The sequence below is a fragment of the Ambystoma mexicanum genome, chromosome 6q (assembly GCF_040938575.1).
Source record: "Ambystoma mexicanum isolate Mex_15411 chromosome 6q, UKY_AmexF1_1, whole genome shotgun sequence".
NCBI lineage: Eukaryota > Metazoa > Chordata > Amphibia > Caudata > Ambystomatidae > Ambystoma > Ambystoma mexicanum.
Genome location: NC_090937.1, coordinates 656,662,460 through 656,734,548, shown reverse-complemented (window position 1 = coordinate 656,734,548; position 72,089 = coordinate 656,662,460).

The window sequence follows — 72,089 nt, the reverse complement described above, 5'->3', positions numbered from 1 at the left end:
TGGTGCTGGTCAACCATGCCAATCAAAGGCCATCTGATTGAAGAATGTAACTGCAAATTCAGTTGCAAAAGCTTAGCATGGCATGTTTACTAGGGTTGGCTTCCCTAAAGACATTGGGCCTCATTACACGGTAGGCGGTAAGGGTTTACCGGTACCGGTATTTTACTGGTACCGTTAAACCCTTACGGCCTTACTAGAAGGTCCCTTTGCGGGTTGGGGAATTTAACGACTGCTTTTTGCAGGCGTTAAAAAACGAACCCGCAAAGGGACCGGGGTGCTAATTACAGTACCGCAATTTGCGGTACCGTAATTAGCGCTTTCCCCATTCCCATTATGCCCTATGGGGCAAAAATGGGAATGGGGAAGGGCAATGGAGGAAGGAGGAATTACCGCCTTCCCAACCTTGGAATAGGGTGGTAATTCCCCTTTCCTCCGAGGCGGTACTGGTAAATTACCGGCATGAACCATGGCTGTGATGTCAAGAAACCCCTCTCAGCCCAGAGTCGGCCAAAGTTATGAACAACCCCAAAGGCATATTGGCTTCCCTATGCCCTATGGGGCAAAAATGGGAATGGGGAAGGGCAATGGAGGAAGGAGGAATTACCGCCTTCCCAACCTTGGAATAGGGTGGTAATTCCCCTTTCCTCCGAGGCGGTACCGGTAAATTACCGGCATGAACCATGGCTGTGATGTCAAGAAACCACTCTCAGCCCAGAGTCGGCCAAAGTTATGAACAACCCCAAAGGCATATTGGCTGTCAGTATATATGTTTACACTCACATTTTCAGATATCTCACAGGCTCTGGCTAAAGCTATTATCTCTGGGGCTTGTGCAGAGTTGTAGGGGATTCTTTTACTCTCCACAATACTCTTCAACGTAGTGATAGCATAGGCAGCAGTTGATGTGCCATCAGGTAATTTAAAACGGGAGCCGTCACAAAACAGTTCTCCATCTGGCTCTTTTTGTGGGGTATCTGTTAAATCAATTCTTCCTTTCGTTTCTTCCTCAGTAACCATTAAACAATCATGGGGAGGTGATTCACTCTCACCTAATTCTTCCGCGGGCAGTGGCATTAATTCTGCGGGAATCAAAGCGCTACACCTCATAATTTGGATGTGGGGCGCAAAGAGGACAATTTTGTATCTAGTCAATCTAGCAGAGGTGAGGTGTTGCGTCTGCGTTCTATTTAATAGAACGTCCATGGCATGTGGCACCATCAAAATTAAGGTGTGCCCCAGCACCATTCCTTCGGTTTCTTTCACTGACGCAGCAGCCGCTGCAACAGCTCGCAAACAACGTGGTAGTGCGCACGCTACAGGGTCCAGCGCGGAAGAAAAATAGCCGCATGGCCTATTTCTTCCACCTTGTTCCTGTGTCAAAACAGCCAACGCGCAGCCCTCACTGTCATGTACAAACAACCTGAAAATGTTTTCATAATTTGGTGTGCCCAAAACTGGAGCAGAACACAATGTAGTTTTGAGCAGATCAAATGCTCTCTGACATTCCTCATTCCACTGCAAATGCATCACAGCATCCTTTTTTGTCAATGCCACCATTGGCTTCACAATCAATGCAAAATTCACAATCCACTGCCGGCAATAGGAAACCATGCCTATTATAGCTCTGACTCCTTTTTGTGTTTTTGGAATAGGCATACCAGAAATACTTTCTATTCGTTCTGGCGTCAGTCTTCTCCCCTCTCTCGAAAGTAGGTAGCACAAATAAGCCACCTCCTTTCGACCATATTGGAATTTCTTTAGGCTTGCTTTATGCCCATGTGCTGCAAAATGTGTCAATAGTAAAACAGTACTTTTTTTTTACAAATCTCCTCTGTATCAGCAGCTATTAATAGGTCATCTATATATTGTAACAATACACATCCTGTCGGTAATTCTAGCATATCTAGCTGTTCTTTCAATGCTCTGCTGTAAATACTCAGACTTACTGTGTAGCCTTGTGGAATGCGTGTGAATGTGAATGATCGCCCTCCTAATGTGAAGGCAAACAGATATCTGCTTTCCTTATGTACTGGAATGCTAAAGAAGGCATTTTTCAAGTCAATAACACTATAGTATTCTGCCGAGGCGGGTATCATTGTCAAAATTGTGGTAACGTCTGGAACCAATGGGAATTGAGGATCTACTACTTTGTTTAATGCACGCATATCAATTATGAAACGATACGGTACCTGATTACCTCCTTTCTTATACACCGGAAGAATGGGGCTGTTACATGTACTGCCTGTAATCTCTTCAATCGCCCCCAATTTTACCAAATCTGAAACAATACTTTTCAATCCTTTCTCTCCTTCTGCTGAAATTTTGTACTGTGGGATACGCGGTAATCTTACTCCTTCTTTTAGAGCAATTTTAACTTGCTCTATCTTCAAGCATCCCACATCATTGTCATTCATCGCCCATATGCAAGTTGGCACTTCACTCAATTCTCCTGGCAAAGGTTTGGACAGAAATTCAGATACTGGTACATTCTGTGGCGAGATAGTCAAAAACACTCCATCAGGAGTGGAATGGATAACTGCACTCAGTTACTTCAATAGATTTAACCCCAAAAGGTTTTCCCCACAATTTGCTGTTAAAAGAAATGGACAATATTCCGTGAATGGAGCTAATGTCACTGCTTCTGGTTGGGACAGTGGATTGATCACTGGGATACCTGCAAACCCTACTGAAATATTCCTTTGCGCTGACAGTGGTATTTCCGGAACCAAGTGATGGTCTATCGAGCACTTTTGCGCTCCTGTATCTACAAGAAAGCTATGCTCTCTATTCCTGACTTTAATTTCTACGTAGGGTCCTTTTTGATTCACGGGAATAGACACTGGTTCCGACCCCTGTCCTGGGCTGTCCTATTGAGGAAATAACACATCATCTGATGTGTAATCACTACTATTACTATAGTACGTGTGTGATTGGGTATCAAAAATGTTCCTGCCCCTTCCTCTATTTCCATTTTGCGTGTTCCGCTGGCCCTGATTTTGGCTAAAAGCAATCTGATTTTGAGCTTGGTTCTGATTCTGGGTAACATTTCCTTGACTATTTTGGTGCTGCTGCATGTGGCTTCTATTCTGCCCATTTGTCCCTGGGTGCCCCCTATGCGGTCTTCTCTGGCCATATCTATTTCTATTTTGTAAATGTGGACATTGTGTTTGCCAGTGACCTCCCTTTCTGCAGTACGCACACTGATTTAGTCCCAGTGGCCCTGCATGCATGTTCGAATTACTTCTGCCTTGTGCGTTTCCTCTCCCTCTATTGTGTCCCGCCACTTGCTGAAGTAGCACCTTTTGTTTTCAAATTTGCCCTATCCTTCACCTCTTTCTCTTTCTCTGTATTCACTCTGTTCTCATAATATTGGGCCATGTGCAATACTTCACTGAACTCTTTTGGTTGCCATGCACTTTCTGATGTCATTATTAGATTTTGGATTGGAGGTATTAACCCTCTTACATACTTATCGACAAATAGTCTTTTACCTGCTTCTGTGCCTATGTCCTGTCCACTATAATCTGTGAATACTTCCTCAAATATATTAAAATAATCTGTGGCTAACTGCATGCGTTCAGGGCAAGGAAGAGTTAATTTGTCCCATTCATTTCTTTTTTCAGGAACAATTTCTTTCCATTTTTGTATTATCCGTGCTGGTAACGCCACCATATTTGTCAATAGTTTTCCTCCCGCTTCTCTGTTCTTATCCTACGCTACTAAATTCGCCCAGGTGGCGCCATAGGCCGTCTCATCATCCACTTTTCTTATTTGCTTCCATATGTCTGCTGGCACAACTACTGGGAATATTAGATCTATATCATCCATAGTAAACATGGACGATTTCAAATAGGACTCTATTTCCTTATATAATCCCGCCAGATTATTTCTTATATCGGGAACCGTCTGTTTTATATTATTCACATCCTGTCTGGAGAAGGGGACATGCACATGTTGTGCTGTATAATGTGCTTCCGTTACTCGCGCTGGTTGGTTGCCTGCTGCAGGAATCTCTACTTTAGGCACAAATGTAGGTGGGACTTCTCTCATGGGAAATGCTGCACTCACTGTTCCTCCCACCTCTCTCATATGCAATACTATTCCTAAATCAAGTGATAAGGCGGTTTCTCCCGTACCACGTTCTAGTGCTCTCTTGTATACTGCCATCATTTCAGGGGGGCTGGCTTTCTTATCGTCTATATATCTGTTTATCAAATATTCAACCAATGTCTGCAGTGCGTTTCTTTTCATTGGCAAGGGGTATTCATCAAATATCTCATGTATTTCCATTGTAGGAATACTAGGATCTGAAATCCATCTTAACACCTCTAGTATACATACTTTTAGTTTATCACCCGTTTGTCTTGACGATGAAAGAAATTGCCGCTGTACATATGTTGTCGCCACCTCCCCCCTGTCTCTCCTAATGTCTTTATTCCTCTTCCCGGTGTGGCAAACATTTCAGCATATTCATCATCAAGTTCATTCTTAAATTCGAAAAGCCTGTCTATATGTTCCCTCATTTCTTCATCTCTCTCTCTCTACATCGTGCCAATGCATTCAAATCCAACAACTGCTGTGGCGTACCCTCCCAATAAACTGCTTCCATATCCCCTTTCAATATACCCCCATGCATTCCAACACTACCTGTCTTTCATTGCTCCTCCTGAAATTGCTTTCATTGCTCCTCCTGGCAGAACATGTCAAGATGAAGACAGTATTCTCAACTCCACAAGGCCTTTACCAGTTAAGGGTAATACCTTTTGGGTTGAAGAATGCACCTGCCACTTTTCAGAGGCTTGTGAATTATGTCCTTATTGGGTTGGATTAATTATGTTTTGCATACATTTATGCTATAGCAGTTTTCAGTGCCACCTGGGAGGATCATATGAAACGCCTCCGAATTGTGTTGCAGGCTCTTCAGAAGGCCCACTTGACTATAAAGGCCAGTAAGTGCCAGATTGGTCAAGGTTCAGTGGTCTATCTTGGACATGAAGTAGGCAGAGGAAGGAAACAGCCTCTACCCAGTAAAGTACAAGCAGTACAGGACTACCCTACTCCCTCTACACAAACCCAGGTGAGAGCCTTTTTAGGTCTCACAGGGTACTATAGAAACATTATGGCAGACTATGGCACCATAGCTGCCCCTCTGACTGCTCTCACAACTCCTAAGAAACCCAACATATTCTCTTGATCTGAGGATTGTAGGAAGGCCTTCAATGGCTTAAAAGACTCCTTGTGAAAGGCCCCTGTTCTCAGGGGCCCTGATTACCAAAGACCTTGTATTGTGCCGACAGATGCCTCTAACACTGAGATAGGAGCTGTACTAACACAAGTAGATGAGAAAGGTAAGGAACACCCTATTGGATTCATAAGTCACCAGCTTAAGAACAGAGAGCTCAGGTGATCCACAGTAGAGAAAGAATGTTTCTCTGTGGTGTGTGCCCTAAGGAAGCTTAGCCCCTACCTCTATGTAACACACTTGACGGTGCAAACTGACCATAAGCCCTTAAAGTGGCTCGTGAACATACAGGGAGAGAATCCTAAGTTGCTCAGGTGGTCCATAAGCCTGCAAGGGTTGGTCTTCACCATTGAGTATAGGCCAGGTGTTCGACATAGCAATGCTGATGGGTTGTCCAGAATGTTTAACCGACCTGAACAAGAAACTCATCTAGGGGTGGATTAGCTCCTGCTGTCCTTGGTCTGGGAGGGGCGAGTGTAAGAAAAGATTTCCATGTATGTGTAATTTTCTCTGCAGTTGTGAACCCCCCCCCAAAGTTTTGCTATTGTCTGACCATCCTAGCCAGATTTTATCCAGTGGAGCTCAGCCTTCTGCTGTACTCCGCTGTGTTTTCGCTCACTTTGTTATGGGAAAACTGGCATGCCCTTAAAGACAGTCAGTACTGGGAGACTTTGTTTCCCTTAGTCTTGCACTTTGTTGCTAGTTCTTAGCAGCATTTTATCAGTGCACAAAGTACGTTTCAGTACAGTGTGCTGGGGTCTTCCTTTCATTTTTAAGGCCCTAGACACCCTCAAAGGATTTTTCAGTAGATGTGCAAAGGTGCCTTGGGCAGAGCTGGTGTCAGTTGTTATTTTCAATATATTTTTAACCCTTTCATGTGGTCCATACTGCGTTTACTGTGTTTGGCACAGGGCAGTGGCCTGGCCCAAAATGGCCATGCCACAAGGTCCTTTGTTCTGTCCGTTTGCCATCTTGTCCCTTTGCCTTCCCCAGGTCGAGCATCCCTGGGAAATTCCTTATTTGGTCATGCAGACCCACGTGCAAACTGAAGCTTTCGCAGGTTCTGCATGCTGTGTGTGTGTGTGCGCCTCCAGGATGTGGGCTGGACTGTCTAGATCCAATACACATTGTGAGTGCCAGGATGTCTGGTGTGCTGGGAATGACTGGGACCACCATGGTCTGTGATTGGACCACATCTGGGATGGCTCTCTGTGAGCAGATCTCTCATTGGGTCCTCTTCAGTTTTGGTCTGAAGGATATTTTGGATCACAGAAGGCATCTTACACCCATTCCAGGTCGATCTCTTGAGTTCTCACCGAACTTAGGATATGAGCCAAGTATCCTGAAACCAAGAAGCAGAGCCGAGGAATCGCTGGTGACCCGCTGGAAGGTTTGGCACCCTGAGCCCGCTGTCATCCCATTGGACCCCCTATTTCTGATCAAACTTAGAAGGTCTGCAAAGGCACTTCGACCCATTGGAATAATGGGAATACATTTTCTCGGCACCTCCAATTTAACCTGTAAACGAGGCTTCTCAGAAGTGTTCCTGGGCCAACCAGTGAACTAAGCAGCTTGCATGGGACCTTTGCCCTGGAACAGCCACCGTCTCGAGTTGACACTTGAGCATTTGGAGACTGTAAGATCTGGGTTTAAAGCACTCTCCCGCTGAGTTTCGTACACCTAGCATTTCTAGGTCTGGAATTAGGAATTTGGAGAGTATGACTGAACCCGAGCATACGCAGTCACCGTGTCGCCCAGCTGTGGAATTGGCCTGATACCTTCATCAGGAGTGGAGAAATCGCCACTGTCCCGCCATGGAATCATCCCTGGAACGCAGCTCCTGAAAGCTGCACAATTACAGGATTTAAACCTGCAACTGAAGTCGACTCGACTGCCGAAGTTTGGTCTGCAGTGCGCTGAGGGTCAGTGAGTACTTGAAAGCCTTACCGGTGGCCCCTGGCGCATCCACCCATTTTTACACATGAGTGTCCCCCGAGGGCCACTCTTCTTTATCAAGGTAGCCTGTGCTACCAAGCTATTCCCAACTCTTGGATCCTGTTCTGCCCTCTTGGGGAGACCCTCCTCAAATAGTGGGAACTTATTCTTCACTGCCTCACACACCTTCCTGAGCTGCTACAGCCCCTGCAAGAGACTCTGAAGAGGAAGTGTTGAGTATTGTCCCCACTCCAGTTGCCCCCCTCCCATTGCCTATTAGTTTACACCAAAGTATGTGACGTTTGAAGAACAGTTGGATCAGTAAAGATCAGCATATGGGCTCTGCCCAGTACCTATCAGTATGACATCACCTATTAACATACCGACACCTAAGAAAACCTGGACAGTGAGGTATCCATTAAAAAAGCCATACCTACATTCCAAACAATATGACGGTTGTTTGAATAAAATACCCAAAGAAGCAAAGAAGATAATGAAGGAAGATGAATGGTAATGTCATAATAAATAGGACTGACACACATATAAACGATATAATGACCTGAGAATACTGACAAGAGACGAAATAAAGAGAAGATACCATGGATAAGTGACATCTTGAGCCCAAGGTGAAGAAGTTTATGTCAAGATGAAGAAACTTATGCCACACACATGATGAAGATATTTAGTTCATTTATTCTCTGCTGATTGGAAGGAGCGTTTCATTTCTCCTTCGAACGCTCGTGCTTGCAAGGTCCATCCCTCACAGCTGCACTGCGAGCAGAGCTCTTGCAGCCCATTCTGCTTCCTGGAGGGGGCGGACCCCTTCCTGAACACGTGACACAGCACGTGACTGCCAGCCTGCACAAGTTGCCGGCACAGCCGCCCTTGCGGCGTATTCTCTGCTGATTGGAAGGAGCGTTTCATTTCTCCTTCGAACGCTCGTGCTTGCAAGGTCCATCCCTCACAGCTGCACTGCGAGCAGAGCTCTTGCAGCCCATTCTGCTTCCTGGAGGGGGCGGACCCCTTCCTGAACACGTGACACAGCACGTGACTGCCAGCCTGCACAAGTTGCCGGCACAGCCGCCCTTGCGGCGTATTCTCTGCTGATTGGAAGGAGCGTTTCATTTCTCCTTCGAACGCTCGTGCTTGCAAGGTCCATCCCTCACAGCTGCACTGCGAGCAGAGCTCTTGCAGCCCATTCTGCTTCCTGGAGGGGGCGGACCCCTTCCTGAACACGTGACACAGCACGTGACTGCCAGCCTGCACAAGTTGCCGGCACAGCCGCCCTTGCGGCGTATTCTCTGCTGATTGGAAGGAGCGTTTCATTTCTCCTTCGAACGCTCGTGCTTGCAAGGTCCATCCCTCACAGCTGCACTGCGAGCAGAGCTCTTGCAGCCCATTCTGCTTCCTGGAGGGGGCGGACCCCTTCCTGAACACGTGACACAGCACGTGACTGCCAGCCTGCACAAGTTGCCGGCACAGCCGCCCTTGCGGCGTATTCTCTGCTGATTGGAAGGAGCGTTTCATTTCTCCTTCGAACGCTCGTGCTTGCAAGGTCCATCCCTCACAGCTGCACTGCGAGCAGAGCTCTTGCAGCCCATTCTGCTTCCTGGAGGGGGCGGACCCCTTCCTGAACACGTGACACAGCACGTGACTGCCAGCCTGCACAAGTTGCCGGCACAGCAGCCCTTGCGGCGTTAAGCCCTGGAGACTGTAAGGGCTGGAGATACTGTTTTGCTGTTTGGCTGTGATCTGTGAGTACACTGTTCTGGGCCTTCCCTAGCCAACCCAATTGAAGTTGCATTCCTATTACGAGGGTTTGGGGTGGAGAGTCGGACTCTGGCAGCTCCACAAGCCGTCGGGCGTTCCCTCCCCAAAAAATGACTATTACGCTGACACAACTCATTTACTAAAACTTTTATTTAATTGAGTGTGTAATATTGCTTTTTATTTTTTTAATTCGCTCTTAATGCTAGGCTATATATATATTTCATAGGGTTTTTAGACAATGTACTGGTTTTTCAGAGTTTGATTTTTGCTATTTGTGCCATATTCTAACACTTGCATTTTTTAAAATTTAAAAACTGCCTAGTATTTTTTGCTGTGTGTCTCTATGTCTAACTTCCCCTGACATCTAGGCTTATTTCCAGTGTATTTCTGGGTACCTTCTCTGGCATAACTCTTAGTTTTCTTTCTCTTTCTCCCTACTGTTAGGCTGAGGTTTTATCCGAATGACACGTAGGGGACTTAGAAGTCAGACTGCTATGGAGGTCTCACTTCCTTTGTCTCCTTCGCCCATTGTCGGTATGCCCTCCATGCCATCTACAGTTATTGTGCCAGAAACCCCCATTCCTATTGCTATGGGGAGTTCTGATGATGCTCCACTTCAGGACCATTATAACCCTCTCCTTTTAAGGGACATAGCCCAGGCCCAAATTCATCTGAGAGAGAGGTCTGAGGTTTGCAATGCTATGGGTATCACTTCACGTAATACAGCTTATAATAACTGTATTTTCAATGGAATACATGACATTTCTATAGATACTCAGGAAGAACGTCTAGCTGCTACTCTTGCCTCCAATCTTTTGGTTGGGGTCAGTTTCTCAAAGATTAAAACTAACATGGCATATGACAACAACCCTCTGCCCAACATCCCTCTTCCATCGATTGCCTCACTGAATCCTAGTATGCCCATACCCCCAGTCATGGTGGGTGAATCAGAAGTTATTGCATCACAACTATTAGAGAAGAAGGACAGTGGGAGCGTTGCTATCTCCCACACTCAACCCTCTTTAGGATCCAAAGCATTACTCAGTGATACTAAGCACACATCTTCTTCTCACGTTAACCTTTCTACTAGTGTGGTGGGAACTTCCTTCTCCCCTAATGGGATCTCTTTGCCGTTCAAAACCCCTCTTAACAAGCCCCGTAATTCAATATCAAAAATAAAAATTAATCTAGGTACCCAGGGTAATCCAATCCAGGGGAAAACATCACACATTTCTTTGGTAAGAAATCTGTCTCTAGCACTCTGGCTAAATCTCCTCACCCTCTTCCTTCAGTATATACCCCGGCCCACACCAACTTAATTAACGTAGCTAAGAAACTGGATATTGAAGATCTCTCAGTCCAGGATATTGATGACATCAGTATCATAGAATGTGCAGATAAGGCAATTGCTGATAGCCACTTGGACTCCCATCTTAACAAAACAAATAATGTTACACAACAAATTTGTGATGAATCATTGGCAGGTTCCCCTTCAGATCTCACCAACTTTATTGACGAGTATACTGAAAAACAAAACTGGTTAAAAGAAAGAGGTCTTCTTCCGGACTTCAAAACTGATCCGCCCAGTGAGTCTATTCTACATCATACCCTTAAAGATGTTGATGATAGAATTAAACTCTCCCATCCAACTATCTCTGCGTTGAATATGGTTCTGAGTTCCTTTGTGAGTCTCTATGATAACATCTGGTCAGAGGTTAGATCCCATTCACGTATACTTTCCGAAATATATTCTAGGCTGGAGGGCCTAGATAGATTTGAAGAATTAGTAAAAATTATAAAAGAAGAAAACCAATTTTTGACCACTCAAGGCCTTGACCCTACCTCTTTCAATCCACCTTTGGCCCCTACACACGATTTTCATCAGGGGCCTACAGGGGTCACGGCAACTACTTTAGGGGCGGTCCCCAATGCGGCCCTGGGTCTTCCGGTTCTCCAACCTCCAGATCCTGATTCCCGGGGCTCTTCCTCTATGACTCCCCGTGCTGCCTTTGATGGTTTGCGAGAGGCTGACGACCCTACAGATATACTTCCTAGTGTCCCGACTGTATTCTCTATGGAAAGAGGAGAGGACAAAGTACAGGAGGATCTGCCAAGGGTATCCCTCAAACCCTCTATACAAGACCGTTCATGTGCAGGTGGGACTGCAGAGTTGGCCGTCCGTTCTAAAGGTGACCATGTCGCATCCTCAGGAGAAAACATGACTATCCTAACTCCAGAGATCGCAGCAATTTCCTCTGAGCCCCCAGTGGAAACTTCCTGTCCAAAAGTCCTCCCCTGTCTAGGAAAGAAAAGGAAAATGAGCCAACAAATGAAGAAAACAAAAAATCAGAAGAATGTCAAAAAGATTACTTCGTATACTAATCAATTTTTCAAAAACCTCTTTATGGCAAACTCTATAGTCCCTTCAACCACTGTTTCAGTTCCACAGGGGACTGATAACTCTGTTGAACCAATCCCCTCTCCCATCCATGTGACCACTCCAGATACCGCCAATGCTCCACCTATTTTACCACGTGCATCTGTCTCAACGGATGCGGTGGGTATGCTGATTAACACCTCTGCTTCTATTGATGCGGGGCCAAGGACTGTTGGTACTGGTGAAATTGCAGTTTCTAGCATTCAGATAACACCTCTTACCGTACCACCATCCACTAGTACTAACCCTATAGCACTGCCAACTGATATTGTTGCAGCGGAGGTTATGGACTCTGCCCCAGAAGCAATTCTCCCTTCTACTTCTCTGGAGTCTACTTCTGGTAAAAGCCTGAATCATCCGGACACTTCTCTAACTATGCCGACTGTTAATATGGTTAACATTGATATGGCTAAACATTTACTTCAGTCGCTACTTGTTCCCAAGATCAGCAAGGTGACAGTGTCTAATTCAAATGTAAGCTTGTCACAGGACGAGGTTCCTACTACTCGGCTCTCTTCTTTTGATCCGGCACTCTTGTCTGCTCCTGAGGAGCCCCCTGTTAATATGGGCTGCATTAAGAGGGATGGAGATATGACAGATCGATCAGACAATGTCTCATCGACTCTCCCCCCTTTTAACCATGCGTCTCTTAGCATCTCAAATATGCGCATGTCTGCGGTTCGCGAAGCGGTCCCCTCTGGGTTTGACTTTGCCTATAATAAGAACGTTTCCAATTCTTGGGAAAGATTTCCACTGGGGCCAAATGTCAACCATAATAGGACTATACTAAGAGGGGCGAGGGGTTGTGATCTGGCGGCTGACCCCCTTGGGCACTTTACCAAAAAAATTATTGAGTCCTTGCCTGTCTCTGCAACAACAAAAGTCTCTGGTGATGTTATACAGCTTTCCAGTCTCTGGGGCGAAGATATGCCAATCTGTTTAAATCGTGGTAACATACTTAAAATCTTTCACCAACTTCCTTCGCTTTCGCTTATCTCTAGCTATGACATAGATTGCATCTTATTCCCTTTCCATGATCGGGTAGATGTTAGTAATATTATTCTTAGATCGAAGGTAGTTTTAGACTTGATCATGGGGCATATGGAAGGGTTGAAGCAACTAGGATTTGAAGCAAAAATAGTGGACTCTTCTCAATTTGCCAAAAATAAAGGAGAGGGCGCTGAATATAGAGGTAATCTTACAATGGTCTACCATCCAGAAAGAACTCCCCCACCCCAACGGAGGCATTTCTTGCCCAAATCTAATGGAGACTTCGCGAGCTGGGCACATGTCACCGCAGGCCTATGGAAATGATTTAATTCCCGCTAAATCAGAATCCTCTTCGAAGGCCCGCCCTCTATATAGCTTCGGTTTCTTTTCTTGGAACTCTAGAGGTAATTCTCATTTGTTCACGAACCTAGAAACGGTTGCCGTGATTAAGGCTTCGCATTGTTTTTTTCTCCAAGAAACTTGGCTACTTTCAACTCCAGTTCTTGATGGATTCGATATTTTCTCTCAATGTGCCAAACCTAGCCTGGGAGGCCGCGCATCGGGGGGACTCATTATAGGGGTAAGAACCTCCTTAGGTTCTGTCGCTAAGGTGCTTTCGGATACACCTTTTGGCTTTATGGCCTTAGAGGTGTTCTTTCCGGATTCCAATTGCTACTTTCTCTTGGTCAATGTTTACTGGCATATGGGAATCTCTCCTCTCGAATTGTTTCTGGAGAAGTTAACTGATACAATCCTTGCCTGGAGATATCTGCACCCCATGGGCAAACTCATTCTGGCGGGCGATCTTAATTCAGACTGTAGTCTCTGTCTGGAATCCAATTATGATGACCTGGGCTTGGTTATGGAAGACGATCCACGTACAGGACTAAAACTTACATGGGGTCGATCTTGGAATCTGGCTTTGGATTCAATTGGCCTTACTTGTCTTAACAGCCATTATGATGCTACTAATCCTTCCTGCCCAACTTGGCGTAGATCGTCCTTATCTTCCACCTTAGACTACGTCTTTGTCGACCATTCCCTGATTCCATTTTCTTCTAATGTCGAGGTGTCCTTCAATTCATGGAGCGACCATGGTATTCTCCGGGTTCAATTTCTATGCCCCTTTCTTACCAAGCTTCTGCCGGAGGGTGGACCCACTCAGCTTTATACTGTTAGTCAAGGGACAGGGATAAGGTGGTCTCCTTTTAACATCAGTGTTCTTAATAACAAACTGATCTCTTCCCTTAACCACACCTCGCTCTGCTGGAAAATAGCAGTCTTTAACACCTCTTCTTTTGATAGCTTTCTCAATGTCTTACAGAGTAGTATTTATGGCCAGCTAAGGAAAGGAGTCTCCAAAAAACTTCACAACCATAGTTTCGACCAACAATTGGCCGATGTAAAGGCCCTTACTAAGAAACTTATTAGGGATGTTCAAGCCCTAGATATGGATTGGGCAGATAAAACAACAAAAATTAAAACCATTCGCCAAAAATACAAAAACTACTGTAAGCATAGAAAAATTACTATGATTCAAAATGATGCACAGTATATGCTTGCAGTACTAATAAAACGAGATGTGAGGGCCTTCTGGGCTTCGGTTTCCAGCCTAGATAACACATTGATGGCTGATCAGCTTAATGCAATCCCAGAGGCCAAATGGTTTGACTACTACTCTAAACTTTTTGATATTGGGGAGGAAGACTTGGCTTCGGATGTATCGATGATTTACCCATCGAAAGACGCATGGAAACCAGTTTTTGATCTTGAGACAGTGTTCTGTCTTATTTCTAAGGCTAAGAAATCTAGGGCGCCAGGCCCAAATGGCCTTACGAACAATACGTTCAAAGCCGAGCCTGAGATTTGGGCCAATCTACTCTTCCTGCTTTTTCAGGACGTCGTAAATTCCGGGAAGGTCCCTATGAGCTGGCATACGGCCCATATTGTCCCAATCTTTAAGAGAGGCTTACGCTCTGAGGTAAAGAATTATAGACCGATCTCTCTTATAGACGCGGACTGTAAGCTTTTTGCTTCTCTGCTCCTCTCCCATCTTAACATATGGATTAGGGACAATCATATTCTCCCCAAATACCAAACTGGCTTCAGGGCCGGCCACTCTACCAATCTCAATGGTCTTATTATAACTGCCCTTCAGACCTCCTCTTGGGGAAAATCTGATGGTCCTCTGTATGTCGCCTCTATTGATTTATCTAATGCATTTGATCTGGTCATTAGATCCAGATTATGGGAAAAATTAACTAAATGGGGCATCCCGGCGGGCCTCCTTTCTCTCATTATGGCCCTCTATGAAAACTCGGGGGTACACATCAGGCTTGATTTGGCTGGTACTCTCTCTAGGAGAATTAGGACGCGTATTGGGGTGAGACAGGGTTGCTCGTTAGCTCCCTGTCTATTTATCCTCTATTTGGCTGATGTGGATAACTTCCTGAAAAATGCAGGCATGGTGAGTGCTAAACTTGGGGACCTGAGATTCTCATGGTTGGCATATGCCGATGACTTTCTCTTGTTCGACCAGACCAAAGTGGGCCTGCAGAGGCTCCTGTGTAAATTTGAACAGTACGCACTGCTAAATGGGCTGAAGATCAATCCTGGTAAAACACGTATCATGGAATTCTCAAAGGGGAGAACCCGAAACAACAAAGTATGGAAAATGGGGGGAGCAAACATTTCTCGAGTTAATAAAATCGTCTACTTGGGCTTTTTGATCTTGGCCCAACCATCGGTGATAGAACTGAGACGATTTCTTAGACAGAAACTGCTCCCTCTCATCTCCCAATCACGTACTTTGGAGAATAAATATTGTATGTTTTCCCTCAAACCCGTGGTAGACTTTTTCAAGGGTAAGGTGACTCCAAAGTTATTGTATGGTATGGAACTCCATTACTTTACACTTTTGCCCTTCTGGGACTCTCTTGAAGGTATTTACTGGAGGAAAGTTTTAAAACTGCCCAATTCAATTCCTACTGTTGCCATTAGATATGAGTTGGGTCTGGTTTCTCTACGAGCTAGGATTCTTTGGAGGGTTCTCTCATTGTTCTCAGCCTTGCTTTCCCCTAGACCTGATACTTTATATGTTGATGTGGGCCGCATGATTTTTTCCCAGACACACTCGGGCCACAACATATATCTCCATCTTTTCTCCACTCTCTGCGATAAGACCCTTATGGACATTTCCTCCGACAGGGATACATTACTTACAAACCCTAATAAGGTAAAGGAGTCTCTCTTCAGCCATGATTGGAGTAACACTATCGAAAAACTTCATGGTTATTCCTCACTGAGTGATCTTCAATTTGATCATAAGAAGAGAGGTGTGATGTCTTTTATTTTGATCCAATTTCCTAATAGACATTACCGCTCTCTTCTTATTAAACTCAGATGGAACCTTCTTCCCACTCGGGAAGTCCTATGCAAAAGGAAGAAGTTTTCTGATTTGGATCCCACCTGTCGTTTTTGCAAACTTTTGGGGGTCACTGAAACTTCTCGGCATCTCATTCTTGACTGCAAGGCCTTGACCTCTTTAAGGGACAAATATCTAGGCATTTTTAATGTTATGGGGCGACTGGGGGTAGACAATTGGATTTGGTCACAATGTCTCTCAATCTCGAACATCAAGGTTGGTCTGGCTGTGGCGGGCTTTATCAGAGCCCTTGACCTATATGCCCCTTTGGTCTGATTTTTGCTCCTATTCTTGGAACTATGAATTTTTTACTATATGAGCACAGTGTTTTTAATATGAGCAATGTATTTCATATTTTATACCTTGCATTTATTCTATTTGTTATTCTCTATAACTAGTACTTTGTATTGACTCGACTAATCTTAGACAATCAAATTTTAAATCTGAAACCGGCTGATTATCTATTGTTTGTCCCTTTTCTGTAAAATTTGCAAACTTTTACAACCTATGTAAATCTGTAATTTCGTATTTCTTTAGCGGGCATTTTCTTTTTTCTCTTTTTTTAAATACAAATGCAAAGCAATGAATGTTTATCTTTCTTTTACTATCTTGTTTTTTAATTATAAAGTCTGTTCTATTTGTAAAGGTTTTTTGTAAACCATATACAATAAAAAAAAAAAAAAAAAATAGTTCATTTAAACGTGTACAGATGCAAGTAACTGCAAGAGGCAAAGAAATTGTGAAGCTTGCTTATGCTAAATAGTCGATAGATTGCGGCAAGGGCCAACGTTTACAAGTACATACCTCAAGAAGCACTTTATGTATAGATGCAAGTCCACTACGCATGTGAGCAGAATTGAACAAAGGGTATAAAAGGCCTCTAATGGAGTGTGTCGCAGCAAGAAAATCGAGAATCAAGACAGAGCAAAACTCAGCTAAGGATGACCATGCCAAGAAGCAGAGGTCTTATCTGGCTGGAATAAGCCAACATTGGATACAATTAAGGAGAGAAGAGAACAGAGGATCCTGTTCGGAAAGGTCAAGATAAGCCACAGATGTCGGAGAACTGGTAAAATTAAATCCAACACACGAAAAGACACAGAGAAAAGCCGATTTCATGGTGTCCAGTCACGTGACAAAGACAGGCTGGAAGGGTGAAACTTTCACACCTACGCATGGATCTCCGCCATGCCTATACTCCTTAAATATTCTCAGAACACAGAGCAGACTCAAGGCCAAACTACAAAGAAGTAATTGACACATGACTACTGAGGTGATGATTGATTGTAGCATAATTTGGTGGGAAGCTGGGGTGCAGACGCGTTTATCTGCACCTGGATGTTCTTTCTGCATGCTGGTAAACGTAGGTGGAAAGGTATGAGTGGGGTTGATGCCATCCCAATCATAGTGCACCATGTAATCTAGGGTCCTATAGTGAGTAAAGCCAATGGGACTTTGTACTTTTAATGACGTTCATAGTGGCCATTTTGAAGGGAGGGCTTAGTTGCCCCACCTGACATTGATTCTCCAATCCCCTTTCCCCGTTACCATATACAGATATAGTACCTACGTTAAGTTACCTTCCTATAACAAATCACATTGCATGTTAGGTTTTAAGGTTGCCACGTAGAATGACGTTAGTACGTGCGCAGGTTGTACGCCAGCAATGACAAATTTTTGCTGTACATATTGTGTTTTTTCTGAAAGTAAAGAGAGCTAGAAGATCGAGCGATTGCTGATGTTCGTTGTACTCCCCGTTTTATGAACTTGTCATTAGACTGACTCACTTTGGCAAACTATTGAGATGTCTTCATTATTTTATGCATGAGGATGAATCTGCATCCTCATCTATCTCGAGGGTACTGCTACTCATCTTAAAGGGCTGTTTGGAGATCATCCAGTTCACTAGGTAGCAGATGATGGTTAGATTAGATAAAGATACCCATCGACTGTCGACATAAGTAACTTCGGGTCCTCAGCAATATCACACGTCCTTTGCCATCCGGCTGATAGAACGAGAAGCTCCCCGTAGATAGTGGATAGGTTAATTAAAAAACCCTGCAGGTGGGGGGCGTGGCCAATGGCAGAGCAATGAAGACGTAGGTCCTTGGTGCTCCAGGACCACAGTATACATCCTGAAGAAATCCGGCATGAAAATCCCCATGGCTTAGCACAGAAACGGCAGGACTTGAAGACGAAGAGTTGGAGATCCGAGCGATTCCCCTGGGGAAGTGATTGCGGCGGGGAAACAGTTTATCTTCGCTCTGGAAGTTTTGGCGGTCCTCGACGTGCCCAAGATGGCCGCCGGAGCATTTTGAGGCACATCGGCGGATGACCGAGTGTCGTTAAGGAGGTGCAGAGGCTTCGTACAGTGGCTGTGGGTCAAAGACGAGTGGGGGACACCCCCGACTGGTGTGAGAGAGGAGTCGGTCTGATCGGAGACTGCGGCCACAGCTGGGGCGGTGGACATGACTCGCCCGCCGGGAGGTAGCGGAGGAAACGCCAGAGGGGAGCCGCGGAGAGGAGAGCAGGTGGAGTTGGAAGGAATGCTGACCCAAAACCAGCAGGAGGAGCGGTGTTCGCAGCGGGAGGAGCAGAGGGAGGCTTCCTGGTCGCAAGGAGGGTGGTGCCGGGCAGGAGCTGCCGCGGATGCCCAGGATGTGAGTGAGGACTGGGGACAATTGAATGCGGGCACTGAGGAGGAGGAAGCCCGATTTTGGGTGCCCCCCCCTGGCCTGCACCCAGAACGGCCAGGTAGAGAAAGTGTTCTTGGTGAGGTGGCACATGGGACTGAGGGCAGCAGACAGAGGAGAGTCCTGTGCACCCCATCCTCAATGCAGGCGGCGATATGCGCACTTACTAGTGCAATGACGGGTGAGGTGGAGGACGGCTCCAGGAGAGGCACCCGAGGAGCGGATTGAGGTCTGGGATAGCAGGAGGAACCAGAGGTGAGAGGACACTGGGAAAGGGAGAAAGGAGGCTTTGGAGCCCTACACAGAGGACACTTCTGGACTCCCCCAGGAGGCAGAATTGTGGTAGAACTGCAGTGAGGTGGAGGTACACTACAATAGGGGGGGGAAGCGCCGGGCCGTGCAGAGCTCTTCCCCTGTCCCACACCACATGACTGGTTGTGGGTGAGGATTTACAAAGGTGTGAGTGGAAATATTGGGGCGGCCTGGGAAGCGTGGTATTGGTGAGATATAAGTCTCACGGTGGAGAGGGCTAATGCTGGAGAAAGGATTTGGTGGCCCATAGCAGAGGAGCACAGTGAGCGTGATCTGCCTGGCATGACTGAAGGGCTCAGGGGCCTATAATACCTGGTGAGGACACAGGCAGTAACTAGCCCGCCTTGAGGCGCCCCTTCAAGACTGGACGCTAGGTGGGGTAACACGCGAGATCAGACTTGGGGAAGCTAGTTATATGAACACTTAAGGAGGCAGAGAGTCTGAACCCGGGGCGTGGATCTCTGGGTCCCAATCCAACATGGCCAAAAGCCAGCAGCGGATGGACAAGTATACAGAGGCAAAGGACAGGGCGCCTAGACAGGATGGACCAGAGCGACAGGCAGGGGAGCTGCCCATTGGCGGGGAGGAAGGTGCAGTGACTCTGGACTCACTAATTGCAGCAATACAGGCCTCAACGGCTACTCTCCAGGAAAGTATCAAGGAGGTGGGGGTGGACATCTCCTTGGTGCAGGCTGACCTCTGCAAGGTATGCGATAGGGTCATGGAGGTGGAGCAGAGGGTTTGCACGGTGGAGGATGACGTCCAGAAGCTCAAGAAGCAGGTGGCGGGCCTGGTGGGGGCGACCCGGATGCTGGAAGCAAGGGCAGAAGATGCAGAGGGCCACCCCAGGCGGTGCAACATTCGTCTGGGCGGAGTTGCAGAGAAAGAGGAGGGCCCCAGTGCAGAACTATTTGTGGAGAATTTGATCCTACAGGTGTTAGGGATTAAGGGGTGGAGAGGTGGAGAGGGCTCATAGAGAGCCGGGGAGGCCCCCAACGCCAGGCGCCCCGCCAAGGGTGATAGAGGCTGGTGGGGGAAGGGCCAGGGGTTAGAGCACCAAGTTGGGGGCAGGTGCAAGAGGGGGTGGTTGATTACAAGGGGGGGTGGGAAGGTTTGGCACAGCAGTAATAAGGTATGAGGGGAGGGTGGGAGTGGAATCAGGCACAGGTATCAGAGGTGCTGGGAGAGATGAGGGGATAACTTGAGTGAGAGCTCCAACATCTTAGATGGGTAGGCTAGGAAGTCTGAAAATCGGGGCATGGAATGTTCGGGGATTGGGGAACTACCAGAAGAGGTGGAGAGTGGGAGAGTTTCTGAAGAGGCAGGGGATACAAGTGGCTTTGATGCAAGAGATGCATGCAGGTACAGAGGTGCTAGGGAAACTGGAGAAAATGTGGGGAGGGCAAATAATCGGCACAACATATTCAACTCAGGCGAGGGGCGTGCTCATTTGGGTGGGGACGGGGACACCACTGAAGGTGGAGGCGGTATTGAAGGATGAGATTGGCAGGACTGTGCTTGTGCAGTGCTCATGGGAGGGTAGGACAATTTGCTTGGTCAATTCGTACATGGCAAATGTGGATGACAAGGAATACTTTCCCTCGGTGCTTCGCATGATGGGGGCGTATAGGGGGGAAATGATAATATGGTGTGGAGATTTTAATTGTCAGTTGGATGGGTCAGGGAATAGGGGGCTGCCTAAGAAGTATATGATGGGGTCTCTCCATAGTATAATACAGAAACTTGATCTGGTTGAGGTGTGGAGGGAGAGGCATGGGGAGGAGAGGCGCTATTCATATTACTCGGGCGTGCACAGCTCATATTCGCGCCTGCACTACATGCTAACGGGAAGGGAACATTGCCAGCATTTTGGGGAGGCAATGTATTTGGGGTGCACTCTGTCGGATCATTCCCCCTTAGTGGCCATGTTATTTGGGACCAATGAGAGGCCCCTGCGGCGGTTGTGGCACCTGCAAAGGGAGGTGCTGCGGGATGGGACATTTGTGGGCAAACTTAGAGAAGGGATCAGAGAGTATTTCGAGTTGAATGAGGGCTCGGTGGAATCCAGGGGAGTGCTGTGGGAAGCCTTTAAGGCGACCATGAGAGGGAAATGCCTATCCAGGACAGTAGAGATGCGTAAGCGGCTCCTAGACACGCTGCAACGAATGGAGGCCCAGGTGGCTGAACTAGATAGGAGGCGGCGGGAGGTGCGGAGGTGGGTGAGGCCTTGGCGTGGAAGTTGGAGTCCTATCAGGGAACCCTGGCAGAGTTGTCGCACTTTGATAGCAGCAGGCGGGATGTAAGACTACACGGAGAAGGGGATAAGGCGGACAAGCTGTTGGCTTGGTTGATTGGCAGGCAAAAACCCGAATCAGGTCATAACCCAGCTTAGGTCAAGCCCAGGGGAGGTAGTTGGCACCCAGAAAGAGATTAATGAAACTTTTGTGACATTATACAACGAGCTGTATACGAGCGAGGGTGGGTATGTAGAGGTTGATGTAGAGGACCTCATGGAATTGTTGCGGCTACCGAAACTGGGGAGTGTCATGACCACAGGCTAGGGTTCTATTTCTGGTCCAGGGGAAAGACCTCTTGGGGGGGTTATTTCTTAATGGAAATTGGTTACTGCCCTAGTTATATTAATACAGTAATTCCTCATTGATTTTAGAGACTTTTGGGTTTCCTTAATGGCTGCCTGTTTGTGCTTTTCAGGAACTTCCCTGCTGGTCTAGTCGTTGTCCTTGTTAGTCTATATTAGCCCCGCCTTTCTGGAGGCTTGCGCTTTGTGTCAGAAACTGCCTTGCAGATAACGCTTACCGCGATTCCACAGAAAACAGCTGTCATCTGTCAAAGTTATATTCCATAGTTCCCCTTTATTTCTACTGATCATTTACTTCCCTTCACAGCCCCAGTCCTTAGTTGTTTCTTGTCCTTTGTCCCCAGTATTATAAGCTACTTATTTTTATGTCGGACAGTGTCTCCGCAGAGTGTGAGAAGAATTCCCTTGACACGCAAGTACTGCCTTTGGCTATTAGCATTTTCTTTGCTTGATGTTTATTTGCCCGCAGTGTTCTTCCTTTTGAAATTAGCCGCTTATCTTGCTGAAGTGATTTACATTACGGAGCAAGGTCGTGTGCACCACCCGGTGTTACGCGCCTTGTTAACATTGCCCGCAGTATTTTCCTTGGGTAATTAGCCACTCACCTTGCTGAAGGGTTTTACATTAAGGAGTGAGTTGCGTGTACCACTGGTGCTTTGTGCCCCTTATCATTGTATGTTCACTGCCGTTGTTTTGAAAACTGTTTCTGAGGTGAATTCTTAGTTAGTTAGGTCGGATGCTCTGTCAGCATTTGGCGCCTCATTTACGTTGCACAGAACATCGCTGTCATTGTTAGTTCTTTTTGGAATTCTTTCCTTACCCTTGTTGTGAATAGGATTGGTTCCCTCTTAAGCTAGCCTACCGTATTTTACAGAGAGCTACTCTGTGGTTATTTAAGTACATAGGCTTGCCCATCCAATTCATTTATTAGATTGTCACTTTGCCACCTTCCTTCAGTCTTCAGCCCATATTAGCCCCCTTTCATTTCCTTCAATATTAGGTACCCATTTTCCCTTAGCCACAACCTTCCACCCTCTGTTCCAGCATTCTTCAAGACTAGCGCACCTGTAAGAACAGGATGGATAGCTCTCAAAATTAAGATCAAAGGTGAGCCTTTAATTGCGAGAGAGTTATTCCCAGAGTTATTAGATTAACCAAGGAACGCCTTACTATAAAAGGGGAATATTGTTATTATCTTTTCAGAATCTATGTGCCACTATAGAAAGGGAAAGTAGAAGATTCTAGGAGCTTCAGAGCACCCCCGCAGAGTTCAGGTAAGCGTTACAGGGAGGACCTGCGGGAGAAATTGGAGGCTCCTTTTGAGGAGGGGGACATTCGCTGGGCGATCTGCACAATGCGGAGAGTCACAGCGCCCGGTAGTGGCGGGCTCCCGGTGGAGTTTTACTCAGTGTTTGCTGACCTCCTGGTGCCACACTCCAGAAGGTGTATGAGGAGGCTTTTCAGAATGGTTGTCTCCCAGAAACGATGAGGGAAGCAGTGATCACAGTGATCTTAAAAGAGGGGAAGGAACCGAGGGATTGTGCGGCGTTTCAACCAATCTCCCTGCTGAATGTTGATGGGAAAATCTTAAGGAAGATCCTAGCTGCTAGGCTGGCGGGGGTAGCACCGAGCTTGGTCCATCCGGACCAATGCAGGTTTATCAGGGGAAGGAATACATCCGATAATATCTCTCGTCCGCATCACATTATGGACCTAGTGAAATCACAGAGGCGCGACAAGGCAATAGCTTTGTTCGACGCTATGAAGGCATTCGATTGCTTGGAGTGGAGATGGCTGTTCCGGGTGTTGCGGGAATTCGGGTTTGTGGAGAATATCTGTAGATGAATGGCCCTTTTATATACGAAACTGCTGGCGATGGTGAGGAATAATAACTGGGTATCTGGGACATGGGAATTGGGAAGGGGGATGCGGCAGGGGTGTGTAGCTTCCCCAATTTTGTTTGCCCTGGCCCTGGAACTGTTGGTGGCGTTTCTGCAGGAGGAAATGAAGGAGGCCGGAATTGAAGTGGGAGGTCAAAAGCACATAGTGTCCCTTTATGCGGATGACTTATTGCTGTTTGTGGTATATCCCAAGGTGTATCTTCCAGAGCTGTTGGCTGCGAAATTTCCGATACATGTCGGGTTTCCGTATTAATCTGGGGAAGTGGGTGCTGTTCCCGTTAGGGGGGTTACGGGATTGTCCCCTGGAGGAGCTACCAGAGTTGGGGATAAAGTGGGAGACGGAGTCGTTTCAATATTTGGGGATACGGGTATTCCATGAGATGGAGGATACGTTTGTACACAAGACAGGGAGGGCATTATGTAAAATAGGAGACTCCGTCCAATTCTGGAAGGTTTGACCCCTTTCTCTGATGGGCAGGGTGGCGATATGCAAAATGGTGATCTTGCCACGGTTGCTTTATTTTGTTACTAATATACCATATGTGGTAAAAAAGAGTTTTCTTTAAAATGCTGGAATTTAAGATTAGAGAGCTACTGAAGGGGGGGATACTGGGATACAGGGAGGAGGAGGGTGTCCTTAGTGATACTGCAGAGAACTAGAGAGGAAGGGGGGCTGATCCTCCCGAATTATGAAAAATACTTTGTGGCGGCACAACTGCAGTCGGTGCTGGTATGGGACCAACCGGGGGGGAGATCCATAAGGGATTAACAGGGGATATGCCGCCGAATCGAAGGCCGGTTGAACTACTCTGGTACCCATTGGGTGATAAGGGTAGAACGGTAGTGTTTGAGGCGGTGAGAGAGACGTGGAGGAAGTAAGTCAGTGGCACGGGGTTGGAGGACGGTATGAGGGTAGTCTCCCATGGCGTGCTGATCAGAAGCTCCGTCAGGCGATTGGGAAGGTAGGAATTCAGAGGCTCCGGGAGAAGGGATGTGAAACGGTGGGAGATCTCTTTGAAGGTGGGAAACTACTTACCTGCAAGGAATGGTGCCAGATGTTTGGCCTATCGCAGGGGCTTTTCTTAGCATATGGGGCAGTGGCTCGCAGGTTAGCGGAGTTATGGGCAGGAATTCCAGAGGCGCCGGAGTCGTGTCCAGTGCTCCGAGTATTGCTAGACCAGACTGGGGGTAAGGCTAGTATTTCATGGATCTGTGGGAGGAGAATTCAGAGGGGGAGCTGAAGGTTAAGGAGAAGTGGGAGGCGGACATGGGATGTCAAATACTGGGGAAAGAATGGGCGCAGGTCTGGGATTTGGTCCAGAAGACATCAAGGAATGCCTGTTTCCAACTGGTCCAATTTAATATTTTACATAGGACGCATGTGACTCCGGTGGTACTCCGGGCAATGAACAGGGAGCTATCGGATGAATGTCCTAGATGTGGTACGGCGCAGGCAGGGTTTTGGCATATGACATGGGAGTGCAGGATAATAGCGGAGTATTGGGACGAGGTTCCTAAAGGAGTGAATGGGTTGTTTGGGACCAGATTGGAAGGGTGTCCGGAAATGTGCCTATGGGGTAAGCTCCCAGAGGAGAAAAGGCACAAAATACGAAACAGAATCGGCCGGTTTCTGCTTGTACTGGCTAAACGCCGAATGGCGATAGCATGGAAATGCCCACAAGGCCCGGCGATTAATCTATGGCGGAAGGATGTGCGGAGGTGGGGTTTGGTGGAATTAATGGTTTTGCAGAATGTGGGCCCTGAGACGGAAAGGGAGGATGTAACGATCTATTGGACCCAATTGCTAAATGACCTGTGAAAGGATAACGATCTACGACCGCCGTGAAGTACGGGTAGGGCTGGGGGGGTGTTGGGGTAAGGATGAATGGGGAAAACATGAATTTGGGAACTGGTAGTGGCCCCGCCCAATCCTCAAGGAAACCATAGACGATGTAGGATTGCTTGCTGTGACCGATGGAGGGAATGGAAGCCTGGTGGGCTAATCCAGACACTGGATGGGGGGGAGAGGGGATGGGTGGAGTTGGGAATTTGCTGACACTGTTAAAATTAAAGTTATGAAGCGTGTTGGGGAAGGGGTATTGGGTGGTCAGTGGGGTGCGGGAGGGGAGGAGGAGGGTAGGGGGGAGGAGTTGCGGGTTCTTGGGTTGTTATTATAAAATGCCAATAAAGAGTGTTTTTAAAAAAAAATCCTGCAGCTTAGATGTGACAGGTCCCTTGCTTTCCCCAAAAAATCCCTCCCACTTCTATGAGTAGCGGATCGGACGAGCGGCACAGAGAGGCGGTAACGAAAGCAGTGATCCAGAGTGTCCGTAGATGAAAGACATGCGAACGGTGAGTAAAAAAGACTGAATGTAAGGGATGGTAACGGAGGGAGGCGGGATAATAAAAAATAATGTCAGAATAAGAGTGTTATATAATATATATATATATATAAAGATAGTGACTCGAGTGTGGCCGAGCAATATAAAGAGTTATCGTGAGTGTGGCCGCGATAAGTGTATACGCCCAGTTCCTCGATTTTAAAGAATGCTAGCAGAAGCCCTTATCTAAAGTCCTGTTAATAGGATTACGTAGGAGACCCGATTGATTAAAAGCAATCCGAAAGAGATGGGCTTAAATTCCATGTCGGAATAAACATAGGGGTAAGATGCGTTTGAGAGAGCAGACGGCATAAGAATAATGTGGCCAGCCAGAGTTTGTCTGTTTTAAGTGTTTGAGTAAAATTGTGACATCATAGTTGAAAACAGTTTTTATGTGAAAAAAAGTATGAAAATTGCACAATTATAGAAGGAAATTATTGCATGACATTGATGGATGCTTGTTTTTTAGCAAGATTAAAGTAAAATAATATTGTTGTAAAACGGGATTGGAGCTTGCGACGATTGGTGCTCGCTCATATTGTTGATTGTTGAGAAGAAATTGTAATAAAGTGTGAAGTAAAAAAAAAATAGTGTTATATGAATAAGGGATAAACAAGTTAAGCATGGAAGACATCACTCCGTTAATACACATTTGCAAACAGTTGCCGAAACACGCACCTAAGCTTAAACAGTGCAGTACGGAATGGGTTAAAGGGACCGCAGACAAAATGTTTATGCTGTGGCCCCACGGCTGATCGCTATCCAAAACAGTCCTGCAGCACATGACGACATATTGACATGCCACGTACACTGGCAAAAAGTTTGACAAGCGCCTGGCTAGTTTAGAACTTTGGAAGATGTACCAGGAAGAAAGAGAGGAGGAGCCGCCGTTAGATTGGATACTGATTATATGGAAAGAGGGGGGCAGAGAGCCTTCTGCGCCACCCGCCCCGTCTGAAATAAAAATTGAACCTAGTAAAAACAAAGGATTGTACCTACTAAGAGAACTTAGAGCAGCAACGGGATATAGCAACCCGTCATATGAGTCGCCTACGCAAAGTAGTGACGAAAGCCCAGAGAAGGACAGGGAAATATTACCTCCAAAGTCTGGAGAGAAAAGGAGAGACGCGAAAAGGAAAAAGGTGATCAAGCACAAGCAAGTACATCACTAGGTACAGAAGGAGAGGTAAAGAGGTGGAAATGAGATGAGGATAGAACTGATGAGATGGCATTCACACAGAACGAATGGATGGGAGGTCAGATTTTATTGAAACTCGATAGTAAAGGCATTGAGGACATGAGACAAAGGGGAAAACGAGACGAGCAAGAGAGAAAGGATAAGGAGAAAGGACGATTAAAAGATGAAGGGGCAGAAATGAGAGCAGTTATATAGTGATGAACAGGCAGGAAAAGGCAGAAGAACAAAGAAAACGTGACAATAAACAGAGAACAGGAAAGAATAGAACAAAGGAAAATAGAAGAAGAAGAGCAAACGATACGAGAGAAGAGAATAAAAAGACGGAAAGATGAGGAAATACCAAGGGCAAATGAATGAAAAGATACTAGGAAAAAGGAGGAAGACAGGGTTAGAGAGGAAGCGAGGAAGTGTAGAAAATTTGATGATGACATAGAACGCAAGCAAAGACAGGGAACGTGTGATCTCGAGTATCTGGAAAGGGAGGTTAGAAAACCTGATCCAGTGGTAGAATAGGAAGATATAGAAGAATTATTTTCAGAGTATGATTCAGGACCAAGCACGTCTACAGTAAATCTAGAAGATGACTTCGACACCAGAAGCATCAGAGAGACAATTGATAAAATATATGTTGAGATGGGACTAGAGAAAGTAGCCCAAGGAAGGGGAATAATGAGCGCCTTGAAAGCACTCAGTTGTAGAACACTGAGGACGCTTCACGCAACAGCAGACAGAGAGCTGTCGTTAGATAGGCTGACTCTAAATAGAAATGAGGAAAATGAGAGAAGCTGCACGAGTTGGGCACAGGCAATATCAGACGAAGAAAGGGAAGCCTGTGAAAGAGAAGAAAGAGAAGAAAGAGACACAGAGCGAGGTCGTGAGCGACGTCTCTCTAGGGGTAAGGGAATAAGATGGTCAGATTCAACCACGTCAACATCCAAAGTACCAGAGTCAGTGACACAGTCCGATCGGCATGAAGGACTGCCACACGGTCAGAGGGGGGTGTCTCCCCGCCATATGTAAGAAGGTTAAGGACATTACCAGGCAGACAGCGATGTGGGAATATTAGCCCTGCGTTAGACAGACAAATGATGAGAGAATAAAGGGGGTTAGTGCGTCACAGTTCTCCTTATTAGAGAAGGGAGGGACAAGGCCATAGTATGTACCATGGCCACAAATGGATAGAGAGAATCTAAAAAACAAGCTCCCAATGTTGACATCTCAATCTAGGAATTGACGGGAGGTAATACATTGGCTATAGGGGATATCAAGGGTCTTTTGATTGCCATACTTGGTGATAGAGCTGACGATGTTTGGACACATGCAGGTTACCCTGGTGTGACTACAGTCAATACTGCGCATGATGGAGCGCTGTTTAACAATTGCAGAACTGCGGTATGGAAAGCGCATCGAGTGCTGTACCCGGATACTTCTGACATGGGAGCTATAATGATGCGTAAGATGAAAACGGGCGATGATCCATTGCTTTACATTCAGACGTTTCAAGACGCATGGGTGCTGGAAACACGTGAATCTTGGGGGAAATCTATACCCGTGTTTTATCATATATTATGTCAAGGGCTGCCAGAACAGGTGCAAAAGCAGCTCAAGAAGTTGGTAGGAATCGAAGCTAAGCCATGGTCAGAAATACAACTGACCATTGCGCATTATTGCAGGCTGCTGCAAGAGAAAAATCTCAAGAAGAATGATGCAAGCAAAGGCAAAGAGGCCAAATTAGTGCAGAAAAGATTGTCGAAATATGCCATTGAAGGGGCAATGTTAACGAGCACAGATGGATCCAATGCGCAGCAGGTCAATAACCAAAGACAGTTCGATCAAAATAATAATGGGTTCAGCCCAAGAGGTAGAAGCTACCGAGGAAGGGGATGGCAAAATAATCAGGGAGGCTTTCAGAATACGCAAGGCGGAAATCAGAATATGGAAAATGGGCAAATGAACAGACTGCCGCCAACGTGTTGGACGTGTGGGGTGAAAGGGCATCTAGCACTTATCTGCAGAAGTCAAAGGATGGTACAAAATGATCAATTTACAAGAGGGGGATGAATCCACCTGCGTTTTTGCAGCAGGGTGGAGATAGATTTGCGCAGAATCAACCTGTACAGCAGCAAGCGCCGAGAGTGCAGCATAGCTTACAGCCACAGCAGACTGTGACCAATTTCTCGCAAGGGCAGTCTCAAAAGTCCCCGATGCAACTTCTACAGACTACAGGCACAGGACAGGTATCGAACTCTAGAGTAGGAAATGACACTGGTGACGGAGGAAATCCATTCACTAACTGTGGGACGAGATTATACATGGACTAGGACAGCTCACTGGGAGACCTGATGTGTTGCATCCTATCAGTGACACCAAACCCTCATGAGGAACCAAGGGTAGATGTCACTATAGGGGATAAAGAATATTCGTTCCTAGTGGACACGGGTGCAACACGCTCGTGTATAAGTGAAGGCAAGTTTTCTTTATCTGGCGATGCCATGAATACCCAAGGTTTTACAGGAGCCACGAGCTGTGTTCCTTTCACAAAGGAACTTCCAGTTTCTATAGGAGAATGTGACATGAAAGTGCCACTATTGTATTCAAGACAATTTCTGCCATGATGGATCAAGGCATCTTAGTGACATCAGAGTCATCATGCAATACTTTGGTTTATCTGATTAAAAAATCAAAGGGAGGGTCTTGGAGGCTAATACAAGACCTTCGCCCAATAAACCAGATAGTAGAGGGCGAGGTCCCTCTAGTCCTTAATCAGTCTACAATTCTATGTAACATACCTGTTGAGGCACGTTATTTCACAGTGATTGACTTGAAAAATGCATTTTTCTCAATCCCATTGCACAAAGTCTCGCAAGATTTGACATCTTTCACGTTCAGACAAGTTTGTCTGAAAAGCACAAGGCTGCCTCAAGGTTATTGTGAGTCTCCTTCGAATTTCAATAGAGTCCTGCAGATGGACTTGAGCAACATTGCATTAGAGAGTGTTGTTCTGCAATACGTGGATGACATTCTAGTTTGCAGCACAACAGAGGAAGAGCGCAGACACGATTCCATTAAGTTATTGACTATACTTGCTGAAAAAGGATATAAAGTTGACAAGGAGAAGTTACAGTATTGTCAACAAGAGGTGTTGTACGTAGGCCAATTGATTTCATATGAGGGAAAGAAGGTTACCCCTGAAAGGGATGAAACTATTTTGAAAACAGCTAAGCCACACACAATAAAACAAATGCAGAGTTTTCTAGGATTATGCAGTTATGTCAGGGCATGGGTCTTTGACTACAGCTCTTATACCAGGCCCTTATTACAAGCCTTAAAGAAAGCACAGGCAACAAAAGAAGAAAATTGTGTGGACTAAGGTCATGGAGGAAGGGTTTAATTTACTAAAAAAGGCCATTTGCACGGCACCAGTTTTAGGGATTTCCAATTATGGAGAGGAATTCTACCTGTTTTCACACACAGACAGTACTGTTATGACAGCAGTCCTTACACAGAAAACCATGTTGGGGTACACGCCCCTGGCATACTGCAGTGGGATTTTAGGCCCAGTAATGAGAGGTAATTTTCCATGCGAACAAAGTTGGGCTGCCGCCGCGTTCTCCATCTAGAGAAAGCTACAACCATTGTAATGGGGTGCACAATGACGTTATTCGTTGAGCATGCATTATTTGCCATTTTAGAGAAACAAAAAGGTACATTGACATCATAAGAGCTTCTGCTTATGAAGTGGTCATATCAAATCCAGCGAATAAAATAGTTCCATGCAGAATAGTGAACCCAGCTGTTTATAGTAAAGCCAGTTACTGAAGGAGAGCCAATTCATGATTGCGCGAACTATGAAGAATTCTATGATGAGATCCCCAGAGTAAAAGAAAATGCATTGGCAGAAGGAGATATCGTCTTCATTGACGGTTCTTCTAGGATCGATCAAAAGGATGGATATACAGATGCCGCTGTGGTGAAACACACAACAAATGGGGAATTGTGAGTACTTATTAAGGCACGTTTACCCTTGCATTATTCAACACAGCCTGCAGAATGATTGGCGCTGGTACTCGCACTTGAGAATCACACAGACCAGGGAGTAAAAGTGTACAGTTACTCTGCCTATGTGACGTCGACAGTGCATGCAGGCTTAGCGTGCTGGAAAAGGAAGGGCTACCTCCGAGTGGATGGCACGCCAGTACAGCATGCTGCCTTACTGGACAGGCTGATTAAGGCACTACAACCCCCAGTGGGCATAGCATCGTGAAATGCGCAGCCCAGGCAATAGCGACAGATTTTATCTCACATGGAAATCAAGCAGCAGACGCTGAAGCCAAGCATGTGGCAACTGAAGATGAAATAATGATGGATGTGGGAATGCCTGATGTGCATGAGAAAATTATTGTTGTGAGGACTGAGCCGGAAGGCTACAGTAACATGTCAAATACTCAGTTAATGGAGCTCCAAGGAGAGGCACCACAGAAAGAAAACAACCTTTGGTAGCAAAGAGGGTGTTCTTTAAACCCCTCTGAGGCTTTGTGGCGACAAGACAGCACTGGTAAACCAGTAATGCCTATAGCCCTACTGAAAATAGCACTGGAACAGTTACACTATCCAGCGCATGTAACAAGAGAGAATCTAGCAGCAACCATTGCCGAAGACTGGTTTGCAACTTATGCACTGAATTAACGTTTTCATTCAGTTGTGCTAAATTGAGTCCTCTTTGGTACTGTTAGTGCTGTATTTTACTTTTACTGTAAAGTTCCTCTTTCTTAAAGAGTCTTTTCTTCCTTGATAGATCCTCTTTAGTCTTTCTTGATTAATCCTCAAGTTGCTTTTTCTTAAAGAAACCTCAAAAAAAATCCTCAGATAGCTTTTCCTTAAAGAACCCTCGACACGTGTTTCCCCGTCTTATGTTGGGACGGTTCTTCAGGAGGTTCTTGATTGTGTTTCAGGGAGTTCTAAAGAGCCGTTTCCATTGTGTTCTTTAGAATACTAAGAGGGAGTGAAACCTTTGGTCGATTGTATAGTTTCCTTTTATTTTCAATGGTTATATTAAAGTTTTGAATTGTTTTTTCATTCTGTAAAAATCAAACTGTTATTTTCTGTTATTAATTCTTCGTGCTAACAATTTTATCAACATAATCTAGGTTACTTGTAGTAAAACATTGGTTTTACCAGTACTTGATGATAACATTTATATTTTCTTTCATTGGGTTAACTAGCAAATGTTTCTTTGACAAGATGCATAGAAAAATGTGACTCTTTGCATTCAAGAGAAGACATAATGTGAATACCTTCACTCATGGTTTGTTCTCATCTTGTTTGAGCGTTCCTCCCTCTGGTCTTGTGTTTCTGTAGAAAATATTATGCTCGTATTTAATATTTCGTAGATGGCTGTTAGTAGTATAAATAATTTCTTGTCTTTCCGAAATTATGCGTTTACAAGGTTACCTATATGCAATGTTTTGTAAAGAGAGATTTCATTCATTACCTTTTTTCCTGTTTTGCGGCACATGTCTTACACGTCTTGCTATGCGCTGATCATCGTTAGTGCTTCATTAGTCACATGACTCATTGTATTTTCATTGCGTGATGACGTATGACGTTGCGTTTATTAGATGGCACCATTTTACATTGGGACTGATTCCATGTTTTTCCTTTGCAAGGTGAATGGAGAACGACTGTTCGTAATTGAGTATTTTGTTTAGAAAAACAAATAAAGTTAATGTGGATGTATTATTCCTCAAGTGTTGGAAATTTTGATTTAATTTATAGCAATTTTATTTTCTTCCAGACAGTATTTTTCCTTTCGTATTTATAGTTTTTTATGTAGCTTTTATGTTGTTTTAAACTTAACCCAATGGATGGAACTCAACTCGTGATGCCTCTTTTGGATGAGGCATTTGTTGATTGATAATTATTGCAGCCATTTACAGAAAGTGATGCATTGTCTGATCTTTGTTTAGACCAGTGAAACATGTGTCCATTGAACATATCCAAAACGCTTCTCTTTTTCTTAAAGTTTTTTCAATGTCCCCTCCTCTCGGATGTGGGAGTATTTTTTCGATCCCAAAAAATGTTAGCTTAGTAAGTTCTTGTTCTTGATGATTCCATCGAAAATGATTTGACAGCGGTGTTTGTGAGTCTTGGTTCTTGATTGATCTTATATGTTCTCCTATTTGTGTTTTTAGACTTTTGATAGTACTTCCTATGTAGTATTTTGAACATATACATTTGATTCCATAGACCATGTATTTGCTGTTGCAGTTAATGAATTGATTAATCTTTTTCGCTTGTCCATTGGCAATGTTATACTGGATTTGGCATTATCTGAGAATTTGCATACACTACAGGTCCCACATTTGAAATTTCCTTTGATGGGGGGTTTTAGCCACATTGTTTGCTGTGGAATATTGTTCGGTTCATGAAGGATAAAATGAGATGGACATACCAGGTTTTTAATATTTCTTGCTCTGCGAAAAGTTAGACTTGGTTGATTTTCCAAAATTGTGTCAAGATCATTGTCAGTTTTTAGTATGTTCCAATTCTTCCTTAGAATCGTCTTAAGTATTTTGATGTTACTGTTATACATGGTAATAAATCTTGGTGTACCCGTTGTTTTAGTTACTTTAGGTTTATTCATCAACAATTCAGTTGTTGTTCTTAAATTTGTTTTCTGTTAACTTTTATTTAAACGTTTTTGGCTATAGCCTCGTTGTTTAAATTTTTGTATTGATCCTTTAGCATTTGTTTCAAAATCTTGTAATTTGGTACAGTTGCGTTTGATCCTTAGTAATTCACCATATGGTATATTTCTTGTGATATGGTGGGGATGATTACTAGTTGCATGTAATGTGCTGTTGACAGCAGTTTCCTTGATGAACAAAGTAGTTTGAACTGGATTGTCTTCTATGAAGAGTATCAAATCCAAGAAATTAATGTTTTGCTGACTGTATTGTATGGTGAGTTTCAAATTATAGTTATTACTGTTTAAGTACTGATGATATTCTTTAAGTTGATTTTCTGTGCCATTCCAGATCATAATATCATCAATATACCTGCCCGAGTAGGCAACCTGATTTGTTATGTTGAAAAATGGATGAGACCACGCGTGTTCCACCTCAAAATGTCTCATATAAAGATTTGCATATGGCCGGGCATACTTAGCCCCCATAGCAGTCCCTTGGATCTGCCTAAAGATGTCTTTATTGAATGTAAAAATGTTGTTACATAGTGTAAAATGGAGCATCTCCAGGATCATGTTGTTCTGTTCTAAATAAGATATAGACCTCGTTTTCAAAAAGTATTCTGTAGTTTTTAGTCCTTTTTCATGCAGGATGCTGGTATATAGACTTGAGACATCCAGCGTTACAAGCCAAAATTCCGGTTCTCATATTATGTGTTCCAGTTGCTGAATTATGTGTTTCATGATGGTAGGTAGTACTGGGTGTGCAATGTTCATATATTGAAATTCTTCCTCTGTTAAAAGTCCTATGTTTTCCCAGTGTTTGCTCATTATGTTCCAATCCTCTTGTAGTTTTGAAATAGGATTGTTTTGGAGTTTCTTGTAACAGTGTTCATCCGCTAGGTGTTGATTCGCTATAGTTATAGTCTTCAGTATTTAACAGAACAATGTTACCACCCTTATCAGCCATTTTCAGCCATTTACACTGTGATTTCTGCATTGTTCTTTAACTCGGTGATAGCTTGTTTTTCTGCTAAGGTTAGATTATTTTTGAATTTTGTTTTGTTTTTTAAGATATTTGCATCTTAAATATTTCTGAACTGCCTTGTAGAAGAGGTCTAACACATTGCCTTCTGGTAGTTGTGGAATGAAGGTAGATTTTGGTTTAAGGTGGGTACTTGCTGCTAGTCCTAGTAGGATATTTTGTTCCTCTGCAAAAGTTTGAATTGTGTGTATTTCTTGTGGTTCAGGTAAATTCAAAATGTCCACAGTATTTGCTACATGATCCACTGTTAATTCTGATACCGGTTGATTTCTTTCTTTTGTTTTTTTATTAGTGGTGTTAAGAAAGTGAAGTTTTAATTTTAGTTTTCTACAAAATAAAAAAAGATCAGTTGTAGTATCAAAATAGTTCCAATTGTTGGAGGGACAGAAAGATAGTCCCTTGTTGAGAGCTGAAATAAGTTGTGGAGAAAGATCAGAATTATACCGAGGAAAAATACTGTCTGGAAGAAAATAAAAATTGCTATATATTAAATCAAAATTTCCAACACTTGAGGAATAATACATCCACATTAACTTTATTTGTTTTTCTAAACAAAATACTCAATTACGAATAGTCGTTCTCCATTCACCTTGCAAAGGAAAAACATGGAATCAGTCCCAATGTAAAATGGTGCCATCTAATAAACGCAACGTCATACGTGATAACGCAATGAAAATACAATGAGTCATGTGACTAATGAAGCACTAACGATGATCAGCGCATAGCAAGACGTGTAAGACGTGTGCCGCAAAACAGGAAAAAAGGTAATGAATTAAATGTCTCTTTACAAAACATTGCATATAAGTAACCTTGTAAACGCATAATTTCGGAAAGACAAGAAATTATGTATACTGCTAACAGTCATCTACGAAATATTAAATACGAGCATAATATTTTCTACAGAAACACAAGACCAGAGGGAGGAACGCTTAAACAAGATGCGAACAAACCATGAGTGAAGGTATTCACATTATGTCTTCTCTTGAATGCAAAGAGTCACATTTTACTATGCATCTCGTCAAAGAAACATTTGCTCGTTAAGCCAATGAAAGAAAATATAAATGTTATCATCAAGTACTGGTAAAACCAATGTTTTTTTTAAAAAAAATGTTCTCAAAGAAACTACAAATAACCTATATTATGTTGATGAAATTGTTAGCACGAAGAATTAATAACAGAAAATAACCGTTTGATTTTTACAGAATGAAAAAACAATTTGAAACTTTAATATAACCATTGAAAATAAAAGGAAACTATACAATCGACCAAAGGTTTCACTCCCTCTTAGTATTCTAAAGAACACAATGGAAACGGCTCTTTAGAACTCCCTGAAACACAATCAAGAACCTCCTGAAGAACCGTCCCAACATAAGAAGGGGAAACGCTGTCGAGGATTCTTTAAGAAAAAGCTATCTGAGGATTTTTTTGAGGTTTCTTTAAGAGAAAGCAACTTGAGGATTAATCAAGAAAGACTAAAGAGGATCTATCAAGGAAGAAAACACTCTTTAAGAAAGAGGAACTTTACAGTAAAAGTAAAATACAGCACTAACAGTACCAACGAGGACTCAATTAAGCACAACTGAATGAAAACGTTAATTCAGTGCATAAGTTGCAACAATTTGAATAATATTCAGTAAAACTATACCAAGAAAATCAACTGAATGGATAAACATTAATTCAGTGAATATATTGTATCTAATTAAAAGGCACAATTCAAAACATTACAGCAGTCTTTTGTCCTATTATTGTCATTATCCAGAGTCAGAGGACAACTGGTCCAGAAGGAAGTGATAATTATGAAAATGTATTAAAGAACCAGTTTTTACTTCCTTAGATGATCGAGATGGGCAGCAGTCAAAGCAGTAGCATTGTCCTGCCTCAGGAGGAGAGACATCCATGTTGCCCAAGAAACAAATGCTGTAAAATGACGTATAGATGCATTATCTATGTATGCATTATATTCATAATCATATTACTGTCATTAGCGATCAGAACTGCATTTTTTATAGGTGCACAAAGTGTTCTTCCCATGCACCCACCTGAGGATGTATGCCTGATGCCCACAGGAGCGGCCAGAACTTATATAGTAATTCCTGTTCCAAGAAAGAATGATAGAGTGACTGAGCTTCAAATGGATGTGGTAAGCAATGGCACACACACACTTGTTTTAGCAAATTAGTTGAAACGCCGGAGACAGGGTCGGCAAAGCAAACCAGACAAGGGATTGATGAAAGCTACACCTACACAGATAATGAGTACAAACACACCTGGTCTAGTATCAATGATTTCAGAATCACATTCCAGAAAATGGGGTGAGTTTGGACAAATTACGATGAGAAGTTTTACGCCAAGAGAAGTTGAGAGACAAACGGAGAAAGCTGAACTTTTAAAAAGACAAAAGGCGTTAGAGAATAGGCAAATAGAAACAACACCTGCAAGCACACCTCATCCTTTGAGACATGATATCAGGGCAGTGCCTGGATGGAAGACACGGACAGAAATTGTAAGAGACATTTTCATGCCTAATTGGTATATTGAAAGGATGAAGCATATTGCACTTTCTCCTACTCGAACAGTACAAATGGAAACGTCTGGCTCATTGATGGAAATGCCTGAGAATCCTCCAGCAAAAAGGAGCTATACAGAAGTACTGTGTGGCATGCTTGTGGAAGCCCATATCAAAAGAATAAGAGCCAGAAGAAGCACAAAGAAGACAATAACGAATTGAATGATTAACTGGATAGCACAGCACATTTGGGAAACAACATATGGTACCAACACATGAAGGAAGTTGGAAGACGAACTTTGGATAAGGAATGCTTTGTATGTGCACTTCTGCCGTACAGCATGTCAAAAATCTATGTAGCTATCGAGATAGATGTGCAGACAGCGCACTGTCTGTCACATATAGCAATGTTGAAGACCAGAGGTCAGTTCATGGGAAGTGATGCTTCTCTCAAATGGGCAACTGAAAAAACAGATCCAGATGAAGATGATTATGTTCAATACATAAAGACAAGTAACAATGCCAAAACGAAGAATATGGTGAACCGATATGAAAAACTAGGAGTAAAAGGAGCAGAGATCAAAACAGAAGTGAACAAGAAATTGGAGACTGCAGGAAAAACTTCAGAAGAAGCTCAAGATGGAAGAACAGAGGTCAGATGCAAATCTTGGGAACAGTGCTTTCACCAGACGGATGGGAGAAGGGAGTAGTGATCTGCAGAGCATGGGTAGTCATCGGTTGTTACCAGGCTACCATTGACATAGTACAAAATGGATGTAAGCCATTATGGCCAAAGCTTGCTAAACTACTGACATGGGGTCAAGGACAGAGGAGGACCCTTGCAGATAATACCATTGGAGAGCCCTAAATTTTGTTTCTGAAATAATGGCACAAGAAAAATGGGAGAGAATCACAATTGTGGTTGAGTCTTTTACGTCCCAGGAATGGTGCATGGTACTGCAGTGATCGTGGATCACTATTAGGCGTGTGGATCCCAGGCATACATGAGATTGCCGAAAAATTGGGGAGGTCTATGTACATTGGTGAATGTCCATGTTCCAGCATTGGTGTCATGATGCCTGCCCCCGGAAGACCAGACCAGGCCCAGCAGCCCCGGAAGCAGGCATCATGCCACTTGGAGCATGCCCAAAAGCCCCAGTTAGGGGCTGTTTGGGTACAGTCCTGGCGCCTATGGCGCCAGGCTCATAAAGATAAAGTCAGCCCTGGCGCCATGGGCGCCAGGCTCATTATTGATAACTTACCTGAAGCAGACCATGCTGCATACTCACCTGAGGCAGACCATGCTGCATGAAGACTCAAGCCAAATGAGGCTTAGGAGGGACTATTTTACTGAAGGGACTATTTTATTACTTGGGTGGGGCTGTGGAAGAATACTTACCTGGATCTTCTTCCAAGGCTATTTAAACCACGCCCGGACAGCCACACGTGCTTCGCGTTATTCTGCTTGCTGCAGCATAACGCTCACCGTGTTTTCAGCAGCACCAGTCTTCAGCCACACCCGCTTCAGTCCTGGGACTCCTGAAACAAGAAGACAAAAAAGGATAAAGGTTAGAACAGGAGTTTTAACTTTAATCCTTACCTGAATCCTGATCCATTTCGCCACGGAACTGAAAGACAGAAGTCTTTGAAGCATCGCTTCACATTCCTACGGTGCCCCGCTGAACTCACCTGCTTGGCGGTACTTCAGCATTCCATCACGCTCTCTCCATCTTGCGGCCGCCCTCCGACACCTAAGGAGACAAAGAAAGCAAGGTGAGCAAGGGGACTCTCTAAGGCTATACAAGCTACCCCCAAGGAGTTACCTGGTTTACCACGGGAGGTACTCACCTCATCTCAGGTCGGCGCAGTCAACTCTGCTTCATCGCCGTACCCCGGCCCCTAAGGGGAGAAAGCAAGGACAATACCAGTTAACCCCCACAAAACTTACCTGATTTACCACGGGGGTCTCACCTCATCTCGGGTCAGCACAGTCAACTCTGCTTCATCGCCGTACCCCGGCCCCTAAGGGGAAAACCACAATAGACTTACCTGAATCTTACCGAGTGCCATTTGGAAATCTTCAAGTGGATTAATCGGCAACCTGCAAGGAATCGGACAGAGTGAAGAGCAGACATTTGAACTCTTATGAACAATTGGACTTTAGAGTCAATACTGGAACTCACCAATTCCTCTACGCCAGTCTAGTAACTGGTCATCAACGCGCCCCTGCGGTCGACGCAGGATGGAGAGCTCATCCTTCCAAACCATCAGGTGAGACTAAGGAGGGGACATCAAGAGTGATCAGTGGGAAGACAACGGGAGTGGGGAAGGTGGGTTGACACTCAATTCCACGGGTGGTTAATTCCTCTTCTCCTTTGCAGAAGAATATTCTTGTGAGCCAGACAAACTAGGCTGAGCGGGCCAGTCCAGTCAGTCATCTCGGCGCTACACGTCACGCTGGTGGAAATAACAGCGGCCCAGTTCCGGTCGGCGCCCCCGTGGGAACCAGGTGAGCGTAACAATTGGTAATTCCAAAAAGTGATGTGAACATTGACAGTTTCCAGAAAGCAGATGCTCACCTGAGGAAAAAGAGATCTGTGGAACTTGTGAAGAGAACGAAGAGGGAAAACTATTTCTCTGCAAAATCTATAGAAGCTTTTGATGCTATCCCATACCAACACAGGTTGTTCAGCCTGACCTCCTCAGTGATCACGATAATCCTGATGCCAAGAATTCAGGTTGGAGCAAATACTAAATGGTTGCAGATAACCAGATGGGAGTTACTGCAGACCATCAACGCGACCATAAAAGGATTCAATGCAATCAGAGAAGAGTCGAGAGCAATCAGACTGATGACACTCCAGAACAGATATGTCTTAGACATGATCATAGCTATGGATGGAGGTGATTGCGCAAAAATCGGAGAATCATGTTGTACATTTATATATTCACACGACGGCGAGAACGGAACCTTAACAGAGGCCATAGATATGCTGAACAAACTACAGAATCAGATGATAGATGAAGTTGACAATGTTGATGATGACAGTTGGTTTGGAGCACTGTTTTCATGGAGTCCACAATGGATGGCAGATGCATTCAGGTTCCTAGGAGCCCTGTTGGTGAGGATATTACTTGGATTCTGTGTGATCAAATTAATCATCTCCCAATGCCAGAAAACTGCAAAGAAAGCCATAGGGATGAAGATTATGATTGATGTCGAGTCAGGATGGAAGTCCAAAGACCTGACTGATGAAGAAATAAGAGACTTTGTGAAGGCCAGCATTTATGCATCGGAAGGATCCAAGTTCCTGTATCCAAGAGATCATAGAAAATATGTGGAGAGGTGGATCTATTGCAGTCCAAGAGGAGAATGCCAACTGATGACATGGAACAAGGATGAGCACGTGAGAACAGCAGGATGCTTGAAAGGAATAATAAAGATATGGATCCCAAGGAAGCACCTCTTCAGACCAAAATGTCTGGATCCAGAGGACGAAATAAAAGTGAAGGACGAAGAAAAAGTGGATGCAAAGAAAGAAGTAAGAGTGGTTGATGGATCGCCCAGAGGGGGGAGTGAAGAAGAAGTGTCGAGTATCGTTGCCCGTCCATTTGCCCCTCTCCCATTGCCTATTGAGTTCACACCAAAGTATGTGACGTATGAAGAACAGTTGGATAAGCAAAGAACAGTATATGGGCTCTAGTACCTATCAGTATAACAGCACCTATTAAGATACCGACGGCTAAAAAAACCTGGACGGTTAGGTATCCATTAAAAAAGCCATACCTACATTCCAAACAATATGACGATTGTTTGAATAAAATACCTGAAGAAGCAAAGAAGATAATGAAGGAAGATGAATGGTGACGTCATAATAAATCAGAATGATGCACATATAAAAGATATAATGACCTGAGAATACTGACAAGAGACGAAATATAGACAAGATACCATGGATAAGTGACATCTTGAGCCCAAGGTGAAGAAGTTGATGTCAAGATGAAGAAACTTATGCCACACACATGATGAAGATATTTAGTTCATTTAAACATGTACAGATGCAAGTAACTGCAAGAGGCAAAGAAATCGGGAAGCTTGCTTATGCTAGTCGATAGATTGCAGCAAGCGCCAATGTTTACAAGTATATACCTGAAGAAGCAGTTTACGTAAAGATACAAGTCCACTACGCATATGAACAGAATTGAACAAAGGTTACAAAAGGCCTCAAATGGAGTGTGTCGCAGCAAGAAAATCGAGAATCAAGACAGAGCAAAACTCAGCTAAGGATGACCATGCCAAGAAGCCGAGGTCTTAACTGGCTGGAATAAGCCAACATTGGATACAATTAAGGAGAAAAGAGAACAGAAGATCCTGTTCAGACAGTTCAAGATAAGCCACAGATGTCAGAGAACTGGTAGAATTAAATCAAATGTACGAAAAGACACAGAGAAAAGCCGATTTCACGGTGTCCAGTCACGTGACAAAGACAGGCTGGAAGGGTGAAACCTTCACACCTACGCATGGATTTCCACCATGCCTATCCTCCTTAAAAGTTCTCAGAACACAGAGCAGACTCAAGGCCAAACTACAAAGAAGTAATTGACACATGACTACTGAGGTGATGATTGATTTTAGCATAATTGGTGGGAAGCTGGGGTGCAGATGAGTTTCTCTGCACCTGGATGTTTTTTCTGCGTGCTGCTAAATGTGGGTGGAAAAGTGTGAGTGGGGTTGATGCCAATCCAATCATAGTGGACCATGTAATCTAGGGTCTTATAGTGAATAAAGCCAATCAGACGTCGTACTTTTAGTGACGTTCATAGTGGCCATTTTGAAGGGAGGGCTTAGTTGCCCCACCTGACATTGATAATCCAATCCCCTCTCCCTGTTACCAAATACAGATATAGTACCTATGTTAAGTTACCTTCCTATAACCAATCACATTGCATGTTAGGTTTTAAGGTTGGCACGTAGAATGACGTTAGTACATGCGCAGGTTGTCCATCAGCAATGACACATTTTTGCTATAAATATTGTGTTTTTTCTGAAAGTAAAGAGAGCTAGAAGATCGAGCGATTGCTGATGTTCGTTGTACTCCCCGTTTCATGAACTTGTCATTAAACGGACTCACTTTGCCAAACTAATGAGTTGTCTTAATTATTTGATGCACAAGTATGAATCTACATCCCCATCTATCTCGAGGGTACTGCTACTCATCTTAAAGGTCTGTTTGGAGATCATCCAGTTCATCTACGTTTAGGCACAACCACACGATCGCATGTATCAGCACCGAAAGTACTTTTGAGCACAAGGCTCCTATCGTTTTCGGGATTGGACTGCCTCCCAGTTAGGGTTTGAATTGTGAAGGACTGCCTAAATGTTATTTGCACTGTATGCTCCCTTTATTCACAGGTTGTGGACCCTTACTGTGTACTATTTCCTTGGGCCATTGGTAACTGTATATATATTTAATAGGAGTGTTGTGTTGGTTTAGTTATTACTGCTGATATTTGCTTTGTCTTTGATTTAAAAGGCCTTTAATAAATGTATATGTATTTTTGATATATACACCTGATTGAGAGTAATTTGTAGTGTTGTTTACTGTGTGTGCTCACTGTGGGCTTTCAACCACTCTCACCCCTCCTGAGACCTAGTCTTGGCCGCCGCCAATGCTACCTTTATTGGTCTGGCTTGTCTAGAAGGTTACCCTGTTCCAAGAAACTAGGCTGGCCTTCTGAACCTCTGCCCACCAGGTCAGAGTTCAGAAATCCATCTTATCAAACATTAAATGACACCACAAATTACGCTCAGTCATGTGTATATATCAAATACGCAAATACATTCATTAAAGGCCTTTTAAATCAAACACAAGATGAAACCCCAGTAATATTAACAATTCTAACACAGCGTTATACTAGTGAACATATATTAAATGCTGTCCTGAAGCAATATTAAGCAAGCATGGATCCACAACCTGTAACAGAAGAAGGTCAGACAGTGCAAATATACTTTAGGCAATTCTTCAGGAATCACAATCATAACTAGTTGGCAGTCCAGTCCCTACGAAGTGTGGAACCTTCTGCTCAAAAGTAAGTTTAGTGCGGCAGCGCTCAATCGTGCGTTAAAGTACAAAATGAGACTTCTTCAAGGGGCTGTAGTGTCTTAGGAAGGGGGGTGAGGCGATGAAAAATAGAGTTCCACTATTTGAGGAGGGTCTCCAAAAGAGGGCAGAGTGATTTCCAGGAATCGGGAATAGGGTGGTAGCTCAGGCTACCCTAACTAAGGTGTGTGGCCCTTGGGGAACACTCGTCCATAAAGGTCTATGGATGAACCTGGGGGGCACCGGTAAGTTATGCAAGTACTCACTGACCTCGACGCAGTCCAGACCAAACATCACAAGTCTAGTCCAGTTTGCTCGCAGGTTCGAGTCCAGCAGTTGTGCGTCTCTATGGCTTACAGGGGCTGCGTTCCGGGACTTCAGTCCGTGGTGGGACAGTGGCCTTTTCTCCGCTTCTGGCTAAGGGATTGGGTCAGTTCCACTACAGTTTGTCTGAGGTCAAAGGAGAGCACAGCAACAAAGCACCCATGACACGGGTACAGCGTAGGCTCTGGTTCGGGCAGACTCGCCTAGTTCCTGACCTAGGAATGCTAGGTACATGAAAGTCAGCAAAGAGTGCCTTCATTGAAGAGCCCAAAGTTTCAAGTCAGGTCTCGAGACTGCAGCGATTCCAGAGCAAAGGTCCCACATGAGCTGGTCAGTTCACTCAGCGGATCAGGAACACTTCAAAAGCGGCTTGTTTGCAGGTTAAGCAGGAGGTGCTGAGAGCAGTTGGTCCCACTACTCCAAAGGGTCGAAGCACCCTTACAGGCTTTCTGTGATCGATGAGAAACAGGGGCTCAGACGGGACAACAGCGGGGTCAGGGTGCCAAACCTTCCAGTGGGTGTCCAGCGGTTCCACGGATATGTTTCTTCAGTTCAGGATACTTGGCTCCTTTACTAAATTCGGTGAGAACTCTCTTATCCAAAGTTTGCTTAACGGCAAAACGAAGGGCAACCAATGAAACATCTGCTCACATTCAACCATCCCGACGCGGACCAATCATGGACCTCGGTGGTCCCATAGCAGAACAAAAGAGGTGATGGCTGGAAGATTTAAGTCATTACAAAAAGGGAAAAACCAAATGCAAATCAGGCTTGGTCCCACCCCCAAAGGGGTATTCCAGCCAAAACTGCTAGGTCACATCCCTTCTGCACGAGACCACAAGCATCCCCAGACATGTTTCAGCCTTGTTGGGCGTCATCAGTGAGGGGTAGCTTGGGTCTCATGGTGGTCCCAATCATCCCAACGCACCAGACATCCTGGCACCCAGGATGTGTATTGGAACTAGACAGGTCCATCCCACATCCTGGGGGCACACACACAATGCATGCAGAAGCAAGCGAGAACCTTGGTTTGCGCTGGAGCCTGCATGACCAAATAAGGAATTTCCTGTGTTGGCTCGCCCTGGGGAAGGCTAAGGGACAAAATGGCCAAAGGACAGAGCAAAGGACTTCGTGGCATGGCCATTTTAGGCACTGGACACCGCCCGGGGCCAAACGCGGTAAACCCAGTTTGGACCATTGAAAAGAGTCACAATGCTTTAAAAAGTAACTGCTGCCAGCAGTTCCATCCTGGGCACAACTGTTCATTCACCAAAAATCCTTTGGGGGCTTGTAGGGACTTAAGAATGAAAAAGAGACCCCAGCGCACTGTACTGATAAAAAATTACCAAGAAATGGCAACAAAGTGAAAAACTAAGGGAAACAGTCTCCCAGGACTGACAGTCTGAAGGGCATATCAGTTTCCCCTTAACAAGATGAGCTAAAGCACAGCAGAGTGCAGCAAAAGGCTGGGCTCAACTGGTAAAAGTCAGGGTAGGATGGTCAGACAACAGTAAAAAGTTGGGTGTTCACAACTGGATGGAAAATTACACATAAATGGAAATCTTTCTAAACACTCGCCCCTGCCAGACCACGGACAGGGGTAACTAATCCACACCGGGATGGGCCTCTTGTGCAGGTCGACTAAACATTCTGGACAACCCATCAGCATTGCTATGTTGGACACCTGGCCTATGCTCATTGGTGAAGTCAAACCCATGCAGGCTTATGGACCACCTGAGCAACTTTGGATACTCTCCCATCATGTTCATGAGCCACTTTAAGGGCTTATGGTCCATTTGAACAGTTAAGTGGGTCCCATAGAGGTAGGGTCTCAGATTCCTTACGGCCCACACAACAAAGTGTCTTCTCTACTTTGTACCGCCTGAGCTCTCTGTCCTTAAGCTGGCGACTGATTAATCCGTTCTCATATATCTGTGAAAGTACAGCAACTATCTCAGTGTCAGAGGTATCTGTCTGCACAATAAACAGTATTTTGTAGTCTGGGGCCTTGAGAACAGGGGCCTGGCATGAGGAGTCTTTTAAGCCATTGAAGGCCTTCCCGTAATCCTCCTCAGGCCAAGAGACCGTGGGTTTCTTTGGTGGTTGTGAGAGCTATGGTGCCATAATCTGCCATAACTTTTCTGTAATACCCAGTGAGACCTAAAAAGGCTCTCACTTGAGTTTGAGTAGTGGGGTTAGGCCAGTCTTGTACTGCTTGTACTTTACAGAGACGAGGCTGAATCCTCCCTCCACCTACTTCATGCTGACGGAAGACTACTGATCCTTGCCCAGTCTGGCACTTGCTGGCTTTTATGGTCAAGTGGGCCTTTTAAAGTGCCTGCAACACAATTCTGTGGTGCTTCACATGATCCTCCCAGGTGGCACTGAACACTGCTATATTATTCAGATAAGCAAGGCAGAATTCATCCAACCCATTAAGGACATGATTCACAAGCCTCTGAAAAGTGGCAGATGCATTCTTCAATCGAATTGGCATTACCCTGAACTGGTAAAGGCCTTCTGGAGTTGAGAATGCCGTCTTCTCCTTAGCATGTTCTGCTAGGGCTATTTGCCAATACCTTGCAGTGAGGTTAAATGTGCTGAGGTACTTGGAGGCACCCAAGGTATCCACCAGCTCAACAGTTCTAGGCAAGGGGTGAGCAACTGTCTTGGTGACAGCATTCACAGCCCTGTAGCCCACACAGAATCGCAGCTCAAAGGTACCTGCATTGGGTACCAGAACCACAGGACTGAACCAAGGACTACTGGGGGGGCTCAGTCACCCCACGATCCAGCATCTTGTTGACCTCTGTCTTGATGTAGGTTTACACCTTATCTGACATCCTGTGCCTCCTACATTTGCTAGGTACACTATCTGCTGTGTCAATGTCATATTTGTACTAAGGTGTCAAACCAGGAGCTAGGGAAAACAAGAGGAAGAATTGCCTCAGCAAAGTTCTCCCCTCATCTTGTTGAACGGAAGTTAGGTGAGGGGCCACTTTGACACCCTCAATGGAGCTGTTTGAAGGACTGCCTTCAAACAGGTCAGGAAGGGGTTCTGATTCCTCCTGTTCTATATCTAATGCCAAGAGCAGTGCAGCAATTTCAACCCTAGGGGGTGAAAGCCTTCAGTCTATTCACATGGAACACCTTTGGGGCCAAGGTCCACTAAATAGTACACCTCACCCAGCGGCTCCACTATTGAGTAAGGGCCTGACCATTTATCCTGTAAAGCTCCAGGCCTTATAGAGTTCATGGTCAGGACCTGTTGGCCTGGGGTAAAGTTGATAAGAGAAGCCTTCTGATCATACCAGTGTTTCACCAGAGCTTGCCCAGCCTTCATCTTATCACTGGACTGGCCTGAGCCATCGGGAGGACCATTCTCTTCCTTAGTCCCAGCACATAGTCCACTACATTGGTAGTCATAGGGGGAGTACGTATCTCCCACCGCTCCTTGACTATAGCCAAGGTGCCCCTAACAGGCTGGCCAAAAAGAAGCTCAAAGGGGCTGCAGCCAACTCCTTCTAGAGGTACCTCTCTGTAGGCAAAAAGTAGGCATGGCAGAAGGAGATCCCAGTTTCTCCTCTGAGGGTCTTCCAGAGCCCCAATCATGCTTTTAAGAGTTCTATTGAACCTCTCAACTAAGCCCTTGGTTTGTGGATGATAAGCTGATGAAAACCTATATGTGACACCACACTCCTTCCACGTGGCTTGCATATACTTGGACATCAAGTTGCTGCCCCTATCAAACAGAGCTTCTTTAGGGAAGCCAACCCTCTTGAATATGCCAAGCAAAGCTTTAGCAACTGACTTGGTAGGTACTGTCTTTAACAGGATGGCCTCAGGACATCTGGTAGCATAGTCCACCAGTACTAAGATAAACCTATTGCCTGAGGATGTCTGAGGGTGAAGGGGACCAGCAATGTCAAAGCCTACCCTCTCAAATGGTACCCCCAGAACTGGGAGTAGTACCAATGGAGCCTGGATTGTTAAGCCACTTTTCCCAGATAACTGGCATCTGGCACAACTCCTGCAGTGGCTTTCTACCTGGACCGCTTTGTGGGCCAGTAGAAGTGCATGGCTAACATTTGCTTGGTTCTCTTGATGCCAAGGTGACCAGCAAGGAGGACTTAATGTGCCACCTGCAAGATGTAAGGTCTTACATGAAAGGGGACCACCAACCTCCTATGGTTTCCTTCTGTAGGCTCTGTGGGCTCACTATACAGGAGCCCACCTTCCCAATAAATCCTATGTCCTTCTACCTGTGTGTGTGTCACGCTGATATCGCTGAGGGGGCTTTATTAATGGTCCTGTATGCCTTGCCCTGCACTTCCATCTGCGCTTAGTAATTTGCTACGTGTACTACATCTGTTCTAGCTGGATGAACCTTTCTCTCCATGCACCCGCTATGTCAGTTTGCCCATGCTGACCTGCAAGCCTTCCTTGTCCCCGGAGCCCAGGACTCCTCAATGATGTGTTCAGCCTCGCTCAATAATCCTGGCCTAGACCAAGATCCCCTGAGATTGCCCATGCAAGGAGGTTGAGACTGCCTGACCTCACCAGGGGATGGCTGTCACCCGCAGGGTCCCGAATGATCAGGTTGAGCCTCAGAAATGCAATCGTATTGTCCTACGCCATCTCCAGCAGATTTGGGAACCATGCTTGGCCCCTCCATGCCGGCATTATCAGAATTATCAACACCCATTGCCTCCTCACGTTGGCTAGCGTTCTCACTATCATTGGAAATGGTGGGAATGCATACTTCACGAACGGGCCCCAAGTCTGCAGAAATGCATCCGTTGCCTCTACCTCGGGATCCGGCATCCAATTGAAAGCAAGGTATCTGTTCAACCTCGATGCAAATAGGTCTCTCTGAAAAGGACCCCAGCTTGACATCAATTTTTGGAACACTCTCTCGTCCAGCTTCCAGTCGCTGGCATCTCTGAGTAACCTGAAGTTCCAGTCGGCAACTTCATTCTGGCATCCTGGTATTTATTCTGCCATCACAGACACTCTCCTCTGAGGCATAAGTGCCAAAAGACTTTCACCAGTTCTGCCAACATCCTGGATTTTGTGCCACCTTGTCTATTTATGCACCTTACTGCGGACACGTTGTCCATCTTGAGGAGAATGCAACATTGAGCCTTCTCCTGTGTACAGCATTTCACTGTGAACGAGCCCCCAAGTAGCCCTAGTCAGTTAATGTGTAGATCTAACTCCTTCTCTGACCATCTCCTTCCTGTTGTCAGATCTCCACATGGGGCTCCTGAGCCCCATATGCTGGCATCGGACTCCATTACCAGATCTGGGGACGAACCAAAAAATGTTCTCCTGTTCCATGCTTCCATGTGATGTAGCCACCCCTCCAGCTTTTCTCTTGCCTCCTGCGATAAGGGCACCTTTTGCTCGTAAGATACGCTTCTCCTCAGATGTTGAATCTTTAATCTCTGAAGGGCTCTGTAGTGGAGTGGTCCTTTGTAGATCGCTTGGATTGATGACGCCAAGCGTCCCACCAGTCTGGCTATCTCCCGCAGCGCCATCATCTCTCTCGTTAGTGTGTTCCTTATTTCTTTTTTGATGTTGTTCACCTTGAGTAAAGGTAGGCTCAGTGCCCTTCTAGCAGTGTCCACTATGAACCCCAGAAACTCCATGGTCTGTTCAGGTTGAAAGAGGGTGTTTCCCAGTTCACCAAAAAACACAATCTACATAGCAGATCTATTGTGTAGTCTACCTGTTTCCTGATATTCTCTTTGTCTTGACCCATTATGCAAATTCCATCTAGATAGATGATCAAGCATATTCCCTTCTCCCTTAAATATGTCACTACTGGTTTCATCAACTTTGTAAAGTACTGTGGGGCTGACGCTAGTCTGAAGGGCGAACATGTGAATTCCCATATCTGCTCCTTCCATCGGAATCTTAAAAACGTCCTCCGTTCTACTGCAACTGGCACTGACAGGTATGCATCCCTGAGATCTATCCTGACAAGCCACTCCCCTCATTGTAGTATGTCTCTTAAGAGGTAAATTCACTCCATCTTGAAATGTCTGTAGAGTGCAAAGCTGTTCAACTCACTTAGATTTATAACTGGTCTCAGTTTGTGCTTCCCCCTTATTAAAAACATATTGCTTATGAAGCCCCCTGTCAGATCTGACACTGACATTATGGCAGCCTTCTGCACCAAAGCCTCTAATTCTGCATCTAGTAGTGTTCTGTCTGCTGTGCTCTCTAGCAACTTGTTTGGCCACTCTTCTTGCACTGGGTTGGAATGAAAGTATATCTGAATACCATGCACTGTATCTATAACCCAAGCATCTTATGTTATGTCGTACCAGTGTTCTACGCATTGCACAAGCCTCCCACCTACCGCAGGTACTGTCTCTCTCATACTGTGCATCCGAGTTTCTGCTCTCACCTGAGTTAGGCTGTTGTTGGGGATCTGTCTGCCTCCAGCCTCTTCCTCTTGGTGGGAAGAATGGGTTTGGTTTTCGCTCATGCTGCCTCCACTGACTTCGGTTGTTAAAGGACTTGCTGAATGCATAACAGCTGGTCGAGCAGCCCCTTCCTCTGCCTGCCCGTCCAAAAATGTGTTTTCCAAACACCCTTTTCAGGGATGCTTGTGTCTTGTCGATGTCGGCATATGAGTTGGCAAACTTTGTTAACTGCTTTATAAAGGAGTCGCCAAAGAGCTTTCCTTTTGCCTCTGCTGCTGCCTCTGACGTGCTATGTCTGGGTCTATGTTTACGAGGACTGATCTGCGTCTCTCTGTCATTAACGCACTGTTGGCATTGCCTAAAAGGCAAATCGCTCTCAGCAAATTAACTTATTGCTCGGTATAAAACACGTTTTCTTCTGCTTATCACCCGCAAGGGAACAAGATATGTGAGACTCAATGGTCTCCTCAAAGAGAGAATAGCTTAATTGAAACTGACCCTGAAGAATGGGTGGCTGCATTGCCTGCCCCTTGCATTATATGCATTAAGAAATCAGCCTAGTTCTAACCACCACCTCACACCCCACCAACTAGTTACAGGGAGGCAAATGCGAACACCTCTAACTCCTCCATTGAGGACTAGGAGTGATACCCAGACAACTGCAGAATTGTTATGTGATGAGCTACGTGCATACTTAACATGTATGACGGCTAGTATTGCTGTCATTTCAGATCAAGTCAAGCGGACGGGGTGTCAGTCTCAGAACACAGATGAAGACCATACAGCAACCGGATCTAAAGAACTATGTTTACCAAAGATATTTGCTGGAGATCAAATTTTAAGCAGAAACTTTACACGAAAGTGGCACAAGCCCAGACTTTGCAGCCCTTTCGTGGTGGAGGACATTACTCCATCAGCAGTCAAAGTCTTAGGAAGACATGCTTGAATACATCAAGGTGACATGAAAGTCTACGCTGGAGAGTTGGTAATCCCAACCATTCGGAAGAAAGTCAAGGAGAAGAAGTTCAGCACATGCAGACTCGATCAATGACAAGGAAGAAGGACACAAAGACTGTCCAGTAGACAGATACTAGTTTACATTTGGACTGTGGCTCCCCCTGAGACACTCTTTGTAACTGCTAAGCAAGGAGTGAAAAAGCTATTGTTCTTGAGCCACAGGAGCTTTGCTGACATTGGACTGTGGAGTGCGGAAGTAAACAAAACATGCCAGATTTGGACTTTGTGATCGAGGACTGGAAGAGGGAACAGTTCCCTGACTCATTTCTCACTGAAGTCCTTTTTGGAGAAGCCTATGGGGCTATCCAATGCTGATATAGACAGACTACTTCTTGCTGTCTTCATATTTATACTCAGAGCTTACTCTGCTCTTGTTAGGAGGAGCAATGATATACGTGCTTTTGTCCGATCCTAAGAATAGTCTGACTATTAGACACTTATTTGCAGCAATAATGATGCAGATCAGACTTTTACCTGAGCATTTTACTGGAGATACAGATGGTCCTGTCTAACGACAATGCTCACAAACTACTTGCGATGATCTTTTACTGTTTGCTTCAAGTTCATCCCTACCTTGTTTGGCAAGATACCAACACTGTTGTGTTTTATGCGAGATCCTATAAACCGTCCAGCGATCAACCAGTTACTTGCAGAAATCATACAACAGATTCGACAACTACCACTGCATCTGAGGAGTTTGCCTGAGTAAAACAAGATTTTCCTTCCTTAAAAGTAATTACAGGCAAACATGTGGTCCATAGAGCATATTGCAGGTCCAGAGAGTGAGCAGAGTCAATGATGAGTGGAGAGGCATTGATGGTGGAACCATAAGTACTGGTGCATAATATGTGCCTGCTCTACACTTATTATTGTTTTTCTGATTCTGCTAATTCGCACTGTGTATTTTATTGGTCCCAAGAAAACAGTGGTTCCTTTGATCCTTCCCACCCCAGTCACCTTGGCAGAACTAGACATTGGGGGTCATTACGACCTGGGCGGTAGCCATGGAGCCATTAGCTCCATGGCTGCCTCGCATACCGTGCCTGTGGCGGTGCAATGGTGAATTACCGGTCTAGTCCCACTCTGGCGGGACCGGTAAATCCCCATTGCACCAACCATTCCCCATTCCCATTTGAGCCCCCATAGGGCTCAATGGGAATGAGGAGGGCGCTAAAAACAGGCTCGCGACTTGCAAGCCTGTTATTAGCGCCCTGGTTCCTTAGCGGGACCCGTAAGGGACGTTTGGTCAGACCACACGTTTCTTACGGTCCCCGCCAAGGGACCTTGGAATAGGGCGGTAAGGGATTACTGGCACTGGTCTCCTTACCGGTGCCCGGAATCCCTTACTGCCCAGGTCGTAATGACCCCCATTGTGAGACAGCCAAGGCCTTATGTAACTGTCCCTACTACAGTAGCTTATGTAGAGGCACCCAAATCTGTGGCAGTTATCCCTAGAAATCCTTATGCAGGAAGGACTCTTATAGATATCCTTACTGAGTGCCAGATACAGAGAGAGAGAGAGCGAGATGGAGAGGTAGAGAGAGAGAGGGAGAGAGAGAGAGACAAAGAAAGAGACCCAAGAGAAGTACAAGGGAGGATGATAATGAATTGAATGATTATTTGGACAGTACAGCACATTTGGGGAACAACATGTGGTGTCAGCATATGAAAGAGGTGGGAAAAGAACTTCTGAGGAGGATTGCTATGTATGTGCAATCCTGTCTTATGCTATGGGAAAATCTAAGATATTCATAGCCATTGAAATAGATGTTCAAATGGCTCATTGCTTTACTCACCTTGCACTCTGCCTTACAAAAGGTCAATTCCAGGGTCGGGCAGCATCTCTGATATGGGTAGCAGAATGGTCAGCACCAGAGGATGATGACTATGTGCAAGATATAAAGACAAGAGCGAGAGCACACACCAAGAACCATGTTATAACATATGAACAGCATGGCATGAAGGGAGGAGGAATGAAATGGGAAATGAACAGAAGACTCGATTGTCAAGGAAAAACTGATGAAGAGGTTTGAAACTGCAAAGAAAGAGGCCAGATGCAGATCTGGGGAACTGTGCTTTCTCCAGACGGATGGGAAGAAGGTGTGGTCATATGCAAGGCACATGCAGTAAAGGGATCGCACAAAGCAGCTGTAGAAAATGTGGGACGATTGTGCAAACCTCTAGGGCCAAGGCTTGCAACACTTTTGACATGGGTCGAAGACAAAGGAGGTCCATTGCAGATAGTGACTTTGGCTAGTGCAGACCTATGCTTCAGAAACAATGGCACGAGAAAAGTTGGAGAGAATCAGCAGTGCGGACGAATCTTTGATGTACCAAGAATGAAGGATGGCACAGCAATGATAATGGATCACTATTGGGCCTGTGGGATCCAGAGCTTACATGAAGCTGCCTAGGCATTGGGGAGGACTATGTTCTATAGTGATTGTCCATGTTCCAGCGTTGGTGATCCCGAAGAGTGACCTGAACATTGGTGAATTTCCAAAAGCAGATGCTTACCTGAGGAAGAAGCGATCTGCTGAGCCCCCAAATCGGATGAAGAGGGAGAACTATTTTTCAGCTAAATCCATAGAAGCTTTTGATGTCATTGCATATGAACATAGATTGTTCAGTCAGACTTCATCAATATTCAAACATTCTTTATGCCCTGGACCCAGACAGCAGCAAATACTAAATGGTTACAAATAACCAGATGGGAGCATTTGCAGACGATCAACACCACTACAAAGGGATTCAATGTTATGAAGGAGGCGCTAAAAGCCAAAAGATTGATGACGCTCCAGAACAGATATGTCTTGGATATGATCACAGCTATGGATGGAGGTGTTTGTGCCAAAATCGGAGAATCATGTTGCACGTTCATACCTTCTCATGACAACAAGAATGGCACCTTGCCAGAGGCCATAATGTTGCTGACAAACCTACAAATCAAGATGTAGTATGAGGTGGAAGACATTGCGAATGACAGTTGGTTTGCATCAATCTTTTCATGGGTTCCACAATGGATGGCTAACATCTTTAAGTTACTTGGAGCCCTGTTGGTGATGATCAGGATTCTGTATGATCAGAAGAATAATCACACAATGCAAGAAGACTGCAAAGAAGGCAGTAAGAATGAAGATTGTGATTGATGTCGAATCAGGATTTGAACCTAAAGAGCTGACAGATGAAGAAATCAGAGACTACGTGAAGGCCAGCATCCATGCACATGAGGGAATGAAATTCCTGTAACCAAAGAACCACAAGAAGTATTTGGGGAGATGGATCTACTGCAGTCCCAATGAACAAGGCATGCTTATGACTTGGAGTGTTGATGAGCATGTGAAATCAGCAGGATGCCTGAAGGGAGTCATAAAGATATGGGTCCCAAAGAAGCACTTCTTCAGACGAGGATGTCTTGATGTGAAGAAGAATGAGAGAGTGGTCGATGAATCACCCAGAGGGGGGAGTGTCGAGAAGGAGCCAAATACCCCCACCAAAAGCTCAGCCCCCATACTGCCTATATGTTGGACCCCAGATACTGAGACACGTGCAGTACCAGTGAGGATGCCTATATCGCAGAGAATCCTGGAAACAAGGTATTCATTGAGAAAATCCTATATGCATTCACAAAGAAGTAATGGCTTTTTGGACAAAGTCCCTGAAGAAGTATTAAAATTAGTGAAAGAGAAGACTGGTGACGTCATGCAAAGCAGAGCTGACGCACCCAGAAAATATGCACGAGGTAAAAGAACATAAACGTTCTGTAAAATCTGAAGAGGAGGTGTCAAAGATGAGCAACATTTCAGGCTCGAGATGAACATGCTCACGCTACAGAAAAGCTGAAGAAAATGCAAATCAGTTTACACTTGTACAGACGCAGTAGCGCAAGTAGACAAAGTGATCTTGAGGCTGGCTACGTAGTGAATAGTTTGCGGCACTGTGCCAATGTATATACATAGGAATGTATAAAACCTGGATATCTCACAATGCACTTTAGCAGGGCCTGAAACCCGTGATTGGTGTGGCACAGTTGGAAAATTACTGATGGCGGAGGAGAAATTCAAGAAAGGCTTGGCTGGCCCAGCAACAAGAAGACGAGGCCACCGTGAGCCTGGTTGCCCATCCAGTAGTTACATGAATGTGCAAAAGAAACAAACTTCTATTTGAGGTGGAATGGAAAAACACTGAAGGCATCAAAAGATGATCATTTAATAGAATTAAATGCAGAAAAGAGCTCAGAAATGTGGTCTCCAGCCACATGGTCAGATCAAAATAGACATTGGTTCGAGCTACACCGAAACCAAGAAGATACTCCCCTTTATTCCCAGGCACAGAGAGCTTCTGCAAGGCCAAGTTCAAAAGCCTTAATTCACTGGCAGACTGCAAGAGTGATGATGAATGTTGAGCTAATTGGGAGGGGAGGCATGATCACGCCAACCCTCCCTGCACCTGGAGTGGTAGCCTGCGTGCTGCTAGCATTTGGAATATTCCAGAAGGCACAAGGGTGCCAAACCAATGATAGAGGCCCACATATCAAAGAGCCCTATAGTTTGTGTGACCGATAAAGTGTTGAGTATTAGAGTGACACGGAAGACGACTTGCACTTGGGATGGGCTTAGTTGCGAGCGAACGTCTGTTGATGTCTGTTGTAACTCCCTGTTTTAGATAATTACAAATAAAACAGACCAAGTTTTGCCAACTTCCTGAGTCAGTTTGATTACTGATGTTTGAGAAAATTCTGCATCCCCCTCTATCTCTAAGTATTGCTACCTCGTCTTAAAGGGCCAAAGGTCTATGGGTTCAGCTTTTTCCTGGCCTCCTTTAACGGTGTTCTCAGACGTTTCTTTAGATATGAGGCTCTTTTAGACTACGGCTCCCACTCTGCAGATTGCGGGTGGATTAGCGCATCTGTGTGTCATGGCCACTAACCAAGGGCCCTTATTTCCTCCTTCCAAAGGGTCCTAATGGACCCTGTCCTGGCGCCAGGCTCATAAGAAAGTGTGCTCTGCACACTTGGGGTCCAAGGCACGTGTATCCAGGCCGGGCGTGGCCATTAGAAAGCATTGGAAGGCACGTGCAATCATCTATGGGAGTGGTGAGGTGGGGCCACAAGTCAGAGCTAAAGGAGAGTGGCTAGGGCCAGACTATTTAAGCCAGCCCCACCCGCATGTTGAGGCTTTGCGTTAATCTGCTGTATGCAGCGTAACGCTTACCGCTGTCTGAAGCTCTTACCTGTCTCCAACTGTGCATCTTCTGATTCCAGCTTCACATCTTCAGCGCGTACCGACCTGATTCCAGCTGTACATCTTCAACACGCACCTTACCTGGATCCAGCTATACCATCGCCCGGAGCGCATCCAATTTCGATCCGTCGTCCGCAGCGCGCACCTTACCTGAAGCCAGCCATACCACCACTTGAAGTATTACAAGCTTCACGCCAGTATCTTCAGCGCACACCTTACCTGTCTCCTCGAATCCATCTTCTGTTGGGCGCCTCTTCCTCACCTGTCAGAGTCTCATTCACGCAGAAGTTTTCTTCTCGTCAGGCATCCTTGCGGTTCTTCCATCTCGCAGTGCAAACAGCTTCCCGGATAGCCATTCTCCATCTTCCGACGCCAGGCCATCCCTGCAAGAAATAAAGACAGCACAATGTTAGAAACCGCATAAACATTTAACACTTGGCCGCGCAACACCTAAGACTTGCGTTTCATTTAGAAACCCTACTTACCTTCTAGTGGGGTCTGCTCCATTCCTTTCTGACACTGCGTGGGTATACTGTCAGCAACGCGACTCAGCGGAGCCATCTTCAACACCTATTGGGGAAAAGAAAGACATTATTAAGAATACAGACAATAATCATTGGGAAAGACTTTACAGAAGCATACGGACAATAATCATTGTTATCAACACTCACCTCCCACAAGGATTGGTCGCAGCCAGTCTGGGCCATTACGCATACGGACCAGTTAAGCAACTGGGTCTGTCTATAGCACCCCTGCTGAAGTGAAGAAGGATGGAGAGCTCATCTTTGCAAAATAAAAGGTGAGAGCCTATGGGAAAACGCTTGCGCATCTCATTCTGGCATGAGGGGTGCGAGGGGGATCGCAATTCAGTCACAGCATTCTCACTGCCTCTTACTTTCCCCCAAGGGTCAACCTGACCAGACCAAATCACTGCAGCTGGGGGTAAAGCAAGATCCAGGGAAGTCAAATCCAGGGGGGACTCCAACGTCCCAGCATTGACCAGGTGAGTGAAACAGAACGCAAAGCCTCTCCGAATCTCTGCCTGGGCTTTATGGAAACTTCTGAGACTGACCAGTTGGCCCAATTGTTGGGGAAACTGTGGGCTGAAGTGCATGCCTCCAGACAAGAGACTAATGCCCTAAGAAGGGATCTTATTGTCACTTGGCAACAAACTGATGATCTGGCAAGACAGATGCTTCAAACTCATGCAGGGCACGTTCCTTTACCCGGGGTCGCACCAACCCCTTTGCCACAGCCATCACCACCAGTCCAAGTGGTCCTCCCGGGGGCTGTGCCTTTGGCCCCACCCAAACGTTTAACTGACGATCCCAACAAATATGCTATATTCATGAACCAGTGTCGTCTCCATTTCCTGTGCTGCCATGGGGCCTTCCCTAACGACAGTGCCAGAGTTGCCTTTGTACTTTCATATTTGGGAGGCAGCGCAACAAATTGGTCCATACCATTAGTTAACCAAGTTGATCCAGAACTTCACAATTTTGGTGCATTTCAACAGGAATTGGAAAGGTTGTTGGCTAGGCACACCCAGGGACAAGCCCCAGACAACAAATTATCTCTCAGACAGGGGAGCCACGATCTGCTGACATATATCTCCACCTTTAATCGCCTCATTGCACAAATCAATTGGCCTGAAGAAAAGAGAACCACACTGTTCTATCAAGGGTTACGTGGGGAATTAAAGGACGTACTAGCCCAAGTGGTCAACCCTCCAGAGTGTTGTGCGGAATACATTAATCTGACGGTACAACTGGACCATAGGCTACAAGACCGGAAAATGGACCGCACAAAATCTGAAGGGAGGTCGGTTTACATGCGACCCAGAGACAATCAAACTAAAACTCATGAACCAACCGAACCTATGCAGATTGGGGGATTACGAGCCCCTATATCCAAAGCTGAGAGAGAAAGAAGGAGGCAACAACAACTTTGTTTATATTGCGGTAAAACAGGATATTTTCTTCGGGATTGCCCAATAAAACCTCCCAAGAGAATAGTAGGTGAATCGGATAACAGCATGGACGAAAAGGATCAGATCCCGGAAAACTCCAATGCCCGGCAAGCATAGGGGTCCACTTGTCGAGCGAAAAGAAGAAAGTTGTTCAGACCTCACATCTGGTCATTCCAGTCCTTGTAGTCCACCACCAGCAACCATCAAGGGTACATGCCTTTGAAGCGTATATTGATAGTGGATCTGTTGGAAACTATATCGATCAGAATCTGGCCGCACGAATTAGCCTGCCTCATCAGCAGAAATAACAATCGGAAAATGTCACCACAGTGGATGGCCTTCAGTTGTCATCCGGCCCAGTAACGCAACATACCGATAAAGTTACACTGATGTGTCAGGACGGTCATCGGGAAGACATTTCCTTTGATCTTATTGGGGCACCTCAGTTCCAAATGATGTTAAGAATGCCATGGCTAGAAACTCACAACCCCAGGATTGACTGGCAAACCCAAGTGTTGACCTTTCCTCCAGAATGCACCAAGAGGTGCTACCACAAGAGTGTAAAGAGTCCAAAAGTCAAAGTTAAACCCATCCTGGGGCTCTCTGCTACCTTACCCCCTGAGTATCTGGACTACCAGGACGTGTTCCAAAAAGAACAAGCAAATACCCTGCCTCTGCACATGCCTTATGACTGCCAGATCGACCTGATTCCTGGAGCACGGATTCCTTGCAGCCGGATCTACACTTTAACAGAGCAGGAAAACCAGCATCTACGGACTTACCTAGATCAGTACCTAGCTAACGGATTCATCCGTCCGTCTAAGTCTCCTGCCTCCTCGGCTCTCTTCTTCGTACCCAAGAAGAAGGGAGACCTTAGAACGTGCATAGATTTTAAGGCATTAAACCAGATCACTGTGAAGAACAGATACCCTCTGCCACTCATTCCTGAATTACTCGATCAAGTGAAGAATGCTCGAATCTACACCAAACTGGATCTACGAGGAGCCTATCACCTCGTCACAGTTAAAAGGGGTGACGAGTGGAAAACAGCCTTCTGAACTAAGTATGGGCATTTTGAGTATCAGGTGATGCCCTTTGGTTTATGCAATGCACCAGCGGCGTTCCAGTTCTTCATGAACGATGTGCTTCACGAACTATTGGACATCTGCGTCCTCGTTTACATCGACGATATCATAATTTACTCAAAATCTAAGGAAGAACATGTTGGCCATGTAAGGGCAGTCCTGGAAAAACTCTGTCAGCATCAGCTATTTGCCAAATTGGAAAAATGCTTCTTCGATGTCACAGAAGTCAAATTTTTGGACTTCATGATTATTCCATGAGGAGTTCATATGGACACACGTAAGATGGATGCCATTCTTCAATGGCCATCTCCAACAAATACCAAAGGAGTGCAAAGTGTGCTAGGGTTCGCTAATTTTTATAGATGATTTATCCCAAACTTTTCACAGATTGTCCACCCAATCACTTCTCTCCTTAAAAAGAACAAAAAAATTCTTCTGGTCCTCTGAGGCAGAGAACGCCTTCCAAGAATTGAAACAAGCATTCACCTCAGCGCCTGTTCTTAGAAATCCTCGACCTGACCTGCCTTATGTGGTGGAAACAGATGCCTCCAGTGTAGCCATGGGGGCGGTACTATCACAAAGAGATCCAGAGACGGGCAGGGTCGGTGCAAGGAATTTTGCCACCCTAGGTAAACTGTCAGGTTGGTGCCCCCCCCTTCCAGATCCTAACCGTTCGCAACCAACCGTCCACCCACCAACCACACCCCCACAGCCCAGAGTTCATGAGGTGTGAATTGCCCTGCAGGAGGGGCTGACTTCTAGGCCATCCTGCATAAAAAGAAATCAATAAATGAATGTGGGGCAGCTCAAAACAGCAGCATATGATATGATTCGATATGGCATTTATTACGCACATATACACAGGTGTTTCAAGTCGCGAGAGGTGTCCTCACAGATTTGGCGCCACACCACCAAAACAAAAGAAACAAGCATTGGCCATGGAACATTTATTATTTCTCTGAAGGTCAGCTCCCTTTACTAACGTTCTCCGATACTCTTACTTCACACCTGAGACTATCCCACCTCTCACTCCCTATAATCTGGACTCCCACCAATCCAGCTGTGCCCAGTTGCTACATGTGTTCACCTTGTCATGCCAAAATTCAAATGTAGTTGTGCCCAGTTGCTACATGTGTTTCACCTTGTCCTACCAAATTTCAAAATTGACTGCGCCGTCTGCAGCCTCTACTGCCTGCCCCGTCTCTCCTCCTCCCCTCCCCTCCTCTCCTTTCTTCTATCCTCCATATATTCTCCCCCCTTCTGCTCTCAACCCCCTACCTCACCCTCTCCCCTCCTCTCCCCTCCTCCCTACTTACCCATTCCCTTATACCGTAATTCTGCTTCACTATTCGGAGCATAGTACTACCCAGTAGTCTAGTCTTCCTATGCTCCTCCTCCCTTCTCCTTCACTGCAGGCTTGTACCATTCAGAGGGTCAAGGGCTCTGAATGATGTTGTTTTTTCCCACTGCCCCCTCCCCTCCTTGAGCATTTTCAAACACTTCTCTGTATATAAGTGCTATACAAATGAACAATACAAATGAACAATAAATAAAACAAATAAATGTCAATGGTTTGGGCCTTTTTGTAGACATGGGAAAGGCATTTGCCAGGCACTGCCATAATGGTATAATGGTATTAACTGGACATTGATGGTAGCAGGTGCAAATGGTGTCAGTACCTGGGCATATAACTGCAGTGTCTGGCAAATGCCTAAAACCTTTCAGAGGGTCAAGGGCTCTGAATGATGTTGTTTTTTCCCACTGCCCCCTCCCCTCCTTGAGCATTTTCAAACACTTCTCTGTATATAAGTGCTATACAAATGAACAATACAAATGAACAATAAATAAAACAAATAAATGTCAATGGTTTGGGCCTTTTTGTAGACATGGGAAAGGCATTTGCCAGGCACTGCCATAATGGTATAATGGTATTAACTGGACATTGATGGTAGCAGGTGCAAATGGTGTCAGTACCTGGGCATATAACTGCAGTGTCTGGCAAATGCCTAAAACCTATACAGAAGTCAATCCTGTTGGCTTTGCCAATGCATGTTTTTAAATGGACTTCAGTGAAGGACAGCATAGTGCTTATAAGTAGAGTGGCTGCAGGCACGCCTGGTAAGACATTTTTATGATATCAGTAGTGCATGTACAGCTCGAATTAAGTGAATAACTCTCAGAAGACTGCTTTGAAAAAACATTGCCAGGCACTACAAGTGCAAAATTGTATGGTTAGGCTTGAGTAAAGTGAGCTCAAAGACCTCCCAGGAGGGGATGCGTTTTGGGCAGGAAGTGGGTTGGAATGGCCATAGGGTTTAGCATGGCCTTGGGTAGTCAATGGGTGGGTCAGAAAGCAAACAACACTGACAAGATTTGTGTCCCTCCTCATACGCCATTGCTCCCCACTCGGATGCAATAGTTTGGATTATAGATGGTGCTTTCCACAACAAAAAATAAATTCTCTCATCACATGGCATGCGTGAAGTCCAAGACTGCAGGACAACTGCCCCTTCTGCCCGCCACCTCCAACACCATTGTAGCAGGCCTGAGCATGACTGGATTTTTTTCTTAACAAAATTGTAACCAAATCTACATTTACCAGAACATATCAGTTGACTGAAAGCCCGGGGCTCGAAAAGAAGGGCAAATGGGCATGGACAGGCTTTTCACATGGTGGGGTACGGGGTAGTTCTGGATGTGGCTATTTTCTTATATCCCCCTGCACGGGATCTTGTAGGTGGCCGTGGACCGTGGTAACCCTAAGATCTGCTTATTGCTAAGCTACCTCTCGCCTTCCTTGTACCCTGGCAGCAGTTGGAGGGGACACTGGAAGTTCAAATGGGCACACGTGTCCCACGCAGGCAGATGGGGCAACTCGGCTCACCGAGCATGACCATATTGGAGGAGACTAGATTTACCAGGCCGTGGATTATTGGATTAGTAGGTGAGAGGGCAATGGGTTAAGGAGGGGGGCATTGCTGTGAGAAGAAAACAGTGGGAACGAGACAGGAGGACAAGAACAGGAATCAAGAGAAAGAGAAAGAGAAAGTGGGGCATTGGAAACATATGGGGATCAGATAGGGACACACACAACCAGGATAGAGCGATGGTAATATGTGGATAGGGGCAGGTCCATGGTGGTAGAAGGAAGGGGCCAGACAGAGGGGTGGACTAAAGGACACAGGGCTGAAGAGTGGAGACAGAAGGGCATATAGACTAGAGAAAGGGAGATGGCACCCCAACCACAGTGTTGTGGACAGGAAGATGGGGCCAGTGAGCATGGCAGAAGGACAGAGGGTGTTAGGCAGAGACAGGGCAAAGCCACAAATGCATTTGACCAGAAAGACAAAATAGGGGAATGCAGCAAGGGAGGGTGTGAGTAAAGAAGGAAATGCACAGCAGGCAGAGAATGGGAGAGGAGTGCGACAGTGACAGAAGAGCGGAGGCGATTGGGATGAGAACACAGGAACAGGGCACAGAGTGGGCAGCCAGGCAGTGACAGGAAGGCCGGCATGCTGCATGCAAGAATAGGGTCGGCCGGCAGCGGCGAGGACTGTGCAATGAGCAACTGAGAGAGGAGAGCAGGGGTAGAGTGTCCTTGCGGGACAAGGGGTAGCGTTGTATCCAGGTACACACTTGCATCTGGGCCCGAAGATGATGTGAGCAACTCATACAGCAAAAGCACTATGACAATAACAAATTATCAGTAAATGCTTAAAAAACAGATTCCATTATTTTCTATGATATTGCTGTAAGCCACAGAGGCAGACTCGAGGCCGCTCCGAGTGGCTCTTACTGTTAGAGCCTACAGCTGAGTCATTGCCAGCCAGCCAAGCATAGGCATAACGTTTAATTAAGACAGAGAGACGGTTGGGGGGCACTGCATGCATTATGCAGCAAGGTGTTGGTCGGCAGTATTAGTAGTCGGCACGGTACCTCGGTCCTCACCTGCGTCACACTGTTACTCTCTCACACTCAGCACAGCCAGGGTCCGGCCCAGGGCCACTCTCACAGGCAAAGCAGGGACCACCACCCCCAGAAGTGGTCAGGTGGCCTAGTACAGGCAGTGGACTAGTGCACCACACTGCAAAAGACTGCTGCAGGCCTGCAGCTACTGCAGGTTGCTCAGGCGGCCACCACATCTAATGGTCCGGACCAATTCAAGTTAACAGGCTCAGGGGGCTCAGCCAGGCTGCAGAGTGCACTGTAGCATTCACTGACTCATACCATTGAGTTGACGATCGGGCGAGGATTCACATACAGTGCTTTATGGCGTGCTAATGTGCAGGTGCCAGCGCTGCCCCGCCCATGCCACTCGTGACCCTGATCCAACCCCAAGTCCCAACCTTCACAGCCCCCCTGGCCTGCTGCTGCTGCCAGCCTGACGACAGTGCAACAACAGGGCAGGGACGGTGTTATCACTACAGGCAAGGCAGTAATTAGTGTGGAGGTGTTATCACAGCATTTTGCCCCTCTAACATTTCAAACATATAGGCAAGCGCCTAACCTTGCCTAGTAATAGCACCGGCCCTGGAGATGGGGCAGTTACATCCCATAGCATTTTGGTCCCCCAAATTCCCAGCACCAGAAAAGAACTACACAATCACTGACAAGGAATTATTAGCAATTAAAGGGGCCCTAAAGACCTGGAGACACTATCTCTTAGGGGCAAGGCACACGGTCACTGTTATCACAGACCACAGAATCTGCAATATTTGAAAACTGCTAAGGCTCAATCTTCGTGTCAGCTTCGCTGGGCCCTCTTCTTTGCTGACTATGATTTCATCATAACGTACAGACCAGGTGTATGAAACGGTAAAGCAGACGCCTTATCACGCAAGGGAGAGGACAAAGACGCCTTCTCTCTATCAGAACCAGTAGTCAGTATTCCTGAAGTACGGATTCAGACTCAGATTGCTACAACCGCCTGCTGGGAAGACTTGAAGGCTGATCACAATCTCAAATGGATCAATCAGCCCAACAGGAATGGTTGAGTAAAGGAGATCAGTACTCCATCAAAGACAATTTATCCTATTTTCAAGGAAGACTGTATGTCCAAGACAAGGAAATGCAAAACAAAATAATATCCAACTAACACGAGTCATTAGTGGAAGGACATCCAGGAATAGCAAAGACTCAGGCCAAGATCCAAAAGAACTATTGGTGGCCCAACTGGAGAAAGGATGTTATCCAGTTTATTATAACCTGCAGAGTTTGCGCACAATTTAAATCCCAGAAGTCACGTCCTGCAGGATTATTGCATCCATTAACAGTACCTCCAGCACCATAGCATACACTATCTAAGGACTGCATTACCGTTCTACCACCCTGTGAAGGGTTTAACACAATCCTGGTTGTAGTGGATCTATTTTCAAAAATGGCACATTTTATTCCTCTAAAAGGACTTTCCACTGCTGCTACTCTGGCCACGGTATTCTTGGAACAGATTGTCAGATTACCCGGTTATCCATCCATTTTGGTTTTGGACCGAGGAACGCAATACGTCTCAGCCTTCTGGAAGAGATGTTGTAAGATCGCCCAAATTAACCTATGGTTGTCCTCAAGTCACCATCCCCAAACCGATGGTCAAACGGAAAGGACCAACCAGACTCTAGAGCAATACCTGAGATGTATGTTGCAGCAGACAGAAGGATCCTGGAAAAACATTCTCTGGATAACTGAATTCGCTTACAATAACTCTATTCATACCAGCACCGGACAGACACCATTCTACACGATGAATGGTCGGCATCCTAGGACATCTTGCTTTGATCCACTGGACGAATTAGAAATACCTGCAATCACTTCCTTACATAACATCATCACCCAGTCGTTTAAAGAAGCTACTGAAACTTTTAACTGAGCCAAGGAAAAACAAAAAAGGTTTGCAGACAGACACAAGAATGAAGCCTCGCAGTATCAAGTCGGGGATAAAGTTTGGTTGGCGTCCAAAAACATTCCTTTGAAGGGACCGAAGGCTTTTCGTCCAAGATATCTCGGACCCTACCCCATCAAAACCATAATTAATCAGCTGCCTTGAAATTGGAGGTACCAGTCAACATGCGGATTCATCCGGTGTTCCATGTTTCCCTTCTAAAACCAATGAAACCTGATACTCGGATTTCAACACCACCTGAGCCAGAGAGGGGGAACCAGAATATGAAGTTAAGAACATTTTGGACTCCAAGGTAGTACGATCAAAACTATACTAATTGGCAAGGTTATGGACCCCAAGACCGCACCTGGGAACCCGTCGAGTTGTCCATGCTCCACTACTAGTCAAACAATTCCATCGAGACAATCCCACCAAACCGGGGCCAGGAGGAAGAACACCCATGAGAGGGGCCTTGAGGGGGAGTGCTGTCATGGCCACTAACCAAGGGCCCTTATTTCCCCCTTCAAAAGGGTCCAAATGGACCCTGTCCTGGCGCCAGGCTCATAAGAAAGTGTGCTCTGCACACTTGGGGTCCAAGGCACGTGTATTCAGGCCGGGCGTGGCCATTAGAAAGCATTGGAAGGCACATGCAATCTTCTATGGGAGTGGTGAGGTGGGGCCACAAGGCGGAGCTAAAGGGGAGTGGCTAGGGCCAGACTCTTTAAACCAGCCTCACCCGCATGAGGCTTTGCGTTAATCTGCTATATGCAGCGTAACGCTTACCGCTGTCTGAAGCTCTTACCTGTCTCCAGCTCTGCATCTTCTGATTCCAGCTTCACATCTTCGGCGTGCACCTACCTGATTCCAGCTGTACATCTTCAACGCGCACCTTACCTGGATCCAGCTACACCATCGCCCGGAGCGCATCCAATCTCGATCCGGCATCTGCAAAGTGCACCTTACCTGAAGCCAGCCATACCACCGCTTGAAGTACTACGAGCTTCATGCCAGTATCATCAGCGCGCACCTTACCTGTCTCCTCGAATCCATCTTCTGTTGGGCGCCTCTTCCTCACCTGTCAGAGTCTTCATTCACGCAGAAGTCTTCTTCTCGTCAGGCATCCTCGCGGTTCTCCCATCTCGCAGCCGGGAACAGCTTCCTGGATAGCTGTTCTCCTTCTTCCGACGTCAGGCCATCCCTGCAAGAAATAAAGACAGCACAAGGTTAGAAACCGCATAAACATTTAACACTTGGCCGCGCAACACCTAAGCCTTGCGTTTCATTTAGAAACCCTACTTACCTTCTAGTGGGGTCTGCTCCATTCCTTTCTGACACCGCGTGGGTATACTGTCAGCAATGCGACTCAGCTGAGCCATCTTCAACACCTATTGGGGAAAAGAAAGACATTATTAAGAATACAGACAATAATCATTGGGAAAGACTTTACAGAAGCATACGGACAATAATCATTGTTATCAACACTCACCTCCCACAAGGATTGGTCGTAGCCAGTCTGGGCCATTACGCATACGGACCAGTGAAGCAACTGGGTCTGTCTATAGCACCCCTGCTGAAGAGAAGCAGGACGGAGAGCTGATCTTTGTAAAATAACAGGTGAGAGCCTATGGGAAAACGCTTGCGCATTTCATTCTGGCAACCTGACCAGACTAAATCACTGCAGCTGGGGGTAAAGCAAGATCCAGGGAAGCCAAATCCAGGGAGGGCTCCAAACGTGCCCCAACGTCCCCGCAGAGACCAGGTGGGCGTAACACCGGGTCAAAGTCCTCCCCGGCATCGTCCTCTGTCTGTGGCTTTCTTTTTCTTAGAAGATCTCTTTTTCTTAGAAGCTCTCTTCTCTCTCTCCTCACTGGAAGATGTTTTTTTACTTCCTCTTCCGAGGAGTGATCTTGCCAATTGTCATCCTTTTCTAAACTCTCTGAGGATGCGTCCTGCAATCTGCTCTCTTTCCTCCTGGACTTCACTGCTTTTTTCTTACTCTCACTTTTCTGTGGCATACCCGGGGGGCCTTGGCATTTCATGCCTTACAAGCTTTTTTCTTCCCCCTTTCTGTCTCCCATGTCCACCTGCCCCTCTAAGTTTTTCCTTGTGATAACTTCAGCCAGTCCTCCATAATGGCATTTATAGGATCCCCCCCAAACTGGCTCCCAGAGCCTTCTGAATGATGTGCCCCATACTGGGGTGGCTCCTCTTCTGGCTCTCTTGAGCACCACCTTCCTCACTGGAGATGGACATTCTCTGTGGGAGCTGCACACAGAATAAGGAAAAACACAGCGGTCTTGGGCCTGTACCATCCAGATGAACACACTACAAGTGTGTGCAGTAATCAGGATATGGCTTATATTGCCAAACAGTTTTAACTTGGGACAGTGGGCGTCAACAATTGCTTTTCTGCAATAAAATGAAAATAAAATAGTAACCAGAAGGTGGCGCTGTTCCGCTCTGTCGAGTGAACTGACTGATTGAAGCTTGAGGCTTCATTCTGATCCTTGCACTGCGCTTAGTGATCTGCACGTATCGTAGCTCCTGATCATGCGATCCATTGTTGATTTTCATTTATGTCCAAATATGAGCTCTAGCTCTCTCTCAGACGGGCGTGCTACAGTCGTTCAGGGAACACTAACTAGAGTAGAGGAGCAACAGAACTACGTATTCCTCACGTGCCTCACTCGAGTTCCATGGTTGCACTGCCGCCTGATGCAGGCCCTGTGTCCAGAGGTCACTGGAGCTCTGAAGAATTGATCATTCGGAAAATAAACTGTCTACGGCTATGCTCCACCATTCCAACAATATTGCGCTGAGCTTCCTCCAACATTCACGCTGCTGACAACAATCTAATCACAGTTATGCCACAATTCATTACAGATAAGCAAAATGTACTTAACTGGCTGCCTGACCAGCAAAGAAAGAGGAAGATTTAAGATGGTGGGCAGTGTTTGTGGAGTTGGTTATGGATTATTGGGGTAAGAAGGTCACATGTTTATTTTAAGGACCGATAACAATTAGAACTACTAAATACTCGAACTACGTTGGGATGTGTAGTTTTTTCGCTTTATTGTTCCATGCGATATTGTTATTTGATGCTGCTCGAGAAAGTAAAGATAAGAGAAAGCATAATCCTTATATGCAAATAATACATCAGACGTGACGTCATGCTACGTGGCAAATAGAAAACCTATCAAAGGCTGTGATAGCTTAAGGGGAACATCTAAATATACATTGCATAAGAACTAGGATTGTGATTGGCTGCCCACTATCAGGTGGGCAATTTATGCCTACCTCTAAAAACATGTCATCTCCAACACTGTTAAGTAAACAGTTTATCATTGGTCTTCAAACTGTAAGGCCTTCCATTATACAGGTCTCTATAATTGGTTGGCATGCTCGTACCATGTCTGGAACATTCGGTTCACTTAGCAGCACGTAAGCTCAGACCCAGGGGCCAGGAGGTCGACTTGACTTTACCTCCCCACCCAATTAGCCCAACATCTCTCATCACCCATGCCTTCTGTCATGAAGATTGTGTTTGAACCTGGCCTTGCAAAGTATTGTTGTCTCTGGGGATATATGGGAATGCGATACTCCATGTTCAACTCTATTTCCATCCTTGGCTCACGTGACAGGAGACCACAATTTGGTCACTTTTGCAGCATTTAAATGTCTTAAATGAATAAACTTGGCATGCTTCATGTTCTTTCTTTGCACCTTAACAAGGAATGATTCAGCTTTGCACATTCACTGCCTTCAAGAAGGCCAACTGACCTTGGCTGCTTCAGCTTTGATACCAGGCCAGACAGCCTTGCCATTCGTTTCCATGATCTACGCTTATTCTTGCTGCGACACAGTTCTTGCCTTTTTGCTCCATGGGTCCTGGCATACTAAATTCATGACACCAATGTCCAGTTTCTATACAATGGCGGCTTTGCCTGCAGTCTATTCACTACATATAGTCAGCTTCTAAGATTACTTAATATACTTGCGTTACAGCATCTGAACAGTTATTGAATCGCTTGCATTTTCTGCAGTGCTTCACACATGTGCAATCTTATTGATTCTTAACTTCGTCATCAGTTTCTGTAAGATCCATGCATTCTCTTCAGCCAGAATTCTCAGGGTGTCACGCTTGTCTTTCGTGACGTCACCAGCTCCTCTTTTTGCTTTTTTTCATTTTCCTTCCAGGAGCTCCTCCCTCAGATTATCGTCCCTTCGGGGATACATTCGATTATCGTCACTTCGGGGATACATTCGGTAGGGCTGCCTCAGTGGGTACCTTTTTTCGAATACTCGCTGTGGTATGGTCACAAGTGCTGGTGTTAAGCATGGCACAATCTCAGGCTTCCAACATATAGGAGGTAGGAGGGCGGGATTTCCTGCGGAGGCAAGTAACTACTCCTCTGCGTATTTCTACACCAGCTTCTCTTCTTCTTGCGCCCCGCCCTTGACATTTATCTCGGGTGCTTCCCTCAACACACCCACATACCTCTCATCTCCGGCACTTACACATGTGCAAAGCGTTCGTGGTCAGTGGAACCCGTGCTTCCTGATCAAGTGGGAGGATATGCTTCCTCAGGCTCCCTGTGCCCACCTGCAACAGCCACCAGGTGCAGTGGGCCATCATAATCACTGGGGACTCCTCCCACCCTGCTAGAAAATCAGAGTCAGCCCACACAATCATGCAACCATGATCAGAGACAATCAATAAACCAGGAGTGGGGATTGTATCAGTGGTTTACATCTCCAATAGGTATATTGTCAAAGCAAACATGAACGTACAGGTATAACAATGTATACTACGTGCGATTGTGACTAAAATTGTTCATAATGCACTAATTCTCCTAAGCAATTGGTCGACGCATGTTTGAAATAATTCTAGAACTATTTGAAATATGCTTACTGTGCCACTCCAAAAAGGTAGAAACATTTCTCCTCACATTCTTTCTTAATACAAGTTTTGTATAGCTGCTGGGTTATTAAAGGTTAGCCGTTTATGGATCAACAATGCTGTGTGCTACCTAAGTGGATAAATACATATATAGTTTAAATGTGTAATAGATTTCTAACTTCAGAGTTCTAGGCAACCTATTTTAATCAGAAATATGATATTTCATACGATTGCACGGTAAATGGCTGGGACCTCAGCGATAGCTCCACCTACACTCATTCATTGTTGTCTGTTACATCACGGGCACCATAGCAGTGTCCACTGCTTTACACAAAATGAAGAGACTTGAATGCATTTTTTAGCACGAGTGTCTGTTTCGATCCTGCACGGCTTACACTTTTTTAAGGAATAATTTATTCCAGTAGTTGGAGATGAATATTTCCTTTTAGAAATTCATTTTGATAGAATCAGTTTCGCTTCTAAACATTACTTTGCAAATTAGTATGTCCATTTAACTTAAAAACCAACTATGTTCATTTACCTGAACATTTCAAATGTAATCATCGTATGTTGTTTTGTATGGTCCCAAATATTCGAACTTTTTTTTAATTGCTTTAGCATTCCACATTTAATCATCTTCTGTTATGGTCGGTGTACCCTTGTTATTCCATAATTTATATTTGCTGCTGACATCCTTGTGCCTTACTAGACCCTGCCTGTTGTGATCCTTTACATGAGGGATGTAGTTGTCCATGCAGAGATCTATCAATCCCACAGCTATTACAATGGTACAAACAGCAGTTATGTTTTTTAACTGACCTAAATTCGTTTTAAAAAAAGCAATCTTCAAAATTATATACCATACATTTGTTTAATTACATTTGTTCACCTTAGAACGATGACAAGCTGTGCTGGTTTCTGACAAAAATGAATACAACTATATCAAGCCAGACCTGCCTACAGTTAAAATAAAAAAAACTCTGAAATGTCTGCTATTTGCGGCACACGCCTAGCACCGCTCCTATGTATCACACATTCTGCCATCGTCATATCTCAGGCCAACATTTTTAACTATCTAGAAAAAAATGTAACAATTTTAACAGTCATCACTGTAATCTGGGCAAATCTATTTATATATTAACTCTTCCTATATTTGATGGAAAAGCAGGGCTTATGTAGTTCACAATAGATTCACATTAGATGTGCCACAGATGAGGCACAGAAGGATAAACGGATTTGTCCAGGATCACACACTTTAGTTGAAAGATGAAGCTAGGATTTGAGACCAGTCCGCCACTAAGGGACTTGACCTCATATTGTATGCACGAGATAGGAACATTCCTCACTGAGCTGACAAGACTGTGCATTGTAAAGGTTTGATTGGCGGTAGGGGATCCAAGCTTTATAGCTTTATTCCCCTGTCCCACTGAGACGGCTGTGCACATCAGAAATCCGTAGGTCTTCCTCTTTCCCCGGCGTAAGTCTCGAAAACCCAGAGGCTCCGGGCCAATCCTGGCAGTCAGGCGGGTCTGGATCAAGCTGTTCAGATTTGATCAAGATGTGCATTAACCCACTTGTCTATTTTGCCATAGCAATAGATGGCATTGATCATTTAATTTCTGAAAAATGTTCTTAGTTTTAAAAGCAGCTGTAAAATCATCCCGAAAAGCTTTATGATATGATAGGTTATTTCTAATTGCGCAGGCAGTGGGATTGAACCTGTGTTGCTCCGTTTCGTCTTGCTTCGAAGGTGAACACGTTGCCCCTGGGCTATCAACCCAAGAGTCAGTAAATCCTTAGAATCGCTAAGTGGGTTAAGAAGCTACAGAAGAGATCTGGCTGCATCTTTCAGACGAATCACTGCAGCTGGCACATTAACCCACCAAGTCAACATTCCATAAGAAATTCATAGGGAGAAAAGGTGAGAGTGATTCTTTCACAATTGTATAAGGCACACACCAATAACAGAATGGTCTGCTGAAATGTGTAAGATATATTGCCAATATTGCTCAAGCAAATGAAT